The sequence below is a fragment of the Nicotiana tabacum genome, chromosome 3, assembly GCF_000715075.1.
Source record: "Nicotiana tabacum cultivar K326 chromosome 3, ASM71507v2, whole genome shotgun sequence".
NCBI classification, from domain to species: domain Eukaryota; kingdom Viridiplantae; phylum Streptophyta; class Magnoliopsida; order Solanales; family Solanaceae; genus Nicotiana; species Nicotiana tabacum.
In genome coordinates, this window is record NC_134082.1 from 119,602,820 (window position 1) to 119,674,908 (window position 72,089).

Consider the following 72,089-nt stretch of genomic DNA (forward strand, 5'->3'; position numbering starts at 1 on the left):
CTAGCAATCACAGAATCTCCTATCGGAGTAGATACCGCAAGGGGTTTACTTATCAATTCAGGTTCAATGCCAAACTTATTAGCCACAAAGGGTGTAACATATGATAATGTAGATCCCGGATCAATCAGCGCATATACATCATAAGAAAACACAGATATAATACCTGTAATAACATCTGGAGACGACTCGAGATCCTGTCGACCTACTAGAGCGTAGGTTTGATTTTGAGCACCACTCGAACTCGGCACTGCACCTCTACCCCTACCACGATCTGTCGACTGCTGAAAACCCCGTGCTGGAGGTCGAACTGATGATGAAGAACCAGACACAGATCCAGTCGGCTGAGTCATACCATCACCTCCTCTATTAGGACAATCCCGCATCATATGGCAAGGTTGTCCGCACGAATAGCATGCATCAGAACCTCGACGACACAGTCCAAAGTGGGCCTTGCCGCACTGATCACAATGTGGTGTTGGGGGTCTCATCTGACTAGTATTCTTGTGATGTTGCGAGCCAGATGCCCGCGAACTCTGACCTGGACCAGAATAGGATCGATCATATCGAGGCCTCTAAAACTGTGGAGGAGCACTAGCTACAGGTGGCGCCGAACTCCTCGAAAACTGTAGCCTGATGTTGCCTCTGAAGTCATCAGAATACCCTGCAAATCTCGCCCTCTTATGCTGGCCCCTATCCTGCTCCCTAACTGCCCTCTGCTGGCGCTTACGATCCTCTAGGGTCTGGGCATAAGCTTGAATACGGGAAATATCCATGCCCTCCACCAAGGAGGCTGTCGTACACTCATTTATCAGATGTGGTCCCAACCCATTCACGAACATATGCACCCTATCACTCATCTCGGCCACCATATGGGGAGCATACCTTGCCAAAGAATCAAACTGCATATTGTACTCTCGCACACTCATATTACCTTGTCTAAGGTTCAAGAACTTATCAGCTCTAGCTCGTCGTATCTCAACTGGCAAGTAGTGACGAAGAAAGGCCTCAGAAAATTCCTTCCACACAGCTGGAGGAGGGTTCGGACCCCTGGATCTCTCCCAACTATCATACCAGAGAACCGCTAAATCCCGTAGCCGATAAGAAGCCAACTCTACTGCCTCTGTATCACTAACATGCATAACCCGAAGTGTACGATGAACCTGGTCAATAAAAGTCTGTGGGTCCTCCTTGGGGTCTGATCCGGTAAACACTGGAGGGTCTAAATTAATAAAATCACGAACTCTTGTACTAACTGGTTTCTCAGCAGCACCTGTATTCTGCCTCTGAGCCTGAGCAACTACCAAGCTAGTCAATAACTGCAAAGCACTCCGCATATCCTGGTCTGGAGTACCAGACGGAGGAACTGGAGGCGCTGGGTGCCTTCTAATATCCTCTGGAAGAGATGGAGTAGATGAGGTATGAGAGAGCATCTCACTCTGAGCCTCACTTTGTCCTGCTCTGACTTGGGGCACCTGACTGGTACCCTCTCCCGCTGTTGTATCAAGCCGTCTACTAATCGTTTGCTTCCTAGTCGAAAGCATCACTGAAAAAAACAAGGTGAATATTAGAGACGAACACTTACGACTCAACTCTACGCACGATCTAGATTCAGGAAGAAGGTAACAACCCTAGATGTCATGTAGCCTCCTGATTATAAATGTGGCGCGCTACACATCCATAATCAAGAATCTACTAGACACGGCTCATAGACAACCCCTAGGACAGACTTGCTCTGATACCAAGTTTGTCACGACCCAAACTGGAGGGCCATGACTAGCACCCGACCACACTTGCCGAGCACCAACGTACATTTCATCTAACCTTCATTATTATCTTTTAGGGCTGACGAGATCAATATAAATGGTAGACCTGGATCATGGACAACCAGCAATAAAATATGACGGCATGAACATACATAGCAGGGGATGACCAGACAATCAAAAAACTACATATAAGGTATGAGCTACCACACTACTATGAAAGACTATACAACAAAAACTAGCCGACAAGGCATACCAAACTATACATGAGTCGACACCTGTCTATGAGCCTCTAAAGGAACATAAGTGCTGCAACATAGCCGGAACAGGGCCCCAACATACCCATAATGTCTATAACAAAAATGCATGCCAAGACCAAGGCAAGTCTGGAGAAGGGATCTCGCCAATCACCGCTGAACTGGACAGCCTACTGTGGTGGGGGAGCTGCACCTGCCTGTCTATCAGGACCTGCAGCACGACATGCAGCGTCCACAAATAAAAGGACGTCAGTACGAATAAAGTACTGAGTATATAAGGCAGGGAACCATAAATACGATCAGTAATGTAAGCAAGGATAGAGAATATACAACCTGTAACATCTTAGTACCTCTGAGGGCTACTTACATGAAATGCATGATACATATGTATAAATACATAAACCCTTAAAACATTCGCCTCTGTGGGCATCATCATCATCATATCGTACCCGGCCATAATAGGCTCGGTAAAAAAACGTACCCGGCCATCATAAGGCTCGGTAGAATCGTACCCGGCCACGTGGAGCTCGGTAAAACCCAACTGATCGGTGGTTGCACAATAGGTGCCGTACCCGGCCAACTATAGCGTGGCTCGGTAGAGTAAAATAGATACATATATATAATGCATGCTCGACTCATGGAATCACATTCTAAACCTTTCGGAGTGACGTAAGGTCAGTATCCTCTGTACACGTTATTAGGACTAACTCTTCACTATGAACCTTATAAGAATCAGGAAGTACCAACAACATTGATAACATAAGAATAAGAGAAGCAACATTAACATCAATCGTTCCATAAGAGGAAACACAATGTAAGTACTGCTAGCTTCTAAGAGTAGAGTATCGTGGAAGCTCGTTCATTACATTATGTACAAGCGGAGTCGTGCAAAAGAAGGAAAGGTATAGCCTCACATACCTTGTATATACTGCCCCAATCTCAAGCTATGCAATTGTCAAAACTCCTTAGTCTACAATAAGAGAAACGATACTATCGTTATCATTTAAGCGTCATAACTATTATGTATCGACCACAACCTATTTTACGATGAAACGGACAGCACCTCCCCTATATATATGACCTCACACCATTCAAAACAGTCACCAAACAGCCCAAACAACATCAATAATAAACATATTGAGCCTCCCAAAATAGTCCACACACAGCCTAATCACTCCATACATACGACGACCACCGTAGTCGTGTCAAACAACCTGGAAATGTTATGAATAACTATCAGCCCATAACCCTACATATATATGGTGTTTCTCCACACCCATCCTCCTCCAAAACTCCACAAAACAATAGTAAAATACGCAGCCCAACAGCAACGCAAAACAGTCCACAAAACAATAACATTACTACCAAGCCTTTCGATATATATTTCACAAGTTCTAGCTTCAATGGCTTAGCCGCAACTTGGATAATCTTAAATACATATAGATTAAGAGGTTCCTTACCTTTATACAGAAATAACAACTCCAATTTGACCTTAAATTTCCATGAAATATCCCTCCAATGCTGCCACAACAACAAAAAAGCGAAACTAGCGATCAATTAGTGTTTTTCGGCACTAGAATCACTTTAGAAGGCTTGAAATCACCTAGGATTGATATTAAGAACATGAGGGAGTATTTACAGAACATAAACTCTTTAAAACAACCTCCCACACGAGCTGGAACGACACAAAAATGAGCAACAACAAGAAGAACAAGAGACTTACTAGCGCCACGGAATTCCCGACACTTGATTTGTGTTGTTTGCCCCTTTTTGGGTCTTGAATCTTGAGAGAACCTTGAGAGGATGTTCCTAGGGTTCTAAGGTCTGAAAATAGTGATAAGAAATGACTTAAAACGGGTTGGAGGCATCCTATATAGGTCCAAATATCTTAAACCGCCTTAGTGGGCCCCATAGAGAGGTGCTTGGCGCAGTCTCGCGAAAACGCGAATATCTCTCTACTCCAAGATCATATCGATGAACGATTTAATGCGTTGGAAACTAGACCCATAGATCTTTAATTTGGTTGGTAGATCACCCCGTAATTCCTTGTAAATTAGGAGAAAAGATTAGAAACATTTGACCTAATGTTTAAGTAAAATTATGAACCTAAGTTGCGACAACTTTTGTCGACTTTTGTTTCATAACTCGTTTGACTTCAAGACTTATGATACGGATATTATATGATTAAAATACCTTAATAAATGAACTCTTGAGTGTATTAAGCACCGCTAGATTACTTGAAAATACGAGTTACAACATCCTTGATTCATTTAACTTCTAATACTTGTTAATCACCCTTATACACTCTTGTATCACTTAAGACCAATATGATTGACTTCTTATCATCTCAAAGATAATTCTTTCTTGGATTTATGTTAACTAATATATGGCATGAACTAACACATGTGGATATGGGTTGTAACAAAAAAAACTAGTCGTTAACTGGTCCGGGCCGGTTTAACCGATTCTACAGTATTTCTGTTGACCAGGTTTGACCGGTCTGGTTAACCGGTTGAAAATAGGTGAATGGACCAAACCCCCTACCCTTTTAACCCAGCCCCACCCGACCCCCTTGTACCGGTCTGGGCCGATTCCAATTTCAACCGGTCTGGGCCGATTCTGATTTCAACCGGTCTAGGTCGGTCCGGAAACGGGGTGACCCGGCCCGTTAGACACCACTACATTGTCCTAAGTACATCTTCCTAGACAGTATATTACGTACTTGTGTCTAGAGGTGTTTATAAAAACCCGAAACACTAACTAAACCGACCAAAAAAACCGATACTTTTTTGGTTTGGTTTGGTTTTAGTTTTGAATTTTAAAAACAGATCAAATTTGGTTTGGATTCTATTTTAATAAAAAAAAAACCGAAAAGACCGAACCAAATTGACTATAGACATTAAATACACACACACACACACACACACACACACACACACACACACACACACACACACACACACACACATATATATATATATATATATATATATATATATATATATATATATTTATACACATCTAAAATTCTAAATGTACATGTTAATCGTTTGCACTTTTAGTCTAGTTCTTTGCTATTATAATAATCTAGTTCTTTGCCTTTACATTCTAGTTTGATTGGTAGTTTTCTTTTGCTAAGTACAAGAATCCATTTCATATTAAAAATAATCTATTTTTAATTTTAATTGAGTCCTTAAATTATTCTTCACTATTTGATTCAATGATCTTCAATATATCTTGGTAAATAATGAATTTCTCAAAATGCAATTAGTTTGATCGTGTTACATTCAAAATGTAGTCGCCGGAATATGTGTTTGATAGTGTATGTCTCATATTTTAGAAAAAACCCGATAAATAACAGAAAAAATCGAAAAACTGGCAAAATTCGACATAAACCAAAGCGATAAAAAACTGACTTAATTGGTTTGGTTTGGTTTCAATATTTGAAAAACCGACTTGCTTAGTTTGATTTCTTTTTAGGAAAAATCGATCCAAACCGAACCATGAAAACCCCTACTTGTGACCCATCAAAAGCGACAATCCACCTGTTTGATCTCCAGAAAGGATATTACTGCATAAAATTTTAGGTCTATTAACAGTGGTGGGTCTAGAGTTGTATTATAAATGTAGGGTGGGACATCCACAACTTTCAAATCTTAAATCTGCCTCTCTGACCAAATACTATGACCAAGACTCACACTTCTGCTGAAATTATACAACTATTTCTGTGCTTCCGGTCAGTCATATCTGTAGCACATGATAAGGTTAGCGCCTGGGCCAACCCAACAAACTCTGAACCACGGAAGTGAATTTGCTGGGCCTGATCCTTTTTTCCTAGATGTTCAAAATGGAGAAAAGGGCATATTTGTTTGGTGGGTCGTTTGTTAGCAGATAATGAATTCAATGTTGACGACACAAAGTACTGCTGCTCTACTGTCGCTTTCGATGTTAGGGCCTAGAAAAATTTATTTCAGTCTACCAACCTCAGTATCAGTGCTGAAACGTGAAATGGCTAGCTACAGTATACAGATAGATTTGCAGAAATACAAACGCAAAATGATTTTAAAGCACCAACAAGAATTTACTGTGTACCGGGAAACCAGCAGAGCTCCTAAATATGGACAAATTTGAAATGAGATCTATAGAGTTCGCGACCTCAAATTTCAAAAACTCTAACTTTGGAATGTACAACGTTTTCTAATATGATATTGTTATCCTTCAATCTTGGTGACACACTAAACCATAACAGCATTGCATGGTATCAATTGAATCAAGAATCATAAAAATGGATATTAGTTGTCTACTAGCGGATACTCTTAGCAAATCCACCATATAACATGTAGCAGTCTAGCGGATACTTAATGGTTATTGTTCCCTCAAAAACCAACTTCAAACAAGTAAGAATTCACAAAGGAGCTTCTCGTTCTAAAGATAACAAGCTTCAAAAAAGATTAATCATCAACTTAGTAAATACTATAGGCTTAAAATTTGAGAAGAAGCTTACACGAAAATCAGCTGTGGTCCATATCTCTGGCAGCCCACTTACATTTGAAAAAGGCAAATTGTAACCTCTGATAAGATGCGACAACATTAGCAAAGTGACTTCAAATATCAACTTAATTAACCAGCAGAAAAAAAATACTAGTTTACCTTAGGTTTCTATTCATCCCAAAGAATGATGACATAAGTTGTCCTATACGCATAAAGCAGGGTGGAAAAGGCGAAGTAAAGGAAAAGCTGATCAAGGTTTTCCTTCTCTTTTCATTCTTTTAAACATTTATGTTTTCGGACTTTCTCATTTAGGTGGAGAAAGTCCCTCGGGTCTATCGGAAACAGCCTCTCTACTCCTAGGTAAGTTCTGCGTACACACTACCCTCCCCCTACCCCAGTGGGATTTCACTGGGTCGTTGTTGTTGTTGTTGTCATTTAGATGGTGTTGTCATTTAGATGGAGAGACTGGGGACAGGGGTTGGGGTGTCATAGAAGAGGGGAAAGACAGAACAACCAATGTTTTTCAGATGTACTCCTTCATATCGATTATTCATTAGAGAGGACATTCAATTATTTGTTAGAATGGGCAATGCCCGCACTTATGTCCGTACTACTGACTAAAACAATTGACTATAAAAGGATAGACATTCTAATCTTTTTTTTCTTTCTTAAGATAACAAAAGACCCTCCGCTAGACTATATGTAAAGGCGTGGTCAGAGATATAAATACATGAATATGTACAGAAAATCTATTTTACTAGTTCTTTATTGCTGTATATGCAGAGATATGAATGTCACAGCACTCTGCCTCCCACGAAAAATCCTTTGTCATGGCATCGACAATCTTCTTGTCCCATTTTGAAGGGTTGTTCTTCTGTAATAACATGACATAAAGCACGATTAAAAAGCCTGCTCTTTTCTGGGTAGTAAAGTACTTACCAGGAGCAGACAGCTGAATAAGAGTAAAGTTTTTTCATATTCATTTGTTAAGTTCTTTCGGGCCCATGGGAGGGGAACGGGGGAAGGAGGTGAGAAAGACTTTGGAAAGACTCAAGTACATACAAGTCCTTCAATTGCTTGGTTCAGGGACATATTGGCGAAGGTATCTTTGATATAACGAGAGAATTTGGTGCCCTCAAGATCATGGTCCATAAAGTGCCTGTTTGTCCAGTAATTTAAAGAAAGACGTGAACTTTCTCAACAGTCAAGGAAATAACAAACCATAGATAACACAGGATGAAAATTTTCAGCTCATTTTGCATATGTTGTTAACTAACCCGAAGTTACTGTCCGTAAAATTCAGTAGAATAGGCACAGCTCCATATCTCATGGCCTTGAGCTACATATAAACAGAGAAACCATCAGAAGCATTAAAATTTCAGGATATATACAAAAAAGCAGGCAGATTAAAATCTAAAGACTCTAAAGGGAAGCAAACATGATGTCAATTTGTGTGTCAATTAAAAAGGTTAATCAATTCACTGTGGAAAGCAAAAGAATGATACATGTATCATGAGTACTCATCTAATGATAGTATGTTTTCTAATTTTGAGAATCCTTCTTCATCTGAAGCAAAATGTGCGGCCAATGTTTGCATGGTAAATTGTGATGTGACAAACCCATGTGAGCAAAATGGAAAAATCAAAGAAAAAGAAAGAAAGGAAAGATAGAAAGAGACAGAAAGAAATAAGAGTCATGAAATGCTGGCTGCAAATGTCAAAGAAGAATTCGGCGCGCAGTTTGTGGTGTCGTCCTCTTCGTATTCACATTTACTGATTTTTTTTCCAGCAGACGTTCTGCCTATAAATAGGCAACCCTTTCTTCAGTTGTAAATCATCTCTCAACCTCTTCTTTCTCTTCAATTAATAAAGAGCTATTCTTTCTGTGGTCGTGGAGTAGACAAAAATTGCTGAACCACGTAAATCTTGTCTTGTCTTGTGCAATTTATTGCTTTTCTCTTTTAAATATTTTTCCCGTCTATTATCCTGACACGCTTCTCAACAACTGGTATCAAAGTACATACAATGTAATTCTGGTAAAAAAGTACGGTATTGATGCAGGTACTATTCACAAGAATAGTGTGACACTATTGATCATCAATACTAACATTATTCACAATAATGAAGTACTATTCATTAATAGTGATAGTACTGTTCACCAATAGTGATTGTTGTCTACCTTATACGGTTGGACAGTTTTTCTTACACAGAGTAGTATCCGATGTTACTATTCGCAGGCACTATTCATATAAAAAATTGTGAAAAATGGCATCAGAAGAAGGAAAGGTTAAGATGGACAAGTTAAATGGCAAAGATTTTGAATTTTGGAAAATGCAAATAGAGGATTATTTGTACCAGAAAAAACTACACTTACCTCTGACCAGGGTAAAACTAGAGAATATGGCCAAAGCGAATTGGGATCTATTAGATCGCCAAGCTCTTGGTGTGATTCGTTTGACGCTAACATGAAATGTGGCGTTTAACATCAATAACAAGAAAACCACTGCAGGCCTGATGAAGGCGTTATCAAATATGTACGAGAAGCCATCTGCTTCAAATAAAGTCTATTTGATGCGTCGATTGTTCAACTTAAAGATGACAGAAGGTGGATTTGTTACGGAACATATCAATGAGTTTAGTGTAATATTAACTCAGTTGAGTTGTGTTAATATAACATTCGATGACGAAATCAGGGCGTTGATTCTACTATCATCTCTACCGGAGAGTTGGTCTGCAATAGTAACTGCAGTTAGCAGTTCATCGGGAAGTACCAAACTCAAATTGGATGATATTAGAGACTTGGTTCTAAGCGAAGATATTCGCTGAAGTGAATCAAGTGATTCCCTAGGATCTGTTTTTAATACTGAAAGCACGAGGAGAAGCAGCCAAAGAGGACAAAGTCATAGTCGTGGCAGATCAAAGTCAAGGAGAAGAGGGCAATCAAAAAACCGCAAAGACATTACTTGTTGGAATTGTGATAAAAAGGGTCATTACAGTAGTCAATGTAGAGAGCCAAAGAAGAAGAAGAACGACCAATACAAGGATGATAATTCAGCAAATGTGATTGCTAAACAAGTCGGTTATGCACTAATTTGTTGTGCAGATAGCCCAGTCGAATCTTGGATTCTGGACTCAGGAGCATCTTTTCACTCTACCTCATGCAAAGAATTATTGCATAATTATATTGCTGGAAAATTCGGGAAGGTTTATGTAGCATACGGCGAACCTCTGGATATTGTCGGGAAAGGTCAAGTTCATATAAGGATTTCACAAGGGACGCTATGGAAATTGCAAAATGTCCGACATGTTCCTAGCCTCAAGAAAAATCTGATATCTATGGATCAGGTTGACAGTGAACGTAGTGCCCTGGAAAAAGTTCTGAAATATTATAAGGTCATTAAGAGGTTCGACGTGTGCTAGTTACATTTATTTGTATGCGAATGCTAATTAACAATATGAAAGATATTCCATGAACATAATAACAAGTGTACGAGGTGTACTTGAAATGATATAGGGCCTAAGGAGAGCCCTTGGGACAAGTCAAGTTAGAAATTGCATGATAGACTAAAGTTCCAAATGAGTACGCGCAGGACCTAACTTTAGACGAGCATATCTAGATATACATATATATAAGGAGTTATGTGGTGAACAACCTATCAAATAAAAGATCTTCGAGTCAAGTTTCTAACGCTTCAAATCGTTCGTCAATTGGACATTCCGACAAGAAGTTATGATCAAATTACCAAAGGCTGGCACTGAAGTACAACCATAGCGTCCGGGTTCGCATCCGAGCTTGGAGGAGGAGTGAACTAGGAATGCGAAGAGTCTGGGGCAGTGTTCGAAACCCAGAAATTTGGGCCTACAAGTACAAAGTCGGGGAGAGAGTATTTTGAGCTTTTGGGGTTAGGGTTCTTGAGGTCAAGAGGTGATTTTAAGCTCAAATCAAGTCCAGCCAACTAAGATAAGTTGTTAATGATATTTTGGGTTGATTCTTACTCAATATACATGAGTTCTAATATCATTCTTACATCCAAATACTAGATTTCATCATCAAATCCTCAAGAACACAAAAATCACCAAAGTTGTGATTTTTCAAGGTTGATTTACTAGAGGTAATTCTAATGATTCAAACTAGTTTATTATGAGTAGTTAGAAGTATTTGAAGCATTTGTTACAAGTTTTAATGATTGAAAGATTGGATTATAAAACTCTAGTTCATGGCATGAATAGTACTTTTGAGAAAATGAGAGAGAAGAAGAATAGTAATCTTGGCGATGAAATTGATGAATAAGATGAACCTATGGAATTATTTGTTAGCAAAAGTTGGAAGTGATCAACTAAGTAATCACCCAAATTGTATATTTTACAAGTGTTGATTATGGAAGACGATGAATACTAACTTGGTGGCTTGATGTAGTATCATTAATAACTTCGAATGGGTATTAAAATATAAAAATGAAGTTGAAGGGGCTAGCATGTAAATCTATTCGGCGATTTGAGTTGTTGGAGGCTTGTAGCCAACTTATGAGCCATAGTACATTGATCAATATTTTAGGTTATATTTTGATGTAATTAGGATATCTAATTGTAGATATCGACTTCCTGGTGATGTTTGAGCATTTTAATCAATATTGGAATGATGGAAGAGGATTAAAAGCTTGTGAATGTTAATAAAGCGAAAACGAGGTAAGTTGATTAAAACTTACTCTTCTTGAGAGATTTTCTCTAAAAGCATGTTTCAAGTTAATGCTTATTGCTTAAGTTGTTTGCAAATGTGCTTTCGTGCTTGTGGGGACAAACAAGTATGGATGTATCCCTGTACTACAATATTATGTTACATATGTAGTGTCATGTTGTTTTATAAAATATTATTTTAAATCTTGTTGGCAAAATGAATTTAAGGTAAATGTTATAAGTTTTTATCAAAATTTACGTATTGATAAGAGTATATATATTTGAGTGCTAAAGATAAGTTTTCATGGAAAGTATTTCTTTTGAAAATTGACAAATAGAATAGCACTTGTGGTGTCTTTTTAAAGATTGATGTTAAATTGCTAAAAGCTTTTACATGTAAAAAGGTATTTAATTTTTGTTCAAATGGTTTAGATTTTCTATCAATGCTATGATTTGATAAAAAAATAGATCATTTGAAGCTATTATGCTATGAATCTATTTTGGGAGTATCAAATGTTTTGGGAGTTCTTGTGTTCACCGAGATTGGCTTTGGATATATTGTGTTCGTAGTCATGAAACTACACGTGCCGGTGTAGGCGTAGATGGCCACTTTGTGGTATACACTACGGTAGAGTGCTCTCCCTCGAGAGGGTACTATTTTGTGCTATTATTAGCATGGCTAAGTCGATTCGTACGACACTACGATAAGACGACCTGAGCAAGTAGGGTATATGATACTTGCCGCTAGGTACATAACCTAGTTGACCTTTTTGTGTCGGGTGATGGTATAATACTCCTAGTGAAAGGTAAGGATGATTTTCTTATGCTTAGGCCTACAGAGACGAAAGTGATTTTAATGACTTAAAGTAAATGGAATAATTTTGTATGATTTTATTCAAAATCTTGGATTGATATATGTTGAATGATAGAGGATTTCAAGGAAGATATTCTCCATATCAAGATCTGATCCTCTAAGATTTTGGAAATAATTGTTGTAATCTAGAATATCAAATTCTGATTCTTTTTATTTTATTTTATTCTGTATAATCCCAGATTTTATGGGATTTAGATGATTCTATTTCTAACCTCTTCTTGTATATAAAGCCATGTATATGACATTCAAAGACATGAATGAAATTATTCAAGTTTCTTACTCTTTCCATATGGTATCAGAGTGTTAGGCTTATTACTGACTGATTTTTTTTTCATTCATCCATCTTTTCATCACATTTGTCCTCTTTATCCGCCCAAGGGTTAAAACCATTTGAAAACCATGTCCGAAAAGACTACTATTGCGAATACTCCAGTCTCTGAAAATGTTTCTGCCATAGCTCTACAGTTTCAACTGGAGATTTACAAAATATTCAAGCCTCTTATCGGTTGAATAGGAAAAATTATCTAAAATGGTCTCAGCTTGTTCGTACCTTTCTAAAAGGTAAAGGGAAATTAGGACATCTCCTCGGTACAGGACCATCCAAAGAAGACCCCAAGTTTGATGCATGGGATGAACATGATTCAATGGTGATGCCATGGTTATGGAACTCCATGCTTCCAGAAATTAGTGAAACCGTTATGTTTCTGAATACTGCTAAGGAAATTTGGGATGTAGTGAAGAAGGCATACTCTAAAGTTCATGATGCTGCCAGGATCTATGAAATAAAAACAAAATTATCTGCAAAAAAACAGGGAGCTCGATATGTCACTGAATATTCTAACCTTTTGCAGGGGTTATGACAAGAGATGGATTCTATTAATGCATTCAAATGCATTGCGCAGACGATGCTGTAATTTTGAAAAGATTTATTGAAAAAGAAAGGATTTATGATTTTCTTGCAGGGCTAAATGCAGAGTTTGATGCTGTACGAGTGCAAATTTTAGGAAAAGAAGATCTGCCATCATTGAATGAGACAATGGCCATTATACGGACAGAGGAAGGACGGAGGAGTGTTATGCTTGAAACTCAAATAAATGAAGGATCAACTCTTATGACAAAAGGGACAAATAAAAAAGAGTCTGGAGTTTCACAATTGGAGAGCACCGTCAAGCCCGCAAGTTCATTCAAACCGCTTGTCAACGGGGACATCTTTACTGCACTTACTGCAAAAAGTACCGGCACACGAGAGAGATATGTTGGAAACTCAATGGTAAACCTCCAACCAAAAATACTTTTGATGGAAAGCAAGCACACATTGCTAGCAGCCCGCAGATTGATGAAAAAAGTCCATTAGTCCCAAAATTCAACAAAGAAGATATTGAGAAATTGAAGACATTGCTGGAATCTCTAGAGATATCATCTTCGGCAGGTAGTTGTTCAATGGCCTTGGCAGGTATTTCTTCCACTTTTGTTGCTAATGTTAGAGACAAATTTTCTCCAATGTGGGTGGTTGATTCCGGGGCAACTGATCATATGACTTGTTCCTCCCATCTCTTTATATCATATTCACTTTGCCCTAGCTATAAAAAAATAACTATAGCCGATGATTCAGTTATTACTGTAGCTGGCCAAGGAGACATACAACTGGGAAAGTCTTTTACTTAAGAATGTTCTTCACGTCCCAAAGTTATTAGCAAATCTCATCTCTGTCCACAAAGTCACCAAAGATTCCAAATGCAAGGTAACCTTTTTCTCTTCACATTGTGCATTTCAGAAACAGGACACAAAGGAGATGATTGGGCATGCTAGTGAGAAAGGTGGTCTTTATTTTCTAGATTTTCACAATGGTGGAGATACAATTAAGAATTCCTTATCTAGTTCATTCTTGTCTGAATCTGTTATGTCCAATAAAGATAGAGTTTGGCTCTATCATCGTCGCTTAGGTCATCCATCTTTTTATGTAATCAAGCTAATGTTTCCATCTTTATTCAAAGATTTGGTTGTTGAGTCTTTTCATTGTGAAGATTGTGAAATTGTAAAATATAAATGTGTTTCCTTTCCAATAAGCAACAAAAGATGTCAGACTCCATTTTCTCTTATTCATAGTGATGTTTGGGGACCTTTTTCCATTCCTAATATTTTCAGTGCTAGATGGTTTGTGTCATTCATTGATGATTGTACAAGAGTAACGTGGATCTATTTGTTAAAGCAAAAATCAGATGTCAACCACGTTCTTCCTACCTTTTTAAATCTGGTTAAAACCCAATTTGATGTGACAATTAAAAGATTCCTTTCTGATAATGCCAAGGACTACTTCAATCAAAACCTCTATGTTTTCTTCAAAAAGGAGGGAATTATTCACGAATCGTCATGTATCAATACTCCTTAATAAAATGGGATAGCGGAGAGAAGAAACGGTTTGTTACTTAACATTACTAGATCACTATTGTTTCACAAAAGGGTTCCAAATCAGTATTGGGGGAAGCTGTCCTAACTGCAGCATATCTTAGTAACAGAATACCATCAAGAATTCTGAATTTTAAGAGCCCACTTGATACTCTTAGGAGTTTCTTCCCGAATTTCGAAAACTCCAGTAAATTGATTCCTAGAATCTTTGGGAGTATTGCCTATGTTCACATTCATTCTCAAAATAGAGGCAAATTAGATCCACGTGCTCTTAAGTGTGTTTTCATTGGATATTCTCCTACTCAAAAAGGATATAAGTGTTACCAACCATTAACCAAGAAGTTTTTTATTTCAGCTGATGTCACATTTGATGAAAGTGAGTCATTTTTAAAAATTCTTACATTCAGGGGAGTCATTGGATGGAAAAGGATCTCTAGACTTATCATTACTTGATTTGTCTATTCCTAGCCATGACAAATCCTTATCTGTGTCCTTGCCTGGGTCACCATCTCTTCACTCATCTGAGTCTCTAAATCCTAATGAACCTATTAGTCTTCTAATCTTGATATAGATAAAGCAATTCAAGAAAGTAATCCACCATTGCAGGTTTATTCCAGAAGAAAGAGGCTAACTGATCAAACTACTCAACCACAATTATCTCCTCATGTTACTGCTCCTAATACCTATCCTGAACTTGTTGAACCATCAGAAACACCAAACCAAACTGATCATGAAGAAGAACATAACCAACCAAATGATCTTGACCTTCCCATTGCACTTAGAAAAGGAACCAGAACCTGCACACAACACCCTTTGTGCCTTTCCTTGACATATCAAAACCTATCCCCAAGCCATAAAGCTTTTCTTAGTAACCTGCACACAATTCCTGTTCCAAAAAATTTGTCTGAAGCATTAGGTAACAAAGAGTGGGAAGAAGCTATGAAGGTGGAAATGGAAGCATTGCAGAAGAATAAAACTTGGGAAATGGTGGAATTACCAAAAGGAAAAAAGCCGGTAGGGTGTAGATGGGTGTTTACCGTGAAATACAAGTCAGATGGGTCTATAGAAAGATTTAAAGCATGTTTGGTAGCAAAGGGTTACACACAGACCTATGGAATTAATTATTTGGAGACTTTTGCCCCAGTGGCAAAAATGAATACGGTGAGGATCTTATTGTCATTGGCTGCGATTTTTAATTGGAATCTACAACAATTTGATGTTAAAAATGCTTTTCTACATGGAGATTTAGATGAAGAGATCTATATGGAGGTACCACTTGGTTTTGAAAGCAAGAAAGGAATGGTATGTAAACTGAAAAATGCACTCTACGGACTAAAGCAATCACCCCGTGCATGGTTTGGAAGATTTACAAAGGTTATGATCAAGCTAGGCTATCGGCAGAGTCAAGGAGACCACGCCTTGTTCATAAGGCACTCAAAAACAGGAAAGGTAACTGCTCTACTAGTCTATGTAGATGATATCATAATAACAGGTGATGATTCAGAGGACACACACAATTTGAAGAATTGTTTACTCAAGGAATTTGATATCAAAGATCTTGGAAAATTAAAGTATTTTTTGGGAATTGAAGTAGCACATTCTAAACAAGGAATCTTTATTTCCCAACAAAAATATGTGCTTGATTTACTGAAAGAAATAGGGAAACTAGGGTGTAAACCAGTGGCCACACAATTTGAATATAATCATGGGTTGTGTAATTCTCCAGAAGATTTTGTGGCAGATAAAGGCTCGTATCAAAGGCTTGTAGGGAAATTGATCTACTTGTCCCATACAAGGCCAGATATTGCCTTTGATGTAAGTGTCGTTAGCCAATTTATGCATGACCCTAGAGAAATGCATCTCCGAGCGGCCAACAGGATTCTACAATATCGTAAAGGAAGTTCCGGAAAAAGAATACTATTCCGAAGAGGAGGAGACATGGTTTTAGAGGCTTATACTGATGCGGATTATGCTGGTTCATTAGTGGATCAAAGGTCAACTTCAGGATACTGTACTTTTTTAGGAGGAAATCTTGTGACTTGGAGAAGAAAAAAACAAAATGTTGTGGCTAGATCAAGTGCAGAATCCGAGTTCAAATCTATGGCGATGGGAGTTTGTGAGTTGTTATGGTTAAAAATAATCCTTGATGATTTGAAGATAAGATGGGAAAGACCTATGAGACTATATTGTGACAATAAATCAGCAATAAGCATAGCTCATAATCTTGTACAGCATGATCGCACTAAGCATATTGAGGTAGATAGACACTTCATTAAGGAGAAATTAGATAATGGACTATCTGTACGCCATTTATATCTACAAAAGATCAGTTGGCCGATGTTTTAACAAAAGGACTACCAAACAATGTGTTTCAAGACCTGATAAGCAAGCTAGGAATGGACGATATCCATTCATCAGCTTGAGGGGAGTGTTGAATGATAGAGAATTTCCAGGAAGATGTTCTCCGTATCAAGATCTGATCCTCTAAGATTTTAGAGATAATTGTTGTAATCTAGAATATCAAATTTTGATTCTTTTTTATTTTATTCTGTATAATCCCAGATTTTATGGGATTTAGATGATTCTGTTTCTAACATCTTCTTGTATATAAAGCCATGTATATGACATTCAAAGACATGAATGAAATTATTCAAGTTTCTTATTCTTTCCACAATATAAATATTTTAGAAGTTTATATTGTGGGTTATATTTCACTTGTCTTTTATTTAAAAGGCCAAATACATACACAAGCCCTTAAAGTTGGCACTATTTTCCATTTGGGCACCTCAACTAACCCTTGTACCTATTAGACATTTTAACAACCATTTTAATGTACCTATTAAACACCAATCACTAACATATAAAAAGAATGATTCTCACTCATATATGGGCCCGTGAATTATGCTTACATGGCACCAAAATCTCCTCTTCTCTCTCAAAAATTGTTCCTCCATCTTCTTCCTCTATTCTCACAAAAAAAACATCTAAAACCCAACTCATCCATCGAATCAAACGTCCACCATCATTTGTTCCGCGGGCTTCATTATGAAAAAAAACTATTACTAAGATCACTGGCCATACATGCTTGATGCCACAACACCTCACCACCATAGAATAATAAAAAAATCTTGTGACAAAAGTTTAATTCAATTTAATTGAGTGTTATAGGAAAAGCTGAATTTTCGTTTAATAACTAGGGAACAAAAAACTTCTCTGTGAATAAAGGACTAAATTAGGAATTAGGACATAGTTTTCCAAATAAAATAAACAGTCTAGGAGATGGAGTGACATTCTTACGAATCGTCATCTACTTAAAACTCTTTGACTAAATGTATAATAGTGCATAATGGGGACATAGGGCAGTAGAGAAGCAACTTAAATCTTTGGCATGTAGTTATCTCTGTTTTGTGTGGTTGGAATTGAATAACACAGATGAAACGGACTAACTCGCCGGATCTCGACCTGTGTTATCTCTTTTGGGTTGACTAAGCCGTTTCATTCTGAATATTGCTGAGGGTCGTTCTAATGGCGTTTCGGAAAAGGTGTCACCAAGTTTTTCTGCATTTGGTGGTTGCAGTTGAAGAACATGAAGAGAAGAAAAAACCTTTTTTTTCCTTTTGTTATTTGACACATGTTACCCAATAATTGGTCTATTTTCCATTTCAGCGCACTTGCAAATCATGCGTTTTATTCTTAAGAGAGATTGAGACCCAGGTGTTCCATAGGTACAAAGGTTAGTTGAGGTGTCTAAATGAAATTTGGTGTCAATTTTAAGGGGTCGTGTATGTATTTGACCTATTTAAAATGATAAAGATCAGGAATTGATAAAATTTCTTATCGTTTTATATCAAATATTGGTGCATTATTTTTATAAAGTTTGTCCCAAGAACTTAAAGTTAGAAAGAGTCTATGACACTTATTGAGTATCATCATGGTGTAGTCAGCCCTTACGGGCCCCTCTTCAGGGTCCCATTTTCTTTATGTGTTTCAGGATGAGGTGCGACATGTGATGTGTGGACAGGACTAGGATGACTCTCTTCCGAGGTATGATGAAGACCACTTTTATCTCATGGTAGCTATCATGTTATTTCTTATTTTCTTTTATTGAAATTACTCCAAGTCAGAGGTAGGGGCAAGGCTGCGTACATCTTACTTTCCCCAGACCCCACTTGTGGGAAACTAATGGGTTTGGTGTTGTTGTTGTTGGAATTATTCCACGTGGTAGTTCTATCCTTTGGTATAGAGGCTCTATAGATAGTTGTGTTAGATGTAAAAATAGGGCTGTGGATAAAGGAATAATTATTTAAATTGATTATATCCTTTTTATAAAAAAAATCGTGTAAGACTTTGGAAATAAAAAAAAATTCTATGACTTGATTTAAAAATGTACAAGATTTTCAATTGGCTTCCATAATTATATTTGGTTTGACATATAGGTTGGTTCGCTCGGGTCGGGTAGTGTGCGGGGTGTCGGTCACGTGGATTTGGGTCGTGATAGTGAAGGATATACAACAACATTCGATAACGGATCGTGGAAGATAACCAAAGGAAATTTGGTTGTGGCACGAGGCTTCAGGAAGGGAACACTGTATGCAACTGCAATATAGAGAGATACTATTGCAACAGTTGATCATGGTCGTGACACAACATTGTGGCACCGGAGGCTTGGGCTTATGAGTGAAAAGGGAATGAATTTGTTGACATCCAAAGAAAAGTTGTCAAACCTCAAACATGTTAGAATTAGGTTTGTGCGAAGATTGCAATTACGGGAAACAAAAAAGAGTTAGTTTCTCAAAGGCGGGGAGGACGCTAAAGAAAGAAAAGTTGGAACTAGTGCATACGGATGTGTGGGGACCAGCACATGTAACTTTTCTGGGAGGCTCACGCTATTATGTCACCTTCATTGATGATTCCACGAGAAAGATATGAGTTTATTTTCTGAAAAATAAATCTAATGTGATTGTTACCTTTAAAATATGGAAAGCTGAAGTTGAAAATCAGACAAGCCTAAAGTTAAAACGTCTGAAATCTGACAATGAAGGAGAGTATGATAGTCAAGAGTTCAAAGCATTTTGCTCCAAGAATGGGATCAAAATGATCAAGACAGTTCCTAGAACACCGTAACAAAATGGTATTGTAGAGAGAATGGACAGAACCCTGAATGAACGAGCAAGAAGTATGAGAATACATTCTGGATTGCCGAAGTATTTTTGGGCCGAGGATGTTAACACGACAACTTACCTCATAAACAGGGGACCCTCTGTACCACTGAATTTTGAAATTCCTGGACAGGAAAGGAGGTAACTCTCGCACATCTAAAAATCTTTGGTTGTGTTGCTTATGTACATGTAAACTCCAATGATAAATACAAGCTTGATCCTAAAGCCAAGAAATGTTTCTTTATTGGCTATGGTGATGATAATTTTGGTTATCGATTTTAGGATGATGAAAATAGAAAGATCTTAAGACACAGGAATGTCACATTCAATGAAAATGTGATGTACAAGGACAAGCTTGAAGTAGAACCAACCAGCACTAGCAAACAGACATCTGAAACAGTTGAGTTAGATGAAATATCATAAAATGAAGGGGCCAGAGGGATTGCAACTGATTCTGAATTTGAAGATGAAGAACCAAAAGCCGGATCTGGATCAGAACCAGAACCAAAACCAGAGATAGAATCAGATGCAGAACCAAATCTGGAGTCAGGACTTGAATCAAATTCGGGATCAGTTACTCCTGAACCTACATTAAGGAGATCTAAAAGAGTCACGAATGCTCCAGATAGGTTAACTCTCTCTCTCCACTATTTACTTCTAACTGATGCTGGAGAACCAAAATAATTTGTTGAAGCAATGCAGGTGATAAACTCTGATAATTGGAAGCTAGCCATGAAAGAAGAGGTAATTCTCTTCAAAAGAATAAAACATGGATACTTACACAGTTACCAAAAGGAAATAAGGCATTGCAAAATAAGTGGGTGTACAGGGTCAAGGAAGAGTGTGATGGTAAGAAGAAATACAAAGCACGATTAGTAGTAAAAGGCTTTCAACAGAAGGAAGGAATTGACTACACCGAGATCTTCTCTCCTGTAGTCAAATTAATTACTATCAGGTTGGTGCTAAGTATCGTAGCTGCAGAAAATTTGCATTTGGAGCAGCTAGATGTTAAAACTGCTTTCTTGCTTGGTGACCTTGAAGAAGACATCTACATGAAGCAACCTGAAGGTTTTCAAGTTTCTGGTAAAGAAAACCTTGTGTGTAAGTTGAAGAAGAATTTGTATGGTTTGAAACAAGCTCCCCCACAATGGTACAAGAAATTTGATGGGTTCATGCATAATAATAGTTTCACACGAAGTGAGATGGACCATTGATGTTTTATCAAAAATCTTGATGAATCCTATATTATTTTACTGTTGTATGTTGATAATATGCTAATTGCGTGATATACCATAAATGAGATCAACATGGTTAAATAACAACTAGCGGGGGAGTTTGAAATGAAAGAATTAGGACCAGCTAAGCAAATGCTTGGAATGAGGATAAGCAGAAACAGGTCGGAAGAACCTTAAAGTTATCTCAAGAAAAGTACATACAAAAGGTACTAAGCAGGTTCAGTCTTCATGATGCAAAAACCAGAAGCATTCCACTCGGAAGCCATCTTAATCTGTCAAAGGACCAATCACCAAAGACAGATGAAGAAAGGAAGTACATGTCCAAAGTTCCATATGCCTCAGCAGTATGAAGTTTGATGCAAGCTATGGTTTGTACTAGACCTGACATAGCCCATGCAGTTGGAGTTGTTAGTAGATACATGTCAGATCCAGGAAAGGAGCAATGGGAAGGTGTAAAATGGATATTGCAATATCTTAAAGGCACCTCAAGTATGGCACTTTGTTTTAAAACGAGCAATATTATCTTACAAGGTTTTGCTGATGCAAATTCAAGCGGCGATCCGGATAGTCGAAAGTACCACAGGCTACGTGTTCACTTTGGGTGGTACTGTTGTTAGCTGGATGTCCAGACTTCAGAAAAATGGCTCTATCTACCACTGAAGCAGAGTATAGGGGTGAGCATTCGGTACTTTGGTACGGTATTTAAGGACTTCGGTTCGATACTTTGGTATTCGGTTTATCAACTTTGCATACCAAATACCGTACCAAAATAGTCCGGTCCGGTCCGGTATTTCTTATTTGGTTTGATACGATTTCGGTTTAATACATTAATGGATCTTTTTAAATACTACTGTTTTGTACTTCCATGGTATTGATATTTGAAACCTTTTGGCAACCTCCATTTTCTGCTCTTGGGACTCTCTTTTAGGAAGTTCTAGTAGTTGTTAGCGTTACCGTAACGACTACCATAACAAAATAGAACAGGAAAGGAAGAAAAAAGGAGAAACATAATCGTTGACAATAAGAGACTAAGAGAGAGTACAAGCCAAGTATAGAGGCCACAAGCAGAAGACAAACTCATAAGAAAAACAAAAATAATAAGAGGACTCACATAGAATTGAAAAGAGCCATTTTGAATATTATAAGAAAATAAATACAAAGATATCAAGAGTCATCTAAAACCTCCTCATGATGAGTCAATTATTTATGGGACTAATGATGTGGAATCCAACATCAAGGGAAGCTGCAAGCTTGAGCACTCAGAAGAATTAGGTATTAACTTAAAAAGTTCGGTATTTCAGTATTACCAAAAAACCGCAATATCGATACTCGAACACCGAGGACCGAACCAAAGTACCGAAATATTAATATACTAACACCGAATAACGTACCGAATACCGAAGAACCGAAACTGAAGAACCAAATTAGTTCGGTACGGTTCAGTTTTCCGGTTTATCGGTTTTTATGCCCACCACTAGCAGAGTACATGGCAATCTGAGAAGCTAGAAAAGAGATGATTTGGCTCAAGAATTCTTAAAGAGCTAGGTAAAAAGCAGGACAATTGTGAACTTTTCAGCGATAGCCAAAGTGCAATTCATCTTGCCAAGAATCCAGTGTTTCATGTAAGATCGAAGCATATCCAGCTGAGATATCATCATATGCGAGAGTTGATAAGTGAAGAAACTCTTTTCCTATGGAAGATACCAGGATCAAAGAACCCGTCAGACATGTTGACCAAAGTTGTCGGTGTTGACAAACTAAGGCTGTGCACTGCCTCAGTTAGCGTTCAAGATTGATAATGTGAAGGTGCCATTAGAGAATAGTAAATCTTTTTTTAAAAAATTTCTATTTTGATGTATATGGGTTTGAGGGGGAGATTGATGGGACAAACCCATATGAGCAAAATAAAAAAGTCAAAGACAAAGAAAGAAAGGAAAGATAGAAAGAGATAGAAAGAAATAAGAGTCATGAAAGGCTGGCTGCAAATGTGAAAGAAGAATTCGGCGCGCAACTTGCGGTGCCGTCCTCATCGTATTCACATTCGCTGAAAAAAACGTTCTGCCTATAAATAGGGATCCCCTTCTTTAATAGTAAATCATCTCTCAACCTCTTCTTTCTCTTCAATTAATAGAGTTATTCTTTGTGTGGTCGTGGAGTAGGCAAAAATTGTCGAACCACGTAAATCTTATCTTGTCTTGTCTCGTGCAATTTATTGCTTTTCTCTTTTAAATATTTTTTCCCTTCTATTAGCTTGACACGCTTCCCAACAAATTGTAATTCTCGTCTTGCGGTCTCTTAGATAAGGCTTATGAAAGGGCTGAAATCAAATGTTTTAGTTCTTCGGTGGGCAATGTGACGGATGCTGACACAGCTGGAGGTTAATGCAAATCAAGAAAGAAACCGTCAGAAGCAACACTTATTTCTCCTTTTCATAATAAAAGGTTTCAGTATTTCTCAAGGCAGATATATACGCTAGAGTGTTGAGAGACATCTAAATCAGCGATCCAACATGCTTGCAAGAACATGATAAGCATGTGGATTATTTAATGAAATTCAGGCCAGTTCCAAGAGGCGTATTGCAAAATTCGTCCCATTGTGATCTTTTTCTGGAACAAAGGATCATTAAGATAAACTGGAAGTTGGTAATAAGCCTTCCGAGTATTTAAGGGCGTCACGTCCCATTCAGTAATGATTGGGTTAGGCTTATGCTTTTAGCTGTTGGTCTCTCCTTGTAACCTGAAGACAAGGCTTCAGGCTTCCAAACAACTCCTATTTACTCCTTTTGAGTTAGCAGTAGGAAGGTGGGGGGTGGGGGCATAAGTCATAACCCCATGGTACGTGGTGGTCTCTTTTTTCTCTTTCAATTAAAATAGCTTTTCATTTCTATTTCCACGTTAGTTGACACAATGATTGCGAAGGATAGAGTTTTGCGGAAACCACTTACCGGTACTTGGAGTACTGTATCATCAAAAGAAGGGCATAGCATGATGTCAGATCCTGCAAGTACCAAATGTGCTAAAGCTTCGTCATTTTTGCTAAGGAATCTCATGTTCTCATCCTGTGATATGGAAAAATTCAACAATAATTTAGTTCCAATAAATCTTGTAAGCTAATTATAGTCTACAATGAAGGTAATCATATGCACTGCATCTTTAGTCTAGTCTAGGAATGTCCATATTAATAGCCCGTTTGGCCAAGCTGCAAAAATCAGTTTATTTTGAGAAGTGCTTTTTTTCGAAAGTGCTTTTCTCAAAAGTACTTTTGGTGAGAAGCAGTTTGTGTTTGGCTAATTAGTTTGAAAAGCACTTCTGAGCAACAATTAGTGTTTGGCCAAGCTTTAAAAAACTACTTCTAAGTGTATTTTTCTCAAAAGTGCTTCTCAAAAAAGTGCTTTTGGAGAGAAGCTACTTTTTTCTGCTTCTCCTCAAAAGCACTTTTTTTTCCTTCCAGAAGCTTGGCAAACACCTCAATTTTTGGCCAAAAGTGCTTTTGGCCAAAAAAAAAAGCACTTTTGGCCAAACAGGCTATAAGATATCTTCAACACTAAAATATTGCACATAAAAGTACCAAGAAAATAGAAGCTATCTCATTCAGGCATTAGGAAGAAGAATCACTATTAAGGGATAAGAATTCTGATGCAACTTGTTTCCAATTATGGACTTCGTACTTCACAATTTAGTTATTCCAAACAACAGTTTCATCACATCTGTGGTTCTCAATTAGAAGCCAACAGACAAACTGGTTTCTAACCAGTAGCGGCTGAAAATACATCAGGTGAATTTAACAAAGTACTTCATTTGTCCCAGGGTCTTAGTCCAGTTTCTCTTCCCAAGAGTGAAAGAAATAGATCTTTGGCTATAGTTCTCAAAATAATTATGTAGTCATTTCTTAGTGGAAAAAGTTGCAGCCTGTAGTACATTTCATCTAGTTTCTATTATCTATATTTCATTTTCCAAAGAGTAAATTAATCTATGTCCAATTCAAGACCACAAAAAGGTTGAATTGACCCTTGAAAAGCAAAAACAGACTAAGATTTAGGGAAAAGGTAGTAAACATTTTGCTGCTCAAGAGGGGAAATACTGTAAAGGCTTAAAGAACATGTAAAAAAACTCCCAAACATGAGGAAGTAGGCACCTTGTATGGGACTTAACATGGCTAGGAGAAAAGATTGACATGTAAGAAATGCTATCACATAACTATTCCAGCAATATAAATCCAGTTTTATTTGTCAGACAGGTTCAGGAGAGCACAAAAAGAGAGAGGCAAATGGAGCTTCCAGCAGCAACAGATGTCTCCTTGTAGTTACAACACTCTAAACAAACCCAATCCCAGCATTTGGACCCGTGGCATGAGCTAAACAGACTGTAATCTTTGTACATACTTTTTAGCAGAACCCAGAAGCTTTTGGCTCCAGACTTTCTTTAATCTTGTACGAGAAGAACTCACAAAGAGATTAGCCACAAACTTCGTAGAAGGACAATGACAAAGTTCCATTAGGATAAAGCTTGGGTGGTCGGTTAGGAGTTCATGGTTGACACTTCTGCTACCAGACGACCTAATTGTCTCATTCTACTAAAAGTAGCTAGCTAAGTTCTTTTCAGTTTTCCAATCACAGATACTGATAATGATATACGTATTACAGGCAGGGTGAGGCACAAATATACTCTGACAAAAGAAGGATGCAATTACCTTGAGTTCCTCCTCAAAATATTCCAATGCCTTATTTAAACCAGGAGTTTGACCCGAGCCCATGAAGACAAACTGCACATCCAATTGAAATTCTCATTGGTTTAACAAACTCCGAAGGAAGAGCAAAATAACAGATATAAAAATTTGTGACATAAAACTCCCCGAAAAAATCATCAGCTAGCTACGATATCAGCAGCTACTACAAGATTCATGATTCTTTACTATTACATGTTGTGTCATTCGTGCCCGTTACCTTAATATATTGTTGTTACTATTGTTTGCTACTTGTTGCCTTATCTCCATTGTTCCTTGAACTGAGGGTTCATCGGAAACAACTTCTCTATCTTTATAAGGTAGGGGTAAAGTCTGTGCACACTACCCTCCCCAGACCCCATTTATGGGATTACACTGGATTCGTTGTTGTTGTTGTTGTTGTTTAGCTATGATATCAGCAGACAGACATACATAGAACCATGATTTATTTGAGAAAAGCAACAACAACTACGCGTCAGTCCCAACTTGGGATCGGCTATATGAATCCTCAATGACCATTTTCTCCATTTAAATTCACCTCAGGCCAATATTGTAGGAAATATAAATAAAAATAAGAAGTACTAGGAAAAAAAGTACAAGAATTTAGTTTATTTGAGAAAAGCACACAAAGCATATTCAGAAGAAACGACCTGAACACCCCTCCTTGAAGCCATCCAAATAAGCGTCTTGAGGTTTTCTAGTTCAACATCAGAGATGTCTGAGAAGATGCATCCTACCTGAAGATACATCATTAGTAAGCTAAACATATGCTGATACATTTTTGGAGCACAATATTAAAATTGAACAACAACAATAGTGTCCTCATCTGGACACACTACAGTAGATGGAAGCCTTCTGCAAAAACAAAACAAGTTATAATCAAGAATCTATAAGGGATTTCAGAGAGAGCAAAAGAGGGGCACATCAAATTGCGTGTCATCGATCTTCCACGGAATAATACCTAGGGAAACCTACCAAGAGGAACCATAACTTTCAAAAAGAAAATTCAGCTTTAGAAGTTCCTAATAGACATTCAATAGAGTAAGGGATAATATCAAGCAGCAAAGCAGACATTTTCATCAAATTCTATTAAGGACACCTCTATATTCCTTAGGTAAAGCACAGCTCAATGTCATTCATGTACTACATGAAACTAAAATCATCAGTATAAAGTGAAGAAAATGTCTATTATGCCCCTAAATTAGTAGCAGGGTATCTGTTAGGTAGACTGTCCTAGACAATCTCATGAAGCAGAAGCTAAGAGAAGAGAGAAATCCCTATCTATAGTGTTTGGTTACAGACTTTTGCAGGTAAATCTTCAATAAGAGTAACACTTACAAGAATAATGGACGCTTGATCCTGCAACCCCAGGTGCTGCTGCAACGAGACTTTGCAGACAGATTTCCCCTTCATATTATCTGCACTATAGTTTTGAGGAAGAAACTTATCCGCTGAAGGATCCCAAGCTGAACTATCAAATCCAGGAGCAACTAGTAGCTTGTCCCTACAGTCCCTACAATCAAATGAAATGCAGTACCATAAACACCAGAGGAAAAATAAACCTGAGAGACTACTAAAATGTTGCAGCAAGTAAAAACATATCCGGAGTCTCTAGCAGAGAATAAAGACTTGCAAAAGAATCCGAAATCGTAGTGGTCCTAACTGTAAAACGTTGAGAGGAACACGTACTTGTGTATGGTTAAGGTGGGTTCCAGACCATGACTCATAGCATGAATTATCTGCCCTTTTGTTTGCATGGATGACATTATAATAACTTTATTGGAGTAAACAACCCCAGCCTGGACGAAGACAAAAAAGGAGCAAAATGTTATATGATGCAGGCTAGACAAGCTCAAGTTTATCTGGATATAATGTATTGAACGAGGAAAAGGCAAAAAACATGACTTCTAGTCTTCAAAGGCAAATATAAATGAAAAGTGTGGATGGAGAGTTCATGGTGCCTACTTTCAGGTTCAAAAGTCTATCTGAAAATCATGTGCATTTAAATATGAGTCAGGAAGCCCTTCTAATGCAAACACAGACATTCCGCTAATTGACCAAATGACGTCCGGTAACTGCATTAAAGCATCCAATGGTGACAAACAGTCAAGAAGTCAGAAAGCATCAAATACCTTCAAAACATTGACAAGATGGGACTTGTTGTTATCTTGCAGACGATCAGAACGATGTAATCTGTGAGGATCAAGTCCACATAGGGCTAACTTCTCAGGTTGCTCTACACACTGTCACATATGACCTTCTGAGATTGTCAAGAGACTTGGTACACTTCAAAGAAATTATAAGAGTAGAATAGTCAACGAACACATAATGGGGGCTCTTGCCTGAGACTCGAAGCTTTGACATGTCAACATTATCCTGGTATCTCCAAGTCCCTGTACATTCAAGAAGGAAGAAAGCATTAGCCACAATGCAGAGAGGAAGAAAATTTTAACAGAAGGATCAATCGCCATAGTTTGTGCCTTAGATATAAAACAGGTAAGTACATCATTCAGAGGAGAACTAGTCAATTGAACCATATAAGAATAAAATTCAGTTGCATGTACGTGGAGTAACCCATTTTAGTTGATATTTACCGAAGAAAGAGATAACCAGACCCATCAAAATTACCACCAAAAAATTTGTAGTTTCTTCGTGTCAATTGCCCTTTTGAACAATAAGGCCAGGGGAACATTCAGAAAGGAATAATGCAATCAAAAATATCCACGTTGAAGAGAAACAGAGTGATGCCAGATCTATCTTAGAAAACATGAAGTGAGAAGTTTATCATTGATGAATGCAAATGCTAGGAAGTGAACCTGATCTACAAAAACGTCCCAAAACAGTGGACCAACAATAGATGTTTCCCAGTTGTGTATATGAAGCACATCGGGCTGCTTTCCTGCTTTAACTATATAATCCAATGAAGCGCGAGAGAAGTAGGTGAATCTGCCATCAAGTAGATTTTAGAGGAAATCATGAAAATACATGTCACTACTCGACAACAGACGAACTAAAGAAACACCACCAAAAGTTTTAAGCGCATGCAGGCAGAACAGATCACAATTCACAAAACTATACAAACACCACCAACACTCAAATACAAGTGACTTAGTAACTTCTTCAACCAGCTGGCCAGCTGCAGTGCAAAGAGACTGGGGGTGGGGATTTGGGGGGGGGGAGGGGAGGGGTAGAGGTGTACACAAATGCAATGCCCCGCAAGGTGGTTGTTTCTAATTAGACTATGAGATATACATATATACACCTATGCTTGAACAAACAACCATCCAAACGGTAATTTATTCCCAATATGGTCCTCAAGTCTTTGATTGTCATACAATGTGGACAATGCTGTGATGAACGTGGTATCTCACAAAGTCGTGGTACCTTATTTGCAGCTTTGGTCTCATTTACTCCTATCCCCATGAGAATTATCCAAAGAACAATTTAAGCAACGGTCCAGGAATTATATCTTGTTGAATAAAGAGCAATTCAGTAGAGACAGTAGAATCTAGTCTAAGTTTATCATGATAGGGTCTCAACATATCCAGTCTAGTGAAAATGAAAAGTATTCAAAAGCTAGCCTCAAGCAGTTCGAAGCTTGTTTTTGGATAAAAAGTACAAAGAAGTTCAGCAAAATTAAACAACTGTACAGAGACAAGTCATTTTCTACCTGAGTTCAGCTCTAAACAACAAACAAATATACCAGGAACTTAAAAAGAGCTAAATTGATATCCCCATTACTTAGCATTAACACACCAGATTGGATCTTGATGCAAAGAATAGAAGGGTAGAGGCGCGGAAAATCTGATTGGACCTTGACCACATTTCACTGCGTATTCCATCATCCTGGATGTTACTATTCTTAGAAGATCTTAGAAAGATTTCATAAATGCCAGCTAAGCAGTTATACAGAAAATAAATCTCTTCTTTAGCATGATCAACTGTTCCAACCGTCTTCTCGTCAATACACTGCCAAGATTTTGGTTTACAAAGAGTAGTGTAACCATCTTTTCAACATAAGTTCAATATGGATTTGCCCTACTTGTCTAAATCTGTGTCGTTTAGACAAGCGGGAAGCAGGAGAAGTTGCAAAGGCAGCCAATTGAGATTCATACAACATTTTAGGAGTCAGCAAAACTATAAAATGCTGGAAGTATTGTGTTTAAATTAATATAAGATATTAAACAAACAACTGGTGTCTGGAGTATGTTGGTTATTTAAAGTTCTTTCCAGTTAGAGTCAAGCACTGTTAACCAAAAATAAGAACTCATAATAAGAGTTGACCAACAATATCATGAAGCAATCCAACTGAAAGGCCTGTCTGAGACGCTTTCAAGTTCTAATTACATTTGATATAAAGAGAGTATTCCAAATCAGACATATACTTCATAAGACAGATATAAAGATAATGTATAAGAACATACTAAGTTGAAGGCATGCATAAATAAGATCCTTTCAATATTTATAAATTTAAAAAAAAAACAGAAACAAAAGGCAATAGTTGAGCATCAAATGGCCCTCTTGCAGAGATGGGGAAGTACTCATTAATCAATCAATCAAATATGCATCAACCAAAACCAGTTGGGATAAGCTATAAGAAGAATGGGGAAAGTACATAATTAGAGGAAAAGGCTTTAAGATGGCAAATGTTTAAGAAGGGGAGACAATAAGAAGTATGAAATTCTGATCCTACTTCATTCAATTGCAAGGTAATCTTCAAAGAATTTACAAACCGTTCAAAATCATTTGAGTAACCATATACTTTCTCGCGGCTGAAAAATGATGAATAGTAGAGAGGTTCTATAAAAGTCACTCCAATGCCATAGACAACCCTGTATAACAAAGAACACAAGGTAACTGCTGTCAGCATCAGGATCAAGATTGATATAAACAGTGTGATATAGTGTAGAGAACAACTGCTCACTCCCCAACTTTAAATATCCATGTTCTTCCAGTTCCCTGACAACCAGCCTAGCCCCAGAAAGGAAAATAGACCAAATATTTGTTTTGACTTTATAACACAGTAAGCAGAAACTCACCCAGTCCAGATTCTGTTACTATGCATTTGACCATTAAAGTATGAAAAAAACTCCGCTTCTACTTCTCGTAACCCATGAACTTCATTTAAGTTTAGGCTAGCATACCTGTACAAAATTTATTCAGCAGATTTTTAATTAATTTCACTCATGATTAAAACAGAGTAAACACGAAGAGGCAGTAGGCACAAGATAATATATGAATGAGGACTCCAACTATGTATAGACACACATTGCATAGAAGCTGACGTACACTAAACTAATATATGTCTTGCAAATTGGTGTAAAGAGATCCAATATGAACACAGAGTGTTACTTCCCCTAGAACTTAGCAGAGAGCAACTTTAAGTAACTTGTGGAACTAGTTAGAATTGCCTTCTAAAAAATAAGATAACCAAAGTAGATCATTATTTCCTTTAAATAGAGTATTTATACCATCTCTTTTTATCTATATCTGAATTTATATAGTTTCTTATTGCCCCTCTTGAGATGATAGTTCAAGAAAGCATAAATAAAGATGTCCCAGGTGCAACCTTTCATCGTAAGCCAACCAAAAATGAGAGTGGAAAATAAATATTCTTGATTACTTGGGTAAGATAATCTCAACCAGATTTCCGTTTCTTTGCAAGGCACAAGATAAGCCGGTTACATATTGTGCCAAAGATCCAACTGAGACCACTGGTGCCATTTCAGTACAAATGTGGATTATGTGGTAGCCTGACCTGAAATCAGTATAAAAAGAACAGATGAAGCCCAGAAAACTCATTTATTATAAATATGCACACTACTTGGGAACCTACAGTATATAGTAAAACCTCTAACTGACAGCATTGGGGTGGGAACAAGCTGATTCAAACCATATACCAGAAGAAAAGTTCCAATTCATTCACCCCTGCAACATCTTCGTTATATCCATATCACCCAAAATTTCAGGTCAGTATCACCTTTATGATTAAGACAATTTTAACAATAAATGGATTACATGAACTAAACTAATCCAAAAAGGAAATCAAGCAATGAAGTATTTTGGTGAAAATTGTAAAATAGAAACTTCTGAACCCATTAAACTTCTCAATGTTTTGCTTCTAAAGTCATATCTTCAGAAAATAGTCACCACATTGGAGAAACACATCATTGAAAACTTACGTTCTACTTTTCCCGGAGAAGTGACGCAGCTCTACCAGAAGCCTGGTATCCTGTTTATGCATTATATCAGAGAAATAATCAACTATACTGACTTTTGAATCCATGACCAGCCTTCTAAAGTCTGATGCCTCCTTGCTATCAATCAAACTGCTAAGAACCATAGAGTCTATCCTTAGAAGTAACTCAGCAGAGATTGAGAACTTATCTGTTTCATGGAACCAACAATGAGCTCTTAGTTTTATTACATACACACTCTCCAGAACATGTAACAAGAATCGTCAAAATATATTAGGATAGAACAGAACGAGAAGATACCAAAAGAACAAGAAACCGGCTAAGTAAATGCATATAAGTCGGAGACTGACCATTATCTCTACAATCTAGAGCATGTAACAGGAATCACTTTCTATGTCCTAAATGGCATTTGGACATTCCTCTTTTTTAAACTATTATAGACACTAGTCTCGTATTGAAAAGAGAAATGGATAACAAGCCACAAACTTTTCAAAGTTAGGGAGATATGACATAAGATTACATATCCTAGACCAACCTAAATCTAGCGCTTGTGAAGTATCAAAAGAGACCAAAATGTATTTCAACAATTCATACATTTTCAACATGATTAACCTAAATATTCTTCCTCTATATCCTTGGCTCACCTTAACCTTAAAATTCTCAATATTGATACTTAAACAACACATTTTCTGAAGTGGAAAAGTATAATTTCTTTTTCCTAAAGAGTGGGAAACTAGAATATTTAGTCTCATTTGGTGTTAAGTTGAGGGAGTTTTGTCTTCCATTTTACTACCATATAGAAGTGTGAGCTCAAAAGCTCTTTTTGGTTCATCTATCTGAGGCTAAATCTTGAACATAAAATTGTGGAGATAAGCTCATTGGTCAATTGATGGTTCTACCGGAGCTGACATTTTGGGTAGTTGATTGACTGAATTTGCCCTTTTGTTTTGTGGTAATCCCTTTGATGCGCTAAATAGTCTCTTTGGCCGCTTAGGTGGGGTTATTTTGAGTACTTTGTGTGTCAGCATGTGTCATTGGTTAAGTTGGTAGCATTATTGTGCTTTTTTAATAATATGGTCTCATTGACTGAGATTGCTCATCTTATTTTTAGGTATGCCCTTGGCGTCCTTTGTGGGTTTCTTGGCTGTTCACGTGTAGGATATCTTTGGATTTTACATTGAAGGAAACTCTCTGATTGGTCCTGCAAAAGATACAAGAAGATTGCAAGAATTGTACCACTACCTTTTCTTGTATTAATCAGCTTTGTTCTCTCTAGTTGCTCGATCTGATCAAGCAATGAACTTTTCTCTCTTTTTACTCTATCAAGCTCTTCCATAGCCATGATGCGTTGTTTGTTCAAGTACAAGATATCTATATGGAAGCCATTCAGTAAAAAAAGGTGTGTTAACACAGGTCTAAGTAAACTAGGACAAACAAAGTACATCAACAATAACTTACTCTGTTGAGCTTCTCTAAAAAGTTGCCAAATGTCACTACCTTTCTCTTCTAATTCAGCACTCTTCATTTGTGGAATATTCTATAAAAAAGTACATGAATATATTGCAATGGATGGAAACACGTAGTAAAGCAAGATTGAAGCAACTGAAGTAAGAACGCTGCAGTACCTCATCACTACTGTGGTTTCCCAACCTAGGTTGAAAACAATGTAGTAATTTAGTTAATTACATTAAAGGGAAAAACTTTCGTCACACAGAAATGCTAACTTAGATGCGAGGGGAGAAGGATGGATTAGTGCTCACTCCAGCTGGAAAGGTCCACTAGTTGAGCCATTTCTCTCTGCATTTTTCCTGAAATAAGTCAAACAAAAAAAAAAAATTCAGCCCATTAAATGAAGAAACGTTGGTGTCTTGAAGTGGAAGAACAGTCTGTCCTTTTGCCCGCCTTTTGATTTAATATTTAAATGAGGTACTCCGTAACGCCAAGGCAACTCAAAAAGTCTCAGGGAGCAAGCCACCATATAGGGCCTCCCACCTACAAAGGTTGAGTTATTACATCGGGTAATTGGCACGTCTTATCTTTTGCCCATTATGCGCAAGATGAACAAAGATGAGGGCATGCAACACCTACACAGCATTTAATTAGAACACAATTTCTAGAATGTTTAAGATCTCCAGCAGTTTGCAACAATTGAGTTTATGATCACTGGCTTATGGGATTCACTCAAACGTGAAGCTCTTGAATCGCTCCACCCATGTATCTCTGACACCCCTCTACCATATGTTTTGACAACAAAATAAACATAAGGGATGGCTTTGCTTGGAGTAGGTGGTGGAACTAAAAAAGCATAGTAATTAATATTCAGTCAATCTATCATTGAACATGGATAACTAGGCCAGCAAAGCACAGTTGTCAAGAGCAGTTTACCTGCATGACAAATAAATGGCTCCCCACCAATCCTTTACCAATAACATGACCCAATTTACCTACAATCATATATCTGTAGTCAACAGGGGCGGATTTATGTGGAGGGGGTGGGTACATGAACCCATGCTCCCCTCCCTAGGTCATGTATAAAGTACTAATTTTTTTAATTATGTGTGTAAATATATTTGTGGTCACTCATGCTCAACTGATTCGTTTAGTGCATTGGTGACTAAGTGCCCCTCTTAACTCATTTTTGTTCCCAAGGTCCTACAATTCTTTTTGATTAATACCTTTTATAATTAATTAATAAATAAATTCACCATGCCCTTTTCAATTAACAACAGATCCCTCCTTTTCCTTCTTTCCAATTAACAAGCAAATACGTTTTTCTACTTCTTCTTTTTAAAATTCCCTTTTGCCTACATCTTTTTATTTTTCTTCTCTTAATCATTCTTTTGAGTACAAAAACTTTGAAATCCCTAAAAACAAAGTACTCGTGACTCGTCTCTCTCATCTCTAAGGCTATCTGTGGATTCAAAGCAGCAAAACCACATTAAGTGTTGCTTTTAAAAACTTCTTTGAATGATTGTTTAGTTTGTTATATAGCACGTGAGATATCTGAAACTATAAGTAATGATGTTATTGTTGACCTTTTTCAAAGTATAAAAACTCGTTGAGGACAATTGTAAAGTGAATAATATTTTTTGCGAATATAGTATTAATATAATTTGCTCGTCAACTTGCCGTCACCATAAAATTTTATATAATAGAACCAAACATCTATGTTAAAGATAATTGTGCACCCATGGTATTAAAATCCTGAATACTACTCTGGACCGTTTCAACCACATGCTTCGCAGTTCTTTGAAACCCAATTTGCTTTGACAATATCCGGAAAGGGCTTACCATGAAGTGCTCCTCCCAGCTAGTGCGGAAATATATATATATAGAGAGAGAGAGTCTCTGTTATAAACTATCAGGAATAGCAAATTTTGCAATTTGAAGACAAGCAAGCAAATGGATGGCTTAAAGAGGCAACAATTAAGAGGAAGAAATAGAATCAGAAGGTAGCCAAATGAGTTATACTAGTAAAGAATATTACCCGACGCAACAGATAACCGAAGCTCGGAAAGGTTTGCCGTTAGCCGGGGAGAACATGAGAAGAGGAGGAGGAGGAGTTTTAGCGATCGATAAACTGGAAAGCATCTCCGTGATCATTGTCCAGTAGCGAAGATTGTGTACGACTGTGACAGAGAGAGACGTGAATAGCTAGGATAAAAAGGAATGGAGCGGGGATTTTGCTAGTTTGTAGAGTGGAAGTGTCACGTGATTTTGCTCCAACATAGCAGATGACGTTTAAAATGACCAAAAAGTCCTTCTCTTAACTGCTTAAACCGCCCGCCATAACTGTCACTTGCGAAATTTTGATGGCAACTCCTAAGTCCTAATTCCTAAATTAAATTACTGGGTGTCCAAGTGGATTAGCATTAGTCCATACAAATTCATTGTATCACCGTTCAAATTTTGACAATTTGACAACAAATAATCCAAATCAGCACAAGTGAAGTTACGGCAAAATATAATGTACAGCAACTAATTCAAAAGGTTTACCATGTACCCCAAGAATTTTCTCAAATTTAGCTTAGCAAATAGGGGCATTAAATTATGGCAGCTGCAGAATGATAAAAAGATTATGTTACAACTGCTTGGGCAATGAGCGGCAACGCTCAAATCTCAATACAACCAATAGATACAAATCAATTGGTAAATTAAGCGGAGACTCAATATTCATGTACAAATTCCCCACAAGCCCCCTCACTTTGTGGCTAACTAGCAAAAAATGAAAACCTCTGTAATTCTTCTATCTATCAAGCAACGGAAAACCATCTTTCCCTTCAATGATGACTTAACTTGCGCTTCTTTGCCTGTTTTCTCAACTGCTCCCTCCTTTCTTCTTCTTCTATCTTCCGAAGTTCTTCCTCATCCTCTTTCCTTGCTATTTTTGCACTGGAAAACAAATTAAAAGTAGGTTAGCATTCAGCACCTTCTCTTGCTTGTGCGGGGAGACACCGTTGAAGCACTCATCTTGACAAGAAAAATTAAGCGGAACACAAAATTAAGTACTAACAGGAACACAAAATTGCGAACAGACATTGATTAACCTAAATATCTAGTCTCGAAAATTGCTGCTTCCCATCATAGCACCAGTAATAAGTAGGGGTGGCAAAATGGTTAAAAAAACAGTTAACCACCCATATTATCCACTAAAAATGGGTTGGATAATAAACTTTTTAAAAACGGGTCAAATATGGATAAGAACCATATTACCCATTTAGAAAATGGATAACCAATGGGTCTAACTTTTACATTTGTAAAACCTTATATTGGGGGTTCATCAAGTTAGGGAGACTAAGAAGTCTCCTAAAAGTGATCATATGCAAGAAGTCATGGATAATATGGCCGGTTAACCCGCTTTTTATCCGTATTAAATATGGATCGGGTCGGATAATTTATCCGTTTTTCATTACTCGCCTTCGACCCGAACCATATCCGGCCCGACCCGCCCATTTTGCCACTCCTAGCCATAAGCATTGGTTAAGTTTTGAAAAGTTTGTATAGAAAAATTCAAAAAAAAAATCTCATTTTAAAGCCAGAACAGTATTCCACATCTTTTTCTGTCTCCAGTCTTTTACTGTCTTCACATCACAGTAAAACAAATGGATATGCAAAAAGAACAGTATTCCACTCAACTTCACCCATGTAGTCAAAACTAGGTGATGAGGTCATGCCCATTGCCCTGCATGTTAGACCCTCTATATATGAAATGCAAAATAAGAGGAAAAAAAAAAAGAAAGACAAAAAAGAAATGCCTAACTAGGAGAAGCCTTGAATTTGAACTTCTAGCCAAATGAATTAAGTGCATGCTTATTCCCTTGAAGGGAAGATGGGAGTAGCAGAGGGAGTGGGATTGCTTACACTAGCAGATCAAGTGAATTAGGCGCTCAGCATGCACTAACAAATGTTGGAAGTAGGTATAGATGCCAAGTATAGAAATATGAGACAATTTCACCAACCTTCGCTTTTCTTCCCTCAGTATGTCATCAAAATTAGCCTCCATATCACTAGTATCATCATCATCTTGATACCTGTTGGGATTATACCTGCAAAAAAGACAGAAACTTTCTCAAGCCAACAGAACGAGATGAAATTCAACATTAGGCATTATCAAAGCTAGCAACATCTTGCCGTTTATCACAGATCTTAATTTAACGGGGCATTTGCATCTATACCCGCTTTTTGTGTCACATTTTAACTTGTGCCCGCTTTGCAAAAAAAATTGCAAGCGTACCCGCTTTTTTACATAACTTCAGCATACGGGGCTGAAGTAGCAAAAGCAATCACGCAAAACTTCAGCATTCTAGTAGCCGGCCCTGAAGTTCAGCTCAGCTCTAGAGCTGAAATTTCCAGTTACAACACAAAAACTTCAGCTCTAGAGCTGAAGTTTTTGCACATAGGGATTTGCCTTCCTTTTTTTGGTTTTTCTTTTTCCCTCACCTTTACGTATGCCCTGCAATATCTAGTCTAGTACGCAAACACTGTAAAGTTCCTCCCCAGTTCATATTTCGACAAAATAAGCTACGTACTCTTTATATTAATGTATGAAAATGTATTATATTTCCGTGCTTAAGTCAATCCATTGATAATTTAAATAGATGTGCAGTTGAAACAACACGTAAATTCAAGTGGTCATAAAATAACAAAGGCTTTGATGAGTTTAAGAAGTAAAAACCGTTGCAGGTATGGATTCGATGGAATCAGATTGTAGAAGAAGAAAAAAGAAAATGAAGGAGGAGAAGGGGAGCTGAAGTTTTTCAACAAGTGAGTACAAGTTAAAAGTTTAAAAAAAAATAGGTATAGGTTAAATGGGGGCGACCAAATAGGGTTCCCGTGCAATTTTATATAATTTAACTACATCAAATAAAGAACCAATCGAACAAGTTTTATCTGAATCAACTTTTTTTTGTATGTTTCCTCAACCGCAAGAGAATCTGATTAGAGAACGTGAATATTTCACCTGATCAGTTTCCACTAGGAAGTTTATCCACTTGTACAAAAAAAAAGTCCTTCAAGACTATAAAGTTTCTGGTCTCACGAACCCTCAACTCTAAAGCAACCAGCAATGTCAGAAATTCTAAAGCTGGAGCTTCAAAAAAAATATTGCAAACAAACCTTCCCAAAAGGATAAAAAATCAACTAAAAGAAACTTACAAGGAAGGAATGATAAGTACCCAAACATCCTCCTAATCATACTAATAGCTTCTGCTCCATCACCTTCTTCATCATGTCTCATTGGTTTTCTTGCTGGGCACCTATCTTCCAAAGAACGAATTGCACTTTTAGGAGGCAGTTGCTTTATCTGTTAAAATCACAAATTTGGATCAGCAGGTCCTCCATCATCACTACTACTGGAAAACCCCCCAACCCAAAACCAAAACGGAGGGAAAGTAGGCCTTCATTCTCTGTAACCCAAGGAAAAGATAAAATGGATAACATAAAAAAGAAAACATAGGTAAGACCTGAGATTTGGATGACGGCATTGCCTGTTTCTGCATCATCCACTTAGATTTGGATGAAGGCACAGCTTGATTTGATATCCCCTTTGACTTTCCAGATTGTAGCAGTTCCTTTTTCTGTGCTAAGGACTGCCTTGGAATGGAAGGTTGCAACTTTGAAGGGGTTGGCTTATGCAAAGCAGGCACAGTGCTCTTGACGCCTGGTGTCGAAACCCTCTTGCCATTTGGAACCCCTATAACTTTGGGAGGCACCACTTTTGGCCGCAAAGGCCGATCAGGCCCACTCCCTTTACTGCTACTAAGCTGTTTCCTCAAATCCAATGCTAGTTGAGATTGTTTACTAACAGAAACTGATTTCTGAGTCAACAGTTTTGGTTGCATTTGGCTGCTTCCTGGTATAGGTTTACGTACTTCACGATCATTGAGCAGCTTTCTCCGCGTATTGCTTAGAGATTGCTTGCTGCTTGGTGGTAAAGATAATCGTGCATCTTCAACATCACCAAAAAACCTGGATAAGTTTTCTCAATAAATACAGTATGGCGTACGCCCTTAACCACTAAATAAACAACCAGATTAGCTATGATAGGAAGCACACCATAATAAGGGGCAGAGTCTTTATGAGGTACAGAACCTTTTGATGGAGGCAGGAAGTTCAGCATCATCAGATAATAGAAATGAGTAATCTCTTGTACTTTTTAACATCTGGACCTTTGTTTTCAACTGCAGAAATTGATATGGCAAAAAATTGTTTAAAAGAAGCATCAGAAAATACAGAGAGTACATAATCAGTAGTAAAACACAATTAAGAGGAGTACATTAATTTCCACTAATTAATTCAGTACCCCATTAGTGACCTTTGGTGCATGGCTGCTAGTACCAGATTTTGATCCTGCGCGTTCTGATGCAGAGCTCCTATCGTTCTGCAAGAACAGAAAACGCTCTGTAACAGATATAACGTAGGCCCTGACATCAATGGAAAGGTATATATGCCATTCAATGTCTATTGGCTCCAGTGAAGATGACAATAATTAACCATGCAATATTGATATTACTAATTTTTCATAATGTGGAAAGGGAAGCTAAAGCTGTTGTCTTATTGTGTACACTACTAGAGAAGACTTATAAGGTGATGATGATTTGCAAACCTTCATTAATCATAGAACTACAAAAATATACTGAGGCACAGACAACTTCATATGAATTAAAATTGATACATACAGCATGGTTTGATTTCAGGACTTTTGCTGCCAAATTTGGATTCTCCAATAGCAACTTGCTTTCTTGGATTACTCTTTGAGGGATTACAGGCTGAGAAGGTCCAAAGAAGGAACCATAACTGAAAGTGCCGAGAAAGAAACAGGAAATAAGACCAACAGCATAAGCTTCAAAACTGAAATCAATTAACTTTATTCTAGATGCATACACCAATAAATCTTTATAAAGGGTAAGACATACATTTCGTGCAACTACGCCTTGAAGATTGAAAACACAGAAAATATTATAATTATAGTAATTTTTAGAATGCAGAAATCAGAATTTTGGAAGAAAATCATATTTATCAATCTCCAGTAGTGAACAATTTCAACTGAAACTAGAGTGGCGGGAGGACAAGACATATATTCCAAAGAAGATGCATAAATAGACACCCAAAAGATCCATTTGACATATGCGGGTTTTTTGAAAATGTATTTGACATATGTGGGTTTTTTTTAAATGTATTTGATATATGTGGTTTTGAAAAGCACAATTCCATGCATGAGACAGAACACAGCTAATATTTAGAAATATGCAACAGACTAAATGAGCATATATTCATTACACAGAATGAATAAATTCAAAATCCAGCACAAAGTAACATATCCACAAACAAACAAGGATGTCCAAAATCTGAAACACACTAGTGGCACTCACTTGTCCCTCGGCAAAGCCTTCTTAATTTCAGTTGAACGGCCATTGACAGAACCTAATTCCTTCTTCCTCTGTTTCCTGATATCTTCTTTCAGTCGTTGACAGAACCTAATTCCTTCTTCCTCTGTTTCCTGATATCTTCTTTCAGTCGTTGTCTCAGCTCCAGGTACTCCAACAACTCTTGTGGAGGCTGCTGAGGCTCTTCCTCCTCATATTCCTCTTCGCCCTCCTCGTCCTCTTCTTGCTCTTCACCTTCCTCCTCATATTCATCCAACTCCTCATACTCCTGAATGAACACAATAAAGATGTCATATCAAAGCAGAAGATGAAAATTTCAAAGCAAAAGCAAGGATTTAAAAAAGATATAGTAATAGCTTACGTCTCTTTCATATCCGTGCATAGTTGTTCTGGATCAGCCAAACAAATTCTCAATAACTCACCAGAAGACCAAAAAGCAGATCCCTGATCAGAGAAGGAGGTGAAGTTATGACCACCAGTGATATACTGATAAGCACACAATGGAAAACCTATAACATTTTCCACCATAACACATTAAAAAGAAAAATTCCACCAAACTGGTGCACACCAAATTAAGTTAATCAGCGAAGACAAAAACAATCAACATCTGTCAAAGATCAGATATTGAAACAAATCAGACCTTATTATATATAAAAATTGAACTGATAGAGAATTTGAACGTTTCAAACCTTCACTGTTTCTCTTCTTCTTCTCCTTCTCCGCAATAGAGTAAGTGAATTATTCGTGGCACCCAAATTTTTAGAGTTTCTGAGTCCACACTCAACAAATTACTTTTAGAAAAATAAAACTTGATTGCAACCGAACCACAACAGTTCTATTTACTACTAATTAAGATTATTGGAAATCGAACACGTAAATGCTTCCAATTTCTTGACTCTTGATCCACTGGAGCCTGAAGGACCTTAAATGATAATTAAAAGAAAAACTAATTTTTAATCTAGAATAGGAAACCCTAATTGCCACTAATTAATATCCAAAAAACCTACAAAGTTCACAAACATTGAAAATATAGTACCTGAATCGATCTGGAATACCGAAACAAAGCAGTTATTCACTGAAAACTCAAAAAAAATCGTAAAATTTTAGTATTGTATTGTCTAAATAGATCCGCTATACCTGAAAACCCAAGCAGATCGAGTCAAAACCGACGAAAAATTATCGAAAGGGGCGTGAATGCGAAGCAAAAGCGAAACGATTCTGGATCTGATAAAACGGCCACGACGGGATTGAGGGTAACGACCCGGCTTCGTCGTGAATGGGCGACGCTGAATGATATAGAAAGACGAGAGCTGGAGGAAGGACCCAGAACATACGGGGCCAAATGCTATCATGCGCTGGGCGTATATAGCCCGAACCCGAGTTCAGTTTCAACATACTTGTTGGTTTTCCGCAGGACGGTAGGAGAAAAATGCATGCAATAAGGGGATTCGCAATAAGGGTTGCTTGGATGTACTTATTCTTTATTCGTTGGCTTTCTTTTTCATTTTTGCGTTACCAATCGCTTGTAAAGAGTTTTTGACCAAGTCAATTTGACCTAAAAGAAAGGAAATGAGAGCAAACCACTTCCATCAAACCTACATGCAAATTATCGAAAATAAGATTCTAAGTTTACTCTCTTAACATTTGACAAGAGTAGAGATACTTAGCATGTTGTATGACAATTTTTGTTATTGAAGGTTTCATGACAACAAAGAACAGCTTTTACAATCATATTTTATATCAATTAATTTTACGAGAGATTAGATATTTAATATAATGATTTTGTACACCAACAAAATTTGAAAATGACAAGTAGATCATGCTTGAAAATGTTATGCACATGAAGATAAAAGTGTATAGGGTAAAATATGTTCATATTAAATGATCGCATGAGAAAGTGACACGTGAAGACGAAGACACAAGACAGTCAAGTCTGAAGGCAACGATCTCGTTTGTTATCGGAGAGAATGATATTCATAAAGGCGAGATTAATGCCTACCACCCGGTAGCATTTAATGGAGAATATTCTACGGCATTAAATATATGGTCCGTTACAGAGAATGTGTCATTCACTGCTTGCCGTTACACATTCGTCAATGGCCCTCATAATTATCATTAAAGAGGGACTTGAACCTAGGGCCGTGTTCCCTAGGTGAAACTATAAATAGTGAGCTCTATTATAATTGTAAAGGACATGAATTTTCTGCCAAACATATACTATACTCTGTTCAAGGCTCAATACAATTCTATCTTCTTGCTCATTTATATTGTTATTATTGTCCCCAGAAGCCCTGCTCTCGGAATCACGATTTCTGTTGTTTTATCTCAACTTCATCAAGGCTAAGTCTTATATTTTTGTCTAATTTATTCATCATCTTGGGATCAAATTAATTCAATTACCTATAAACCACGTATATATTCAACTATACCGTTTTACGGGTAAATAGTTTGACGCCCACCATGGGGCTTAGACAGTTGTGTAATTGAGTTGATCCTTGCATCTATTACTAACTCATTTGATTATTTGTTCGTAGCAATAATCATAAAAATGGCAGATAACAGTGTCAACATCACACACAATGTTGAGGCCCAAGGAAATCAGTCTCAGCACGAGGATTCAATCGACGATACCCGCAACGAGGGGGCGAGGCCACGCTGGTTCACGGTGGGCGATATTCGTGACATGTTTAAGAGGTGATTCTTGATGATTGTTGCAGCCAAACGCACACGCAAGTATACGCGGTCGTCAAGTAATAAAGTGACTAAAACTCGGATGTCGAACCCACGAGAACTTGTGATTAACTATTAACTAAATTTGACTATCCTAATTATCTAAACAAGAATTAAACCTAGAAATATTCGATTCTAAACTAATCAAAATAAAGGAAAATAAATAGTGAACTCTGGACAAGGGAAAAACGGATTTTTATGTTATCAATGTGATGAAAACGATCTAGGGTTATAGGCTATCTAACATTCCTATTATATTCTTCAATTAAATTGACCAACTAATTTATTTAGTTTATGGGTTAACATGGTTAATATTGCTCATAAGAATCTGTCGAGTTCTTAGTCGCCTATTCAAGCTAACCTAACGCCTATATGTCTATGGAGTTAGAATCAACAAGAACGCATTTATAATTTCTGTAAATCAACCAAGCAAGGCAATTAGGTATATCCTAACCACGAATTCATTCCCTGATGCCCAGGTTCAAGAACTTGCTCAACTCAATCCTATATGCAATCTATAATTCCCACTTTCGAGTTCAATTCTAGATTCGTAGATAGTATTCAATTGGTGATCAAACAATTAAATAATTAAGCGCAAGATTGAATAAATAAACCAATATGATAAATCAAGAAGGCGAAATCAATATCTGAATAACAATAGTCATGAAAGAACCACAACCCTAGAATGTAAAGTTTAGCTTCACATAGGCATGGTAGCAAAACAACAAATCAAACAAAAAAACATAAAAATTACTAAGTTTAGCGGAAGAAAAGATGGAATGTGATGAATTTTGACCTCCACGGCAGCTCCGTGCTCTCGCTCCGTCTAAAATTTGGTCCCCACCCTTAAAATAGTGTTTAATGACTATTTATATGTATAGGGTAAAGATCCAAACGAAATAACCAAGTCCCAAATCAAATAGGAGACAAAATAGGCTTTAACATTCCGGAACACCCTCGCTATAGACCGTGTCTCGCAAGCTCCATCGCGAGCTAAACTGCTCGCGCCGCATGCTCTATTTCTTGCTCGCGTCGCACAACTCTGTCGCTTCTAGTTTGCTTGTTGCGCCTGACTTTTTCTTACATTTTTTATTCTGTTGCTCTGTCTTTCTTCTTTCCGATTTCACAGCTTCGTTCCACTTTCAAATCTTGCATTCTTTCTTTTCAATTCTTTATTTCTTCTTTGTCACTTATTTGCATTTTGTTTCATTTGTCTTCTTTCTTCCTCATTTGTTCTTTTTTTGTCATCAAATAATCAAAGGCCCCTTGTTATAGTGCATAAAATACACATTAAATATTTACTTTGCTTCAAATTTTGTCTTCAATATAACTACACATAAAATAAACTCAATTAAGCACAAATATAGTATAATTTAGCATTAAATTACCAAAATGTAAGATAAGTAATGCACTGAAAATATGTAATTATAGCCAAACATCACTACCCCACGCTTAAACTTTGTCCGTCTTCGAGTCAACTAACAAATCATACTATCCTTGAGCACTTTTTTTTTACATAATTGAGGCACACTACACCAATGACCATGGTTGATAGCAACAATTAAACCTTAGCATATGCAATCACATACACTTCCCTTTTTCTTATGCCGACTTCAAAAATATTCAAACAAAGACAACATGTTCATAACAATCCTAGCCTCAAAAACCAACTCAATGTCATAATGCACTCATGGCTTGAACACCCAATATCATAGAGAGAAGTCTAATAATGTTACCTATCCCTCATGAAACCATGTGCCCTCAAACTAAGAACATAATGCACTCAGCTTGAACATCCAATATCATAGAGAGAAGTCTAATAATGTTACCTATCCCTCATGAAACCATGTGCCCTCAAACTAAGAACAAGAGAGTAAGTTGAATCCACACATTCGAATCTCATGATCAAATATAATTTAAGGACTCATATATATCAAAGAAAATCTCTCACTCTCACAAAGAAGTCGCATGCATGCAATTGGTACCATAGGCTTGCCCATAATGTAAATCTCTACTAATGTAGGCTCATTTGATCTAAAATCAATTAGTACTTTTTTATGGTTGTAATGTGGGCTAAGGGACGAGTAGGATGTTGTATATGGTCAAAATCAGGTGCCCCCGATTTAGCAGGCTCGAGACTCCGCACCGAGGGTTGAATTCGGTAAAGACCGAAGACAGAATGAGTGGCTCGAAAACCTAAATGTTCGAGGGTATTGGATCCAAGTATGGCCAAGTTCGAGATAGAGCCGTTATGAGTTTGTTACAGAAGGACAAGATTCTCACCACGTCCCTAAAATCACGGCATAAATTCTAGGATAGATTTGTACGAATCCGTACCAGGCGGTTATACAGCTATCCAAATAAGATTCCTTACTGTAAATAGAAATGTACCTTATTTAAGGCTCCCCTCCTATATAAAGGGGACCCAATCATTTTGTAAAGACCATCTAATCATTGGCAAAGAATATACTATCCTGCTTTTCTCTCTTACTGTTCATAAGCATTGTCCTTTACATTTATTGTTCTTATTTTATTGCTCTTAGTTCATCTCGAGGTCACTAAGCTCGAGGTCACCGCTGCTGAGTAACATTTGTTTGGTTCACTTATTCCTTTCATTTCTACTTTATATTTCTTGATTATTAATTAGTACTAAATCACATATCTTTAAAACCACAAATCAAATTAAATTGTTACTCGTATTTTCGAGGTACACAATTTGGCGCCCACCTTGGAGCTAAAGATAATAGTGATTATTTCATTACTGATTCTCAATACACACGTTGTTTTTACACTTTTTCTTGTCAAGAATTTTTTATTCTCAAGCCGAAACATGTCTAGCTCACAACACGCACATGTTCATGATAACGAAGGTCTTGGAGAAAATAACATAGGGGTCGGTGTACCACCAATAAACCCTGGGGAACGGGAAATACGATAACGGAAGACTTGAAAAACTCAACTATACTACGACAAACTCTGACACCAACTAAAAGAATCAATGCTACTAAACATGACTATAAAGTACAAGACAACAAAAAACAGACTCAATAAATAAATAAATATAATCTCCTTAAGCAACTCCTGCATGCAACGGTTCTGACAAAGAGGGTCCTTGAGCGTCTGTCATACTCAATCTCTGGTAAGTAGATCCACATTTGTATGAGAAAAATAAGACCAAATAGAGTTAAAGACTTAGAACACTATGTGAGACAATAAGACTTCCTATTGGACACATGCAAGATATGATTGAGGCTATTTTGCAAAATGGCTTATGCGTCCAAAAGGTGGTTAGAAGTGCAAACTCAACAAAAGTGACCTCTAAGACATGAAAAAATTACTTTGCAGAAATGACCCATTTTGTAGAAATGGCCTATGTGGCCAAAAAAATGGCTAAGCGTGCAAGTTCAATAGAATGGACCTTAAACAGAGAGGACACTTTGTTGTGGACTTAGGACTCTAAGACATGGGTTAACAACTGCTTTTGCAAAAATGGCCCCACTTTGCAAGAACGGCCGACGCAGCCTAAAAGTGGCAAGATATGCAAATTCAAGAAGGACGGACCTTAAAATAAGGAGATAGCTAATTGTGGATTAAAGTCTCTCCAAACACAATTAAACAAGCCACTTTGCGAAAATAGCCCTATTTTGCAAAAAGGCCAATGTGGCCAAAAGTGGCTAAAGATGCAAGATTTGGCTACGACTCTCGAAGCCAAGAACCTAAGACTCACTAAGAAGACTGGACCCTATGTGGGTTGACTACGTATCACGCCCCGAAAGACGAGAATCAGGTATGCGTAGTTCAGGAAGTTTGGATACGAGCGAGAATAAAAAAATAACTGATTTGGAGAAAACATATTTTTTGTCTTTTTTTTTGAAAAATGATGAAACATGTAAACTATTTTTGGATTTTCTTTTCCACTTTTTTTTTGATTTTTTTTTCCGGAAAATGATGGGAAAGTGCAAAAACTTTTTTGGGATTTTTCATTTTTTTGTCTTTTTCGTAAAATAAATATGAAAGAAAAACATAACTGGGCCCTACTTGCTTTATTTTCACACTTCATCCTCTTTTCTCTCTCATTTACTCTCAACCATCATTGGTCCGCAAAATTATCCTTTTTACCCTTGAAGAATGGAACATGTAGCACATAAGATACATCAGGATGATCTTTTATTTTTGGGTACACATGTCCTAGACGGACCCAACCCTTGTGTTGAGTCCCCAAAGTTAAATGCACATGAAGAAAACAACGTTCCTACTGGGAATTTGGCATGAGGTTATGTCATTCTAGGTTGAAATCTGGGGGTGTGTTCTAGACATGGCTTACCCGAGCGGATAGCTCGAGCCGAGGTGGGGGCAACGTACCGGGAACACGAAAGTCTACCCGGACTTGTTGCTGACCCAAGCCTGTTCTATTTGGTATGACTTCTAACAAAAAAAGGGCCACGCATACGTGTGCACCATATTTTTAGAAGACTTAAAAGGGAGGTATAAGAAGCCAGTTTAATACATTTCAAATAATATCAAAGTAGTAAAATAAGCGGCATTTAGCACATTAGGTCCACAAATACAATAATATCAACAGACAATAAAGCCAAGCATAGATCATATTAACAAGCTCGAATTCTGAACCCTGAACCAGAAGTTTTGGGTTCTTTTCCCCAGTAGAGTCGCCAGAGCTGTCACACCTCCTTTTTCCCGAGGATGGGGATATAAGAGAGTTTTTCTAATTAAAGTGACATAATCGAAATGGGATTATTTATTAAATTCAGAGTCGCCACTTGGGATAATTTATAGTGTCCCAGGTCACCAGTTTATTTTAAATCCCAAATCGAGGAAAGTGACTCTATTCCCGAGTTCTGTAGTTCTAGCACGGACTCTCTATACTTGGATCAATTAAATTGTCTAATTACTTATTATAGAACCTATGTGCATTTTCACTTTACCACTTTCAATTAAGAAATTAACCTGAAACGAGTCACGCATACGTGTACTCATTTCGTTTGGCGCGTCAAGAATCATGTCACACGTACATGTCCACAATTAATCACACTTTATTATTATTAAGATTATTTGGCCAAAGTCACGCGAACGTGTACCTTAGTTTTAAGTTTAGAAAAATCATAATTATATTATGCGAACGTATACATAATCACGATACTAAATTAAAAGCGCGCTTAAAGGTATACTAGGTGTTCATCATTCTTCCTAAACTTTGAGACTATTGTAAGGCATGCATTATAGAATTAGAATAACAATTAAATCATGAAGATTAAAAGTTAAGCTATAATCTAAATCCAGCAAACTTTAGCAGAATAATACCTTTTTAATACTAAAGGCAAATGGATCCAAAAGTCTCGCTAGTAATTTTAATGACATAAAGACGGACAAAGATAACAAAAACAAAGCTGCAACTTTAAGTCGGACATCATCTAATCATTCACCTACCAAAACAGTGACTAAGCCCAACATACCATTTTGCTCATCTTTAGGCCATTCACTACAGCATTTTCAGATGTTATAGACTTGAGGTTCAAGACGAGTCCAACCTATAGGCAATAGAACTAGTAAATTCTATTCCAAAATCATGCATAAATTAGATTACAAGTACATACTCCAAAAGATTGACTACATAAGCTATTGAGTCCTCAAAATGCCACATTATGCAAAAGACTTGGAATCAAATTCAAGGAATTCACAAATCAATAGGATAATTAACATTGTATTACTTCATTTCAAACCAACAGACAATACAAAATAATCATTTATAGAACCCAACCAAAAATATGACTTGTAACTATAATAAGAATAGAGATGGACCTTAGGAAGAATTTTACTTTTGAGCTTTACAGTAGGTGAATCCAAAGGCAAACAAGAAACCAATACAGGACCTCGAAGAAGCGAAATCTTGTCGGACGACACTCGAACCTCGACGGAACTACCAGACAGGGCTTCAGACAGGACCTCAAGCAACAAACTCAAACACTGACATCTCTAGCGAGATCTCGAAATCAAAACAAAAGGGCGGAAAATACCGGACTCCAATTGATAAAAAAGAATAGCAGAAGCAGCTATTTGGAGAATTATTTGGACTGTGTAAGGGTGTCGGAAACGGTGATTACGGCGGCAAGAAACAAAACACGATTTCGTCAGCGTTAATGGAGGTTGCCGGAATTTCTCTTTTTCGGTCAGATCCAGACCTGGACAGATTTTGACCTTATTTTTACGCACAAATCCAAATGGCGACGCTACTCTATGGACTCGCTGCTGCTAGTGGTGTTGCTACTCGCCGGTGATCAATTCCGGCGAGGAACCAGTTCGAGCGACGAGGCTAAAGGGGAAGGAGATACTATCGTCTCTCACTGTTGAGAGGAAAATGAGAGAGGGAGTTTTTGAGTTTGCGACTGATGGGATCTTAGGTTTGCTGTGTGCTGATGGCTTACGTTAGGTTGTGAAGAAGATGAAGTTAAGGGGGTATTTTTTTGGGTTCGGCTGATGGTTCATTTTTTGGGGTTCTAGGATTTTTTTCTTAATGTGGAGATGAAGGGGTCTTTAGGTTAGGGGGTATGGGCTTAGGAATTATGGGCTAGGTCCGAATTGGGCCTAAAAAATGGGTTGTTTGAGCCCAACTTTTCTTCTTTCTCATCGAACAAGACTAAAAATACTACCCCACCCCATTTACTAATTAATCCTACTTAAGTAAAATAACAATTAAAATAAAACAAACCTATTTCTGGTATTTTTTAAATATCATAATAAAAGATAAAAATGGAATTAGATTAAAATAATTGCAAAATTAAAATAATATTCCTACCAAACTACTAATATTCCTGAAAATAAAGTGGAACTATTTTTTTTGTATTTTTGAATTTTATGAAAGGTAGATAAACTAAACGTAACAAGATAAAATATCAATTACCTAAATAAAAGTAAGTATTTTTTTGTAATTTTCATTTTTGTGACAAAATAAAGTTAAAAAAATAAAAATTAGTTAAAGTAGCGATATTAGGCCTAAACTAAATATTTAACACTAAAATATGTAAAATCTTGGGGAGGGTCAAAAATTACATGTCTACAGCTACCCCTCTTTGACTGAAAACACGAAGAGTTTTTAGACAAAGAACGACGAGACAAGTTTTTTGACCCGACCCTTGGCTATAAAGGGATTAGGCCACGTATAGTTCAGAAGTGAGAAGAGCGATGGAGTACCGAGGTGGAGAGCCGATTGAAGTGCCGTCGAGGTTTCGGTCCGCAGTTCCTACCATTAGATCAAAATAAAAGGGAAAATTACAGTAAGTATAAAATTAAAATACAAGATCCTATCTACTTCTTGTCTTAAATCTTCCTTGAATCTCCACTTGATCCCTTAACATGAAACTGAAAATTCACCTTGTTCTTCAAGCGAGCATCCTACTGACTTGAATTTGAAGAAAACTGGAAGTTGACCTTGTTCTTCAGGCGGGCACCCTGTTGCTTGCACTTGAAATAAACACTTGGAGTAGACTTGAGCTTGCAAACCTTGTCCTTCAGGCGGCTCGTGCTACTTTCGATTTGACTTAAAGACTAGAGGTTGACCCTATTCTTCAGGCGAGGTTCTTGTTGCTTCTGACTTAAACTTGAAACTAAAAATTGACCCTGTTCTTTAGGTGGGATTGTCCTGATGCCTCTTAAACTTGGAAATTGAAAGTTGACCCTGTTCTTCAGGCGGGCTCCTGGTGCCTCTCTGACTTGAAATTATAAACTGAAAGTTGACCCTGTTCTTCAGGTGGGGTTCTCCTGATGCCTCTTGAACTTGAAATTGAAACCTGAACATTGACTCTATTCTTCAGGTGGGCTCCTGATGCCTCTCTGACTTGAACTTGTAAACCGAAAGTTGACCATGTTCTTCAGGCGGGATTCTCCTGATGCTTCTTGAACTCGAAAATTGAAAATTGACTCTGTTCTTCAAGCGGACTCCTGATGCCTCTCTAACTTGAAATTGTGAACTGAAAGTTGACCCTATTCTTTAGGTGGGATTCTCTTGAAGCTTCTCTAACTTGAAATTGAAAGTTGACTCTGTTCTCCAGGCGGGCTCCTAATGCCTCTCCGACTTGAACTTGAAAACAGAAAGTTGAACCTATTCTTCAGGCGGGCTCCTGTTGCCTCTGACTTGAACTTGAAAAGTGAAAGTTGACCCTATTCTTCAGGTAGGATCCTCCTGCTTGATTTGGAACAAAATTGAAAGTTGACCCCGTTTCTCAGGCGGTCTCCTGGTATTTCTCTTATTTGAACCTAAAACCAATTTCTGAAACATTGCCCATCATTCTCCAGGTGGGTGCCTGCAATCAAAACATCAAAACAAATAAAATTTTCTGCCCCAGTTTGCACTAGGAAGATTTGTGAGTTGTTAGCAGTACTATAAATCAACTATGCTATTGATGAAAGATACAATGATTAGAGTAAAATTAAAGACTCGACTAGGATGTGCGTCTCCTGTGAGATTGAGCTTAAAGAAAACAATAAATTGAGCTTACCTAAATTAAGAATTGACCATATTCTCCAGGCGAGACCCCTGAACTCAAGGAAAATAAAAGATTAACAACTTAAGAAAACTAAAAACTGACCCTATTCTCGAGGCAGGACTCCTGAACTCAAGAAAAACTAGAAATTAACGACTTAAGGAAACTAAAACTGACCCTATTTTTCAGGCCGGACCCCTGAACTCAAGAAAAACTAGAGATTAACGACTTAAGAAAACTAAACCTGACCCTATTTTCCAAGCGGAACCCATGAACTCAAGAAAAACTAGAGATTAACGACTTAAGAAAACTAAAACTGACCCTATATTCCAGGCGGGACCCCTGAATTTAAGGAAAACTAAGACTAACAACTTAAGGGAACTAAAAAACCGACCCTATTCTCCAAGCGGAGACCCCTAAACTAAAAGAAAACTGAAGATTAACAATTTAAGAAAACTAAAATTGACCCTATTTTCCAGGCGGGACCCCTGAACTAAAGGAAAACTAAAGATTAAACTTAAGAAAACTAAAATTGACCCTATTCTCCAGGCGGGACCCCTGAACTTTGAGAAAAACTAAAGATTAACAACTTAAGAAAACTAAAATTGACCATATTCTCCAGGCGGGACCCCTGAACTTAAGGAATGGTAAAGATTAATAATTTAAGAAAACTAAAACTAACCCTATTCTGCAGGCGGGACCTCTAAACTTAAGGAAAGCTAAAAACTCTTCTGATTATGGAGAATGCCTAGGAGGTACGGTTCTTCTAAACTAGGGAAAATGCCTAGGAGGTAATGGTCTTCTCAACTAGGGGAATGTGTAGGAGGTAAAAACCTTGTCAACTAGGGAAATGCCTAGCATGTAAAAACCTTCTCAAACAGCCTTTGAGGTAGGGGCGGGCATAAAATCCAAAAAACCGAATTCCGAACCGAACCAAATTAATTTGGTATTTCGGTTTCAGTTTTTTCGGTATTTCGGTCTAATTCGGTACTGAATTTTCGGTATTTCGGTTCGGTTTTCGGTTTTATAATTTAACTATTTCGGTAAACTGAAATACCGAAATATGGCCCAAACCCAATTACATATTTTATAGGCCCACAGCCCCATACGGACACCCAGCCAGGCCCATCTCCCCCAACTCCCAACCCAAGCCCAATCTTCTGCCTCAAATAATCGATTAGACGATTACCCTAGCAGACACTAGTGTTCTACTGTTCTTCCGTCTTCGACATTTCGTTTGCCCAGTGGGAGATATCATCGAGAATTCGAGATAGGGTTTGCTTACTGCTTCAGCCTTCAGTGCTTATTGCTTAGGAGTTAGGAGATATCATCGAGAACGAGAAGAAGAAGATGAGAATCGACTGCGACTCTAGGATATCAGTCTGTGAATCGAGTTACGACCAGTCGACATTCGAGCTCGAGTCTCATCTCATCTTCACCGGTTAACTTCACTACTTTTGTAAGTTTTGTAAGTCTCATCTCATTCTCATGATCTCATCCCAGTACTCGACTACTTTCTGAGGCTTTTGTTGAGATTTAATTTCTGATTTTCTGCATCAAACTATTTTAGGGTTATAGACGGCGATTTCCAGCTCGATTCGATTCCGGGCAAACGAAGTGTCAAAGACACTTCTGTCATGTTCCAGTCTACTGAGCTCGATTCAATTTCAATTTCAAAGGTATGTTTCGCTTTCTTTTGGTTGTATTGCCGATTGAATGAACTGATGTTCCGAGCTTTTCCCTTTAGTAGGAAAATATCATCTGTATCACGTTAATACTCTTTCTTTTGGTTGTATTACCTTGTTTAGGTGTGATTTTTTGAACTTTACCATATCATATTCATATGAGTAACTAACAATAGCAGACTCCTCTCTTTGAAAATCATGAAATACATTATCTTCTAGTATGTTGGCTTCTAGAATTTCAAGAAAAGATTTAGTCACTCTCTTAGCTTCTCAGCTGAGCTGGAGTTCTCAATGGTGTTACATCAGCTCTATTGTCAGTGACTATCAAGAATTGGTGTAACAATTATGATTGATGTAATCAAGACCTTAGAAACTATCAAGAATAATGTTTCTAAAGCAAATTCTAAGTTACAGGAAATTGTTATTGATATTCAAAAAGTCAGAAAATGATAATACTTGAAGATAACTAAAAACCACTGAAAAGTGAAAATGCTAATCCTAGACTTATAATGTGCGCACATAAGAAAACTCATGTTACTTTGGTAGCAAGGTAGATAATACTTGTATTTGTTTAATTTTGTAAGGTAGCAAGGTACTTATTAGTTAATTGTTATTGATAGCAAGGTAGTTATTAGTTAATTTGTTGATTGTTAATTTATGTTTATATTTGTTTAATTTTGTATAGATGGAAGATACAAGTAAAGTAAGTGATGTTGGTTCTACTGAAAGTTTACCTATTACGGTAGATAGTAACACCAACAACATTGATAGTGAAGATTCCAAGAAAAGGAAAGCAATGCAACCCAGGTCTGACGTTTGGAACCATTTTGATAAATTTTAGGTTAATGGGGTTGGGAAAGCACGGTGTCGATATTGTAAACAAGCTTATGCTGCTAATTCATCTAAGAATGGAACAACATGATTGAAGAATCATTTGCTTAGATGCAAAGAATACCCACTTAAAATTGCAGAAGATAATAGTCAAACAAAGCTAAATTTTCAATCTTGTCAAACTGATGAAGGATCAATTTGGAAATTTGATCAAAAAGTGGTTAGGAGGGCCTTAATTGAGATGATAGTTACTGATGCACTACCATTTAGCTTTGTAGAAAATGAAGGCTTTAAAAAGTTTATGAGAAAAACTCAACCACTATTTCGTATTCCTTCTCGTAGAACAATAACAAGGAACTGTTATGAAGTTTATGGTGAATTGAGGGAAAATCTAAAAAGTTCTTTTAGAGAAGCACATCCAAAAATTTGCCTAACAACAGACACTTGGACTTCATTACAAAGAATAAATTATATGTGTTTGACAGCCCACTTCATTGATAGGGATTGGAAGTTGCATAAAAGAATACTTAATTTTTGCCCTATCACTAGTCATAAGGGTGAAGAGATGGCTAAAGCTATTAGGGATTATTTGCTTGAATGGAAATTAGACAAGGTTTTCACTATTACTGTGGACAATGCTTCTTCAAATGATGTAATTGTCAAAGAATTGTCTAAACAGTTAGATATGTGGAAAACTAATATGATGAGTGGTAAACATCTTCATGTGAGATGCATGGCTCATATACTAAATCTAATTGTGCAAGATGGTTTGAAAGAACTTGATGCTTCTGTGACACGTGTTAGAAATATTGTGAGGTATGTGAGATCTTCGCCTGCAAGGACCTTAAAGTTTAAATAGTGTTGTGCACATGTAAAGGTAGAATGTACCAAAACGTTGTGTTTGGATGTTCCTACCAGGTGGAATTCCACCTATTTGATGTTGGATACAGCACAACAATTTGAAAAAGCCTTTGACAAGTTGCATCTTTTTGATGATGGATTTTCTGCATATCAATGTTCTCATCTTTGTGAAGATGGTGGTAATGTAGGTCCTCTTGAATCTGATGATTGGGTGAATGTGAGGAATGTTATAGAGTTTCTTGCAAGATTTCACGAGCTAACTAAAAATGTTTCAGGTTCACGTTATGTCACTTGTAATTCTCATTTTGAGGATGTATCTGAACTTTATTGTCATTTGAAAATGTGTTTAGCTAGTGAGGATGGGCATTTGAGAAAAATGGCTGAGCAAATGCAAGAAAAGTTCAAGAAGTATTGGGGTGAACCTGAAAAGATGAATAAAATGATTTTTATTGCTTATGTCTTGGATCCACGAAACAAATTTGAATATGTTGAGGGAGCACTTGAAGAACTTTTTGGGGAGGAAAAAGGGAAGAAAATAAATGTTGAGGTGTATGCTTATATGAATTCTTTGTTTGGGGAGTATCTAAAAAAGTATTCAACCAAATCTTGTCATCAATCTCCATCTAGTTCTATTTCATCTAACAACACATCTAAGACACCTAGTGGGAGTGTTATAAGTGCATCAAAAATTAGGACTAAGCTTAGCTTAAAGAAACAAAAGGAAGACAATGGAAGTGGGGGTGCTAAATCGGAGTTGGATAAATACATTAGTGAAGAACAAGAGTCTTTTAGTAAAGAATTTGATATCTTGAGTTGGTGGAAAACACATGCTCCTAGATTTCCTATTCTTTCGGAGTTGGCTCGTGATGTGTTGGCAATTCCAATTTCTAGTGTGGTGTCGGAATGCGTGTTTAGCACTGGTGGCCGTATTCTTGATTCATTTAGGAGTTCATTGACTACTAAATGTGTCCAATCTCTTATTTGTGTTCAAGATTGGATTAGAGAAGAGAAGAATCCTATTAATGTTGAAGAAGAATTGAAGTATCTTGAGGAACTCGAGCTTGGTAAGCTTTAATATTTTGTTTGTATTTTAATTCAAAATAATATATCATGCCTTTTCATTTGTATGACATATTTGGTCGTATTTTCTTTAGATATGGAAAATAATGGAAGCACTACTAGCATTGTTTGATGTATAGTTGCAACTTGCATCTTGAGGGGTAAGTTTAATACTTTATTTGTTTGGTGATAATGATATACTTAATAGTTTGTAGTTTTGTTTTATTTTCATTAAACTATAATATTCTAACATATGATTTATATTTTTTTAGGTTCAAGTTCAAGTGCAATCATGCCCCGTGCTACTGCTCAACGCTCCGATATTTGGGAATACTTTGTGGTGAAAGAAGATAACGGAGAAGTTCGCAAGTTTGTTGTCTGCAGACTGCAGTTTGGACTGCAGTTTAGCATCTGCAGACTGCAGTTGTGCCTATTCTTTCTGGTTTTTGCAGTTTAACTGTTTAACAGTTTTAAGTGTTCAGCTACCATTTATCGGGAATACAGTAGTTTTAAGTGTTCAGTTTATCTGCAGACTGTAGTTTGCATCTGCACTTGCCAGATTGTGAAATTGTTGTCTACAGAAATCAGAATGATATGCTTTCTTGTTTCAGGCTTTCAGCCATGAGCCATGTGCAGTTGTGCACATTGTGCAAAGTGCAAACACTTTAGAATTTCGATTGTGCAAACACTGCATTTGTTGGACTGTTTTTATTGCACTGGGTTAATGTGTTTAGCATCTGCAGACTGCAGTTGCCAGTTGTGCAAGTTAGCATCTGCAGTTTAATTCACTGTTTAACAGTTTAAGTGTTCAGCTGCCATGTGTTTAAGTTTGGACTGTGTTTTTATTGCACTGTGAGTGTTAAGTGTTAACTAATAAGTTGATTGCCAGATCTGGCGTGCAAGTTTGCATCTGCAGTTGCCAGATTGTGAAGTTGTTGTCTACAGATGCAAACTTGCAAATTTGTGCTTCCTCTTCCAAATTTGTGCAAATTTTTCAGTGTTTTCAGTGTGCACTGTGCAGGCTTTTCAATGTTTTCAAACTTGTGCACATTGTGCAGTTGTGCAAAGTACAAACATTGACTGAAAAAACTGCATTTGTGATTCCTCTTCCAAGTTCCAATTGTGCATGACTGCATGTGCAGACTGCAGTTGTGCACTGTTAGGCGTTAGCATTTAGCATTGATTATTCAATATTCATTGATTGTTAAACCGAAACCGTACCAAAACCGTACCGAACCAAAATAGTAAATACCGAATCGTACCGAAATATTTTGGTACGGTATTTGGTATACACAATTGATAAACCGAATACCAAAATACCGAACCGAAATTCATACATACCGAACGAAATACCGAACGCCCACCCCTACTTTGAGGTGACAAAAATTTGGGCACGACACTTGAAAAATTCAAACTTCTAAGCTTTGATTTGGATATAGTCTTCGTCCCTGTTTCAAACAAAGAAAACCTATGAGTTTAAAATGTGGTGGTTGGTTTGTGGCCTTGGCCTTGAGGGCGATTGCTCTTTCACTTGCCATGATAACTTTGATTTCAAATTGAAAGACCTTGCTTGTTTATTGACTAACCACTTTCTCTGTCACCCTTATCGCAGAAAATACCTCTGATCCGTTCAAACCCAATACCCTCTATCTTTTTCATTGTGCTCATAAATTAACATATACCGAACCTTTGTATTTCACATGAATCCCAAAGCACGTCAATTGTCACCAACACAGTGCGCATATTACTCTTTCCTGACTTAAGCCAATTTGATGTACTAGCCCGACTCCACTTTGTGCAATTGGAAAGCTGGTAGCAAATTTTGAAGTCATTTCTCACTTGTTTTGATAAACAGACTCAAGAATAGGACTTAAACAAATCAAGAGGGACATAGTAAGGGGACAATGGAAAGAAATGATATCTACCCGAAAAATCACCAAGTAGAAACTTATCAGATGTGGATACCAACTCTAATGACTATGACATGCATTTTGGATTAAATGGCCTAATCTGTCAAGCAAATCTAATGTTCAACTCTCGTTGTATCTCTAAGCCATGAAACTGGGCTTCAATGCTCCGATTATCCTATCTGATTCACAGTCCTTATTCGACTTGTAGTGACCGAAGGGTCTTCACCGTCAAACCTCTCTCATTTTGTTTTTTTTCTCAACTCACAGTCGACTTATGGTGCCTGTGAAGGTTTTCACCAATAAGACTCTCTCATTTTGTTCTTTTCTTCTTATTTCCTCTGATTCTGCATATGACAAGGCATTAACCATGGTAAAAATATTATATGCTCTTGGCATGGCTAACTCGGCTCTTTCAAAGATTAACTAGGAGGTCTTTTTTGGATTGTAATGTGGCTTTTGGATAGGGTTAGAAAGAAAGGATATCATAAAGTCTCAAAATAACTAAGATAACAAGGTTAATTTATTTACAACTTTTGGAATCCATTTCAAAACTTTGCCCCAATTTCTAAAATAGCAGAATTTGATTCTAAGAGAAACCACCCCACTCTTGACTTCGTGGGATTATAAAACATTTTATTTGGTGCGACCAAACGGTAAAACTACCTACGTATCTTGCGGTGATAAGAATTAGGTCGAATGTAGTTCACAAGAATACTTTGTTACTATTTTTCTTTTCTTTTCTTTTTTCTTTTTTTCTTTTTCCTCCCTTTTTTTTATTTATCTCTATTTTTTTCTTTTTTCTTTTGAATTTTCCTTTTGGAATGAACTTTTTAAAACAAACCTATAATGACATGAACTTTTTTTTTCGTATGACTTTAAGTTGATTCCAAAAGAGGGGAGGTCAAAGAAATCAGCACAAGCTCAACGAGGTATCGAAGGGTATAAAGTGTTTGGGTAGCTGAAAGGGGGCCTCCCAATCTCTAAGAATACCAAGTATAACACATGCGACTTGAAGATGAAAAATGAAGATCATGCATAGCATTTATTTTACAGCATCGACATTGGTATCACGGATATGACTTCCACCTTTTTTTAGTGCCTTGTCAAGTACAGAGCTCTTCTTGGGTGATTTCTTCTTCAAAATAGATGTGCTCCGTCAGTTTGGAGCAAACTCCCTTGGCTTTATGTTGTAACTTGAGATGCACTTAAACTCAAAGTTGCTTGCTTCAAATTGTCTGGGACGCACTTTCTTGTAACAAATTCTTGCCGTCCTCTTAACTTCCCAAACCATCTGCCCCAATTTCACACAATTAGGGCTTTAAATGATCTCAAAATATCCAAATATTTACTTATTTCTCTTAAATGTCCCTATCATCTTCAAAACTTGTTTCATTGTTTCATGATTAGACTAACTTTTAAGACCAGACTGAGAATTCCACATGCATGTCATGCCACTAGAGTCACCATGAAAAGAAATATAAAAAAAAAATAGAACTAAACAAATACAGACTAGAAATAAAAAAAATAGGAGATTGCATTAAACATACGGTGAAAGGGTTCGAACAACAAAACAAGCAAACTAAATTGGGTTACAACCCTGGAATAATTCTAGATAACACTAAACGAGTTACTACGACTAAACGAACTAGGCTAAATAAAAGGATAGAAGGGTTTGAGTCACAAGACAATATCTGGATTACAACCCTGAAATAAACCGGACAACAGAAATGACAACAAAATAAACCACCAAGACTCCTCCCTGGCTAGCCAAGAAAGGGCATCTTTTCAATCACCAAGATCAACATCTTAGCCACTGAGTTCCGCATCAACAGTACTAGGACCTTCACAAGTCTCCATCATATTGACCTTAGCAAATTGCTTTTGGGTCCCTTTTGCTAGCTCGTTCTTAAGATCAACTTCTGGAACCGAGACTGATAGTGCTGAAAGCTTTGCGACAAGTGACCCTTCGAGAATCTCAGAAGAGTTCTCATATTCCTTTTCAACACAAATCATACCCACCATATGCGTCTCATTATGAACAGGCGATGGACTTTGGCTAGTGTCTACTACATCTGGATTTTGCACGACAATGTCACCTGCATCAATAAGCTTCTAAATTGCTTTTTTTAGATGCCAACATTTTTCTATGCTATGACCCGGGGCATTAGAGCAATATGCATGCCTTTGAGAATAATCAAAATTCTTTGGAAGAGGGTTCGATATTTTTATTTGAATCGGCTTCAACATGTCCAATTGCCTCATCCTTTGGAACAAACTGGCATATGATTCTCCAATAGGAGTGAAAGTCTTTTCTTTTTCCTGTTGCCTTTTCATTTGGTACTCTAGCCTCAGTTGGAACCTTTTGCGGGTAGGTGATTGATATGCTTGAGGAGGCGGGTAAGATATTTGCGGAAATGGTGCAGGCCATCGCAGGTCCTGTGGATGTGGAGCATATGGTGGTACATTGTGGATGGAGTACTGGGAAGGTGAGGTATGTTTTTGGGAATTTTGTGGAGAGAAGTAGCATTGGGGAGGATTATCTAGAGCACAGGGATATCCATGGGGTCGATATTGAGTCTGAAAGTGTTGAGCAGGAATGCCCACTGGATCATGTCATTGGTAGGGCTCAACAACATCTTTTCTATTTCTCTTTCTTCCACCCAAACTTACTATGATGTTCTGAATATCTTCTGTAGTATATTTCAATGCAGAATAACTCATGATTTTGTGTGACTTGATTCCCTCTTCTACCATCTCCCCCATTTTTACCACATTATTGAAAGGTTTACCCAAGGCCTATATCAAATAACTGAAGTAGGTGGGCCCCTGGGCTTGTAGGAAAAGCTCAACCATTTCTTCTTCACCAACTAGGGGGGCTGACCCGAGCAACTTTGTTAGTTTATATGAGTCCATCAAACTGTAGAGTACCTGGTCCTATATGAGATAATGTTGAGAACGCTATAGAAATTGAAAGTAAAGAAAACAAGGGATTTTATGTTGAAATATCCCACACAAGGGGATCAAAAAATCACGACCTACTCTTGTAGGCTTTTAACTTCACTAACTTGTAGTCTCCATATTACAAGCCACTTTGCAATAACCCTATTACAAAGACTTCAACTAACTTGTGATGCTCTCACCACAAGCCACTTTATAACTCTCCTAGTTACAAAGGCTTTAAACTTATGACTATTCCTAGTCACAACATAAACTCGGAAGTTTACGGATTTTTGGTTTTTTCCTAAGACAAAGCTTCTAAGAAAGCAAACTAGGAAATACAATGAAGAGCAAATAACAAGATTACAACTCAACTACGGATGTACATAAACTCTTTTAGAAGCTGATCCTTAGTAGAGTTGTCTTCTTGTTCTTGACACACCAGTGATTTCAATGCCGGATAAACACTGTTATGCTTGAGAGAGTATCACTGAATGTACAAAAATGTTGTGCCTTGCACCAGGTTGTTATATCACAAAAGACATCACAATAGATAGTGATGTCAATTCTTGGTACACGCTTCTTCCCAATGAGAAATGACTGATGTACTGTCTGCACAACCACTTCTGTGCAGTTGCGTTCCAGCTGGATAGTTGACTTGTACTTCTGTCAGAGAACACTAACGGACCAGGTCCTAGTTGTGTTCCTCTTCTGTAACAGTTGCGAGATAGTCACTTTTTGCTGCTACGTTCCAACTGTACAATTGACTTGTACTTCTATCAGAGAACCCTAAGGGACCAGGTCCCTGTTGTGTTCCTCTTTATAATGATTGCGGACAGTTATTAACTTGTACTTCTGTCGGAGAATCCTAAGGGACCAGGTCACCAGGTCCATGTTGTGTTCCTCCCTGTGGTCGTTCATTCATTTGCTGGTTTTCAGACTTGGACCAGTCTAGTTGAAATGTATACCATGTGAGCCAGGTTCTCTATCTGGTTCTTCATAACAAGTTTGTTAGATCATCAAAACATAAGAAACATAAGGCCAAGACATTGAAAACCCATCAATTTCCCCCTTTTTGATGATGACAAACTTAGGCATGGATAGTATTTGTTTAGAGCAAAAATAACCAGATAAGATACCAGAAACTACACAAAGTTCCCCCCTTAATCTTATATTCTTCCCCCTTTTGGCATCATTAAAAAGAGCACAAGTAGGAATGTAGCATAAAGAAGTCTAACACAGCTAGCTCATGCCATATATGCACACCACATGATAGAAAAGAGAAGCCAGAGGAACACAACATTGTACAGGCAAAAATGGGAGCTGTTTTATTAATGTTTACAATGGACTGAGCAAGACAGAAGCAGTAATGGTGAATTCCAGCATGCCATCACAAAAACAAAGGCAAATAAAAATAAAACAGCAGCCACAAAATATTAGAGCAAAAATAGTTGGACACTAATAGGATCCTAGGGGACACTAGAAGAAGGAGGCTTGGAATAAGAGACATTAATGGTTTTGAGAACCAGGTCCAGTCGAGCATTTGCAGACATTTGTTCTTAAAGTAATTGAGCCCAAATTTTATCATTTTCCTTTGTCAGTCATGCAACTTCTTCATTAACAAAATCAGGTTTTTTAACTGCTTGACTGAGGTGAGTTTCCAGTATGGCATTTCGAGCCTTCAACCTTTTGATCTCTTCAGAAGCTACATTTTGAGCGTTGATCAGCTGAGAAATGGTCGAGGTGCTTTCACCAACTCTTTCTACACATTTACATTCTTCTAAAGTGGTCTTAGAGAAGGTTTGCTTGCATGTGCCTACTCTGGGATTTTCCAAGGGGACCTTGTAGAATCTGAACACCTGAGTGAGAAGAAAGCCATATGGTAGTCCATGATTCCCACCTTTAAAGTTTGCCACCTTTTGCATATGATCTATCATGATTGCTGGCAAATTGATTGGGACAAACTCATCAAGTGCTTCCATTAAGACCATATCCGATTTTGTAGCAATAGATCGCCTCTTAGAACGAGGTAAGAGCACCTTATTGACCAGTTCAAAGAGAAGCTGATACTCAGGAAGCAATACCTTCTTATGCACATGTTCCCCCTGCTGAATAGCTTGCTCCTTCATGATGGCTCTCCTGAAGTTTACACCACAGACACCCTTGACTGAGGACATCCCTTCACATGGAATTCTGAGAACCTTTCCCAATGTTGAAGTGTCAAGTACAATGTCTACTCCATTTACTAGCGCACAAATGTGATCCCCCTCAATAGTGAAGAGAGATGTGTAAAAAGTTTGTACCACATCTTCGTACACCAGAGGCATACTCCCTTCAAATAAGTGTTCCCATTATTGAAATTCCACAATCTCAAGAATTTGTCTCATACCGGCCATCTCCGAAATTGCTGGGTCAAATGTACGACCCCACAATACTTTTTGAGTTCTTAATCTCTGCTGCCAAAGACCACTATCACAAGACATGGTCCTCAGTGCACCAAGTTCTTTAATATTTTCCCGTTTTCATTTGCTAGACCCTTTACCAGACTTTCCTTTCCAGTTTACTAACCCCACAATATCATCTTCAGACATGGCTTGCTCAGTTTGACTCCTTTTAGACTTGCTGCTGCCCTTCACAGATGAACCATTTTGTTGCTCAATAGTTTCATCGAAAGCTTTATCCACAGACTTTTAAGTTTTCTTAGATTGTTGTACTAAGGAACCAGGTTCCCTTGGAGCATTTTTGTCAATCCCACTTACTAGAATACTTTTGTTAGTGACAAATTCCCTTTGACTCATTATCCTCTTTTTCCTTGTCTTGACACTCCTCTTACTTTTTTGCAATGTGGACTCAAAACTCTCTTGCTACTGTGACCTAATAGAGGGTGATTTGGAGGAGGACTCTACGAGCTTAGAGTGATCAGGAGGTGCAGGAGTGGGTTTGCATGGATGAGAATCGGGTTCTTCAGAAGGTTTTTCTGAGAACATCTCATGAGCCAAAGACTCAAGGATTATTGTGGTTCTTACATCTCCTAGGAATGGAGTTTTTTCCCCCTGATACTCAGACGAGAGATATGCTCCTTCATTCATCAGACTCTCATCAGCGATAGCCATGATGTTATGTGCTGCTTCTTTTTCTGGTGACTCTTTGAGAGTCACTAAGTCCAAAATGGAGAAGTTCAGATATTGATCAGGATCATCCTTAGGGACCTCTGACACTTGAGAGATGAAACCCCCTAAGTGTTATTTGATGAGATCAGAGGAGTGACGAGACATAGAGTTCTCAGTATATGGGAGAAAATTATGGTTTGTCAAAAAAGGAAAGACTATAGGAAAAGAACAGGAGCCAAGTGTGGGTAAAGTAGTAGAAGGAGTGAAATAGTGAAGCTCTGGGGATGATAAGGAAGAGGGAGTGGTGTTAATGGTGGGAGAAGGAGGCGATTGTTCGATTGCCATTATAGGAGTACTTGGAAGACGAGTAGAGTGAGAGAGAGATGAAGAGAGGAACACAGCTACACAAAAGAGATGAAGGTTCATGACTTGCTGTGAGAGAGAAAGAAAGTTTTATTGGAAGAAGGGCTAATGATGAGAGGAGAGAGAAACAGGTTCTGAATAATTCTAAAACAGTGGTAGGTTTGTGGGAAAGTGTTACCGTGTAGAGGGGATGAAGGGATTTGAAAGACAAGACATGACATGCAAACTTTGAAAAGTCAGATAATGTGGTAGTTGAGTTAATTTTGTTTAAATTTTTTTGTTTTTGTTTTGTGAAGGAATGCAGAATAAGCATATTACTACTAACCTGGTGTTACGCCCCGAAATATTACGTCAATATTACGTCCCGCAGTATTATATTACGATGATGTCACCCTCTGCAGTAATATATTACGATGATGTTACATCCAGCAGTATTAAGTTACGACAGTGTTCTACCTAGCAATATTACATTACGGTAATGTCACACTTCGCAGTATTAAGTTACGACGATGTTGCACCCTGTAGTATTGTACGCTGGATTTATCGTAAGGTAATTGACATTAGTCCAAGTAAAGGATTATTTGGAGATTATAAGAATTATGCTATTTTACAAGTGATGAATAAATTCGTAAAGGTGAAAGGGGAAGCAAGTCAAAGAAAATAAATTTTTCGTCCAAGTTTGGCATATTGGGGTAAAATACGGCCCGAGTGATAATACCCGATAATTATAAACTAGTACCATGCAAGGTACCATATGACCATGGTAGTATATATGATGTATTTTAAAAATAAATAGAATTTTAAGTAATTTGTGGTAATTTTTAAATTATGTGGGTAATTGGTTAATTACCGGGTAACAAGACATTACCCCGTTAACTAATAAGTGGATAAAAATCAACTAAAATATACCACTCTCCATGTGGCACAAGGCCACCAATTTAAAATAATGACTCATAACAATTGTGCTAGGTGTCGACACCAAGGTATACATAAAGTTTAATTATCAAAGTCTTATCTTCATATAGGAATCTGAACAACCTTAATATGATATAACAATTTTGGTATCAATTCATTCAAAAGCTACAAAACAGAAACAACTTCAAACGTTGGAACTAAGCTAAGAAGTAGGTTACATCTCATTCTATTTTGGGGTCTTAAAGCCAAAAGAACGCTAGAAACAGAAGGAGATTTCGTTCCAAATTTCAAAATCCAAGTATAAATTTCGTTCAAGAATTTCGCAGAAGAAGCTTCGTTCAAATAATTCAAGAAACAGGTATGTTAAGGCTATCCCTTCTTTCTTTTGGCATGATCCATACGATATGAACAAAACGTGCAAATGCACAAATTTCATAAGTGACTCTACTCATAGAAGTAATAGAAATATCTATGTTATTTAATTTTCATGTGTCATAATATTTTATCATTTGTTCATGAGTCTCAGAAAAATACGAAAGTTGAAAAGATGTTACTTTATGATATTGCTCAAGAGGCAAAATGGTCTTATGACATTCCGAATGATTTTATTGACGTACTTTACATGCATTGCGTTCATGTGCATTGACCCATGACTAGATAGCGTTATATACGCGTATATATGTAACTATATGTATATGGGATATGGGAAAAGGTTACGACGTTATATATGCACCACCACTTGATCAACTAGTATACATTGATGATTTTGCCCACAGTGGCCGAGATGATATGATGGGATGCCCTCAGAGGCTTGATGATATTATGTACATATATATCTATACATGGTATATATGTATGTATATATATGTATATGGGATATGGGAAAAGTTATGGCGTTATATACGCACCACCACCTGATTAGCTGGTATACGATGATGATTTTGCCCACAGTGGCTGATATGATATGATGGGATGCCCTCAGAGGCTGATGATGTTATGAAACATGTACCTATGCACGACATGACAGTCATACGCATATGCATGACGCTAAAAGTAATTTATGATTTGCAAAGTTATTCAGACTTACAAGTTGAGTCATGTACTCTATATTTCTTCCATGTCTCTTATGTACTTATTTATGTGCCTTACATACTCGGTACATTATTCGTACTGACGTCCCTTTTGCCTGGGGATGCTGCGTTTTATGCCCGCAGGTCCCGATAGACAGGTCGAGAGCCCTCTGTGTAGGCTATCAGCTCAGTGGAAGATATTGGTGCGCTCAATTTGCTTCGGAGTTACTTGTTTGGCTGGTATGATTTAGACGTGTATTGTTTGGTATGGCGGGACTCTGTCCCGACCTTTATGACATTTATGTATTCTTAGAGGCTTGTAGACATATGTCATGTACGTGAAAGATTGTACGGCCTTGTCGGCCTATATTTTGAGTTTATAAATAATCATGTTGGCCTAATAGGCACGTATGTCATGTATATATGATAATGTAATAAGAAAGATACGTTACGTTGGTACTCGGTTGAGTAAAGTACCGGGTGCCTATCGCGACCCATCAATTTGGTCATGACAAAAGTGGTATCAGAGCAGTTCTATCCTAGGAAGTCTACAAGCCATGTCTAGTAGAGTCTTGTTTATGGGTGTATCGTGCACCACACTTATAAGTAGGAGGCTACAGGGCATTTAAGACTGTCACTCTTTCTTTTTACTCTAGATCGTGTGGTAGAGCTCACTTATAAGAATTAAAGTCCCGAGCTTCTATTTTTATTCGTAATAACACAATGCCTACGTTCAGAAAGATGATCGATAAGAGCTATAGCTGTGGAAGTGTTGGATTAGTGGAACTCAACTTTGTATGATGCTTATGATAAGTAAATATGAGGTCTTCAGCAGATCATGTGTGTGCTGAAAGGTGTAAGCCTCTTGATAAGATGTCTCAAGGCAAGAATGCCTATCCATCTTTATGGTAAAGGATAATGAGAAATTAAGAAGATAAGTACAAGTTTCAACAAGTAAAAGAAGCAAGATGAAGAAGGGTACAAGGCACCCAATTAACAAAGGTTAACAGTGTTTATAATTCAGGCAGAGGAACATAAGCTTTTTGAGTTATATTCAAATGTAATAGAGGTATATACAATTGGCGCACCCATTCCAGATATGCCCTATGAGGGTTAATAGAAATAGTATAAGAAGATATGATGGATGAATTGTTTGTGTCAGTTGACATTTTCGAAGGATATGGCAAATGTGCTAATAAATCTCCTTGTGAGATACCCAGATGGTACACTTTAAAATAGTACAGCCAGATATGAGTACTACAAAGACATGCACTATAAGCCTTGAAGGGATAAATATTACCTTAGTATTGCTTGTGTCCCTAGTAAAGCAAGAACGTTAAGCAACTTGAAGAGCCACTGGATGGAGCAAAGGAAAGCTAAGAGCGAAAGAATGTCGTATTGAAGTTTTCACAAGAAAAGGAATATGCAGAAATATTAGCAGAATAATGAGAGAGAGATAAGGAAGCATTATGAATAAGGCGTGATACATGGATGAAAACGGTAGAATGTTACAGAACCTATAGTCAATGAAGGAAGAGACAAAAGGCGATGGGCCTTGAGACAACAAAAGAATATAGGCCATAAGGTTATATCCTCATTTTGAGAAATAAGTTCGTGACTCCAACGCGACTACCAGAGGGGAGATTTAATTCCCAGAGTAATAGAAATCAGTATGGACTGGTAAACAAGGTAAACTAAATATGAATTAAGGACTGAATGATTGGAAAATACTCGACATCATAGGAGTTTCAGATTTCGTTCCGGCAGTAATAGAATTGACCACATAAGAAGATTCACGATGAATTCAGAGAATAGTCATTCAGGGAAACGCTTCCTTAGAGCAAGAAATATGAGCAAAGTTAAGCTTAAGGGACTATGTGTGCTAGTTACACTAAGTGCCACTCTTGCGAATAAGGAATTTTGTTATCCTTGGTACAGAAGGATTACCGCAAGGCAAGTAAGGGTCATCGATAATGTGAAAGAACATCAAAGATAAAGATAGTAAAACTAATATAGTGAATTTAGCCCCACAGTTATGACACTGTAATACTTGAGAAATATTCAAATAGAAGTTGGAGTAGTTAAAGGTACTGTATGAGTGTTACAGAAATAAAAGATAGTCCCACTGGGAAGACAGTCAAAACTTCAGTTCAGAAGAAGCTGTACGAGCAGATGAGTATGGAGGTAAGTAACTAAGGATAATTACAAGTGAGCACGAACATCAAAAATTCAATCGAGAATACAGGATAATAAGCTCGCATCTTTACAAGAGTCAGAGGGTCTTCCCTAAGTACTACGACGAAAGACTAGCTGAGGAAATAAAGAAGAAGGCTTCAACCTCAGTACAACAACCTAAAGAGGAAATGGTCGTGTGACAACAGTCTCCAAACAACATTGTATGAACTCCCTAAGAAAGTGGCACCTACAGTGGCCAATGTACAAGGAGTAAAATCAGAAGTGATATTCAGAATCATATGAGTTGTATGGAATTTTAATATATATGGGCACTAAGATAAGCTAAGTATGGACGCAACGAGGGGGCAGAAACACCAGGAAAAGTAATAGCTTACGTTGAAAGAAAGCTAAGATGGAACAAAAGAATTATTTGATCAATGGTCCAGAATTGGTTGCATTAAGAACTCACTTAAGGGTTTGGAGTTTTATATATATGCAGCATATACAACCTAGAAGATTCTGGTATACATTAAAAGAAAGAATTTAGCGCAGGTCATAAACGAAGGATTAAATTGTTAAACGATCGTATCATGCACATACATCAACACCCATAAAAGTCTAAACAGAATAAATAAAACCATGAACCACAGACCGGAAGATAGCTTAAGCTGACGTTAAGGCCGATCAGAATAAGGAGGAAACTAAAGAGTTACATCACCCAAGAAAATCAGGAGTTTGATTACTGGACCTAGAAAAATAGAAACATCGTGATCGAGAACATTGCAGGATCTCCCTTAAAAATCAGAGGTGCGAAAGAGATAGAATATATGATGTGAGGCTTTAAGGAAAGTAAGGTAAAGGTGAACAATGTATGAGATACTCAAAAGCAAAAGGTTGAGGATATTCCATACTTGGTGATAGAAGGCTAGAAGCGCAAGGATTCAATATCCAGGAAGGATAGCGGTGTCGCCAGTGGCATATCTTCTAGCATATGGTTTCTAGGTATCGAGAAGCATGATTAAGAAAGTAAAGAAGAGTGAGAAATGTTGTGATGTCTCGCCTGATATCTAGAATAACATAAGGAAATCTATGGTGCAAGTAAGTTGAATAAAAGTTACGAGTAGTATAAACAGATATGTGTAGGTTGCAAGATAAAGTATGGTAAAGCAACAAAGTTCTGGAAGACATGAATAAGGATAAGAAAGGGCAAGTGAGAAGGTGATGAGAATGGATAAAGTCCTCAGGATTAAGCCCATAAAGCTAATGGTTTCTTTAAGTTATAGAAAGCTTAGTATAACCCGAATGAACTCAAAAGAGTCCAAGACTAATAGCATTTAGACGAGATGGAATGCTGCCCTGATAACAGAATGAGGATATAATTGCGAAAGATAAAGGATGGAGTTTGGGCCTTCAATTGAGTAAAGATTTGAAGAGGATTTCATGAATTATACAGGATTAAAATACCCACATAAGATGAATCATGTTGGGATGCTATGAAATACAGTTATAAAAGCCTGGTATAACCCCAGGTGGATCAGTCTAATCATTTCAGATGTCCTGATGAGACGTGGGCCCTAACGGCAGTGTTACACCTAAGAGGTCAAGTTATCAACGGTATATTGTACATCAATATAGAGGTGAATCAACAATGGATGGACAAAAGTCACAAAGTACAAGATGAGATTAGGCCGTTATTCTAAAGATGAACAATAATGAGGAAGCATTAAAAGACTTAAATTTATACATATGGAATAAGAAACGAGAGTAAGCTGGGATTTGGTAGCAGACCTCAGCAACAATAAATTAAAGTAAGAGTTATGGCAGTAAATTCATACGGATGGTTAAACGGACCTATGCGATGAGATACATATTCGTGAATTCAACAAAGTACCGAGCGGAGAACTTCAGTATACTCATAGATGCCCAAAGGGACATCTTATCAAGCTCTACATATGAAGCCTAGAGATTGGGCACACTTACAAGGTCAAAATTGTACATGCTGCATGATGAAAGGTAGCAACAGTTACGAGATTGGATGGATTCCAACTACAAGTTGTGGTGTAAGAAGGATGCCTAAGGGGGGGATGCCCTAGACTTTGGATTATTCATAGAACAGTCGCCTAGATGGCAAGGAAAGTTCTAAAGTATTCGGAAGATATCAGTTAAGAAAATGATAAGAGCATTAGTCAACATTCGAGGACGAATGTTCCAAAAGGGGGAATGATGTTACGCCCCGAAATATTACGTCAATATTACGTCCCGCAGTATTATATTACGATGATGTCACCCTCTGCAGTAATATATTACAATGATGTTGCATCCAATAGTATTAAGTTACGACATTGTTCTACCTAGCAATATTACATTACGGTAATGTCACACTTCGCAGTATTAAGTTACGACGATGTCACCCTGTGGTATTGTACGTTGGATTTGTCGTAAGGTAATTGACATTAGTCCAAGTAAAGGATTATTTGGAGATTATAAGGATTATGCTATTTCACAAGTGATGAATAAATTCGTAAAGGTGAAAGGGGAAGAAAGTCAAAGAAAATAAATTTTTCGTCCAAGTTTGGCATATTGGGGTAAAATACGGCCCGAGCGATAATACCCGATAATTATAAACTAGTACCATGCAAGGTACCATATGACTACGGTAGTATATATAAAAAGTATATATGATGTATTTTAAAAATAAATAGAATTTTAAGTAATTTATGGTAATTTTAAAATTATGTGGGTAATTGGTTAATTACCGGGTAACGGGACATTACCCAGTTAACTAATAAGTGGATAAAAATCAACTAAAATATACCATTCTCCACGTGGCACAAGGCCACCAATTTAAAATAATGACTTATAACAATTGTGCTGGTGTCGACACCAAGGTATACATAAAGTTTAATTATCAAAGTCTTATCTTCATATAGGAATCTGAACAACCTTAATATGATATAACAATTTTGGTATCAATTCATTCAAAAGCTACAAAACAGAAACAACTTCAAACGTTGGAACTAAGCTAAGAAGTAGGTTACATCTCATTCTATTTTGGGGTCTTAAAGCCAAAAGAACGCTAGAAACAGAAGGAGATTTCGTTCCAAATTTCAAAATCCAAGTATAAATTTCGTTCAAGAATTTCGCAGAAGAAGCTTCGTTCAAATAATTCAAGAAGCAGGTATGTTAAGGCTATCCCTTCTTTCTTTTGGCATGATCCATACGATATGAACAAAACGTGCAAATGCACAAATTCCATAAGTGACTCTACTCATAGAAGTAATAGAAATAT

At 37.4% G+C, this 72,089-nt stretch overlaps 2 protein-coding genes across 7 annotated transcripts; both read right to left on the reverse strand.

Annotated features, from left to right (window-relative positions):
• Window positions 1-1,214: 1,214 nt before the first annotated feature.
• On the reverse strand, window positions 1,215-35,467 carry LOC107801864 (putative starch synthase 4, chloroplastic/amyloplastic). Of its 4 annotated transcripts, XR_012707764.1 has the most exons (23): window positions 35,262-35,467; window positions 33,535-33,582; window positions 33,400-33,424; window positions 33,233-33,311; window positions 33,017-33,145; window positions 31,760-31,964; window positions 31,201-31,335; window positions 30,617-30,721; window positions 30,311-30,409; window positions 28,394-28,523; window positions 27,920-27,970; window positions 27,710-27,820; window positions 27,267-27,376; window positions 26,916-27,081; window positions 26,228-26,314; window positions 25,545-25,616; window positions 23,800-23,913; window positions 7,786-7,847; window positions 7,571-7,667; window positions 7,267-7,382; window positions 6,522-6,588; window positions 2,103-2,228; window positions 1,215-1,543 (listed from the first exon to the last, which is right to left on the reverse strand). XR_012707764.1 is itself a non-coding variant. In XM_016625275.2 (21 exons), coding segments are annotated over exons 1-21 (2,058 nt in total). In that variant the 5' UTR covers window positions 35,378-35,467; the 3' UTR covers window positions 6,097-6,587. The 4 variants fall into 4 exon arrangements, 2 of the variants coding, with proteins under 2 accessions (XP_016480761.2, XP_016480754.2); XR_012707765.1 differs by lacking the exon at window positions 1,215-1,543 and having other exon boundaries at window positions 2,049-2,228; XM_016625275.2 differs by lacking the exons at window positions 1,215-1,543; window positions 2,103-2,228 and having other exon boundaries at window positions 6,097-6,588.
• Window positions 35,468-35,774: 307 nt separating this feature from the next.
• Window positions 35,775-42,167, reverse strand: LOC107801877 (uncharacterized). 3 transcript variants are annotated; one of them, XM_075249825.1, is made up of 11 exons: window positions 41,349-42,167; window positions 41,021-41,103; window positions 40,750-40,927; window positions 40,645-40,696; window positions 39,952-40,069; window positions 39,588-39,653; window positions 39,365-39,453; window positions 38,737-39,241; window positions 38,449-38,576; window positions 37,234-37,320; window positions 35,775-36,166 (listed from the first exon to the last, which is right to left on the reverse strand). In XM_075249825.1, the coding sequence occupies exons 2-11, from the start codon at window positions 41,039-41,041 to the stop codon at window positions 36,055-36,057; spliced, it is 1,356 nt and encodes a 451-aa protein (XP_075105926.1). In that variant the 5' UTR covers window positions 41,042-41,103; window positions 41,349-42,167; the 3' UTR covers window positions 35,775-36,054. The 3 variants fall into 3 exon arrangements, with proteins under 3 accessions (XP_075105926.1, XP_075105925.1, XP_075105927.1); XM_075249824.1 differs by having other exon boundaries at window positions 39,576-39,653; window positions 41,349-42,164; XM_075249826.1 differs by having other exon boundaries at window positions 38,429-38,576; window positions 39,576-39,653; window positions 41,349-42,164.
• Window positions 42,168-72,089: the final 29,922 nt, after the last annotated feature.

Bases quoted from the DNA above. Each gene is read 5' to 3' on its own strand.
- LOC107801864 (XM_016625275.2), bottom strand. From the start codon at position 35,377: ATGATCACGGAGATGCTTTCCAGTTTATCGATCGCTAAAACTCCTCCT. The intron at 31,336-31,759 runs GTAAGTTTTCAA...TACTGATTTCAG, and splicing joins TTCTCCGGGAAAAGTAGAAC to GTCAGGCTACCACATAATCC. The intron at 30,410-30,616 runs GTGAGTTTCTGC...TTTGTTATACAG, and splicing joins AGTAACAGAATCTGGACTGG to GGTTGTCTATGGCATTGGAG.
- LOC107801877 (XM_075249824.1), bottom strand. From the start codon at position 41,041: ATGCACGGATATGAAAGAGAC. The intron at 39,654-39,951 runs GTATGTATCAAT...CTGTTCTTGCAG, and splicing joins TCCTGAAATCAAACCATGCT to AACGATAGGAGCTCTGCATC. The intron at 39,242-39,364 runs GTTCTGTACCTC...AAACTTATCCAG, and splicing joins CTTCCTGCCTCCATCAAAAG to GTTTTTTGGTGATGTTGAAG.